This window comes from Zea mays, chromosome 2, assembly GCF_902167145.1.
Source record: "Zea mays cultivar B73 chromosome 2, Zm-B73-REFERENCE-NAM-5.0, whole genome shotgun sequence".
In the NCBI taxonomy this organism is placed as follows: Eukaryota; Viridiplantae; Streptophyta; class Magnoliopsida; order Poales; family Poaceae; genus Zea; species Zea mays.
Genome location: NC_050097.1, coordinates 121,316,265 through 121,388,353, shown reverse-complemented (window position 1 = coordinate 121,388,353; position 72,089 = coordinate 121,316,265). Strand labels below are relative to the sequence as shown.

Sequence of the window (72,089 nt, the reverse complement as noted above, 5' to 3'; positions counted from 1 at the left end):
CACACGGGGAGCCATCATTACTTGTCACCGAGGCGAGCCTAGATGGGACGCCGGTCTTGTTCCCCCGTAGCCTGAGCTAGCTAGGGGTAGGGCAATGATGGACCCCCTGCAGCGTGGTCGGTCCGAGCCCAAGGTCGGGCAAGGCGGAGACTCCTCCTGAGGCCGAGGCCGGGTCGAGTAAGGACGTGATTCCTCCTGAGGTCGAGGTTGAGTCCGAGCCCTGGGGTCGGGCGAGGCAGAGACCACCTTCCGAGGCCGAGGCGGGGGCCGAGCCCTGGGGTCGGGCGAGGCGGAGCTTCCTGTGGCACCTGAGGCTGGACTCGGCTGCTGCAGCCTCACCCTGGCGGGTGGCACAGCAGTCGGAGCAAGGCAGGCGGCGCCGTTTTCCTGTCAGGTCAGTCAGTGGAGGGGCGAAGTGACTGCGGTCACTTTGGCCCTGTCGACCGAGGAACGCGCATCAGGATAAGGTGTCAGGCGATCCTTGCATTGAATGTGTTGGGGAATTGTTCTCAAATGCTATGAATTAAGAACAAGGCAACATAAAATGTTAAATATCAAAGCCCTTCGTCCTTCGAAACATTATTTCCCTTCGGATATAATGAATTTCGGACGAAGGTTATGAAGGACATACCTTCACAATCATAATAAAAGATGAGAGAGATTTATACACAAAACACGGAAAATAACATGATTACTTTAAACATTATTATTAATTTATTCTTATTTATATTACTTGTATAAACAACAGCAAATTACAAATGTACCTTCGGCTTGAAGGAAGGTAAGGGTACAAGCGTGATGCTAAAGCGAATGCCAAGTCAGCATGAACAGTATGGGAGTACTGTTCATCTATTTATACGCATGGGACGCAGCCCGTGTAAAATTACATTAATGCCCTTTACATTTATCAAAAACTCTATAGTAATTCTTCGAGGTCTAATTTGGCTTTTCATCTTTAAGTCGGTTCCCCTTTTCTGCTGTCATGCCGAAGCTTTTCTGCACATAGCTTCGTGGTCGTCTTATCCTTCGTCATGATCGTCTTCCATTCCAGTCAAGCTTCGTCTTGACCATGCTCTTGTATACACGTAACCTGATTCCGAAGATACCTGCTCGCATACTTGGAAAACATGGTCAAATCATGTTTTTGAGGACCTTCGGAAGCCGAAGGCCCCCAACAGTAGCCCCTCGCAATATTAATTTGCTGGAATGATAAATTCATATTGCGACATGGAGGAAGGCCTTAAGCCGAAGGTCCGAAAAAACACCTTCTCTTTGCTAGAATAGCAACAGTCTTTGACAAGCGGGACCCTCCGGTTTCCAACGCACTAGGTGTATAAATAAGAGCTTATCATGAGTTTATTTGGTACGCTCTCTTGCTATCTGCTTTTACTCACCCAACTTTTAGCCTGCGCAACAACACTTTCTTGGCTTTTTAGATTTTTAAGCTTCGGTTTTGAGAGCACCTTCTCAGCGTTTTGAAAGGATGTCTGAAGATAAAAAAGTTGTTGGTGATTCGAAGCTAAGTCTTTCTGAGGAGATGCATCTGGGCTTTCTTCAATCAATGTCAAAGACTAATACAGAGAAGATTACTAAAGAGATTTTGGAGGGTTTATCTGAAGATACTGGCGTCAGTGACAGTTATTATGCGGATAGTGGTTGTGAAGACTCCGAAGATCGGCCGTGGCGACCAAGTCACACAGTCTTCGGAAAATCGAGCATCAAACAGAGTCATCTTGATAGCATGAAGGGAAGGTATTTTTGAGACATGTCTATTGTGAGGGCAGATGCCGGGGAGAAGACTACACCTACTCCCGAAGAGAATGAAGTCATAATCTTTCGAAGCTTCTTGAAGGCCGGACTGTGATTTCCTTTGAGCAGTTTTGTCGTGGAAGTGCTGAAGATATTTGAAATCTACCTTCATCAATTTACTCCAGAATCAATCATAAGGATGGGCATCTTCGTCTGGGCCGTGAGGAGCCAAGGTTTAGAACCAAGTGCAAAAAGTTTCTGCAACATACATGAGTTATTGTACGAGACAAAACCCTGGGGGTAAAGAATAGTATCACAACAATTTTGGCTGCTACAGCTTCGGCTCCCGGTCTGGGTCAAGCTGCCCCGTGCCAACCTTTCGAAATAGGTGGCCCGGCGACTGGATGACGGAATGGTTTTACGTGAAGAATGACTTGAAATCTCGGGAAGATATTAAAAGTATCATTATGCGTCCCATCTGGCAACGCTTCGGACTACGAAGGCCGAAGGTGGAAATGAATGAAGCAGCCGAAGAATGCCAGAGAGCCTTCGGTGTTGTTTGCTCTTTTATTGGGACAAGTGATTTGGTCCAAGAACACATTGCCTTTAGAGTATGGCCACTTGTGGAAAAATGGGAAATGCCGAAAGAAACCATTAAAGAAACTGACGAAGGTGGACTAGTCAGGCTGAAATACACATTTAAATACGGAGATAAATTCGTTGAGCCAGATGATGATTGGTTGAAAAGTATTGAGACCATCAGCGATGAATTGCTTGGTGTATACTCAAAGGCCGAAGATACTGCATTATCGGCGGCATTCGGAGGCCGAAAGAGGAAGAGGCTCAACCGAGTATTTGATGCAATTGGGTTTGTCTACCCCGATTACCGCTACCCAGCGCGGGGTCAAAAAAGAAAGAATACATCTTCTGCGAAGGAAACTGCTTCAGCCGCTCCTAGTGAGCCGGCGCCGAAGAGGAAAAGGGTAAAGGTTCTCACACACCGGCCACGTTATATCGAACCGGCCACAGTGCCTGAATTTGCCGGTGAGACCTCTTCGGCCACCGAAGCTAAAGAGCCAACTCCGCTGCCAAATATTGAAGTGCTGGCCAAAGCGCCAGCGACTGAAAAAATAAAAGAACCGAGAGCTGAAGAAATAAAGACATCAGAAGTCTTGAGTCCTTCGGCAAAAATTGAGACGACAAAAAGCCATAAGGGTCCAGCAGTGACCCCTAAAAGAAAAAGGATGGTTAATGTGCTAGATGTTTTAGAGACAATCAAATCTTCAAGCACACCTCCAAAGAAAATTGTTAAAACTTCCGAAGTACACACTGAAGCCTTTGTCGCCGAAGCTTCAAAGCAACAGTCTGAAATTGAAATCGGGCCTTCAGAGCCCGCCAAGGTGAAATCCTTGGAAGCCGAAAAAACAGAAATAACAGAACAAATTTTGGCTGAAGAAACTGGCACTGCTGCCCCCGAAGCATCTTCCAAAGTACTTGATTATATTGTACGACATGCTTCGGGGAAGAAATTATCTGAAGAGGAGATTTTTGAAGCTAATCACTATGCCCGAGAACTGAAGTATCCGAAAGGGGCCTTAGTATTCAATGGCACAGACGAAGATGACTTCTTATACTGTCTCCCAGACAACAAAGAATTATCTGTCTGCCGGGAGATGGCTAGAAGTATGGGGTTTCCGAAGCTTGAAGCTGGACTCTGCGCTATGACGAAGGACGATCTTGCAAATAGCCTTGCATATAATAGTCTGAAGGTATGAGAATTTTATATTTGGAAATTTATAATTTTTGAATCATTCTTTTATTCTTATACTAATTCTTTTTTCATATAGGGTTTAATACTGAGCAACGCTTTGAGAGCGCAAAAGAATGCCGAAGACGAGAGCTATAATATTGCTTTCAACAACCTACGAACATAGGTTATTAAGCTGAGGAATGAAGCTTTGGAAAAAGATAAAATTCTGCTTACATTGGTGGATAAAATAAAGGAAGACGAAGCTACCTCTAAGGCTCAAGCTGAAGCCCAAAAACGCGAAATTGAGGATCTTCGGAAACAGCTAGCCAGAGCTAAAGAAGAACGCATACTTGAAGAGACAAAACGAGAACTTAGTGATCAATGGGAAAATCATTTGGAAATAAATGTTGAAGAGCTTCGTGCATCCAAGAAAAGGTGCTATGACAAATCCATAGAGTGTGCTAAGAAAATAAAATCCAGCTTCGCTAGCGTTGGCGCATTCTCTAGCGAAGAAAATTTCACAAGGGGTAATCCAGAAGGCCCGATTGAATGGATCAGCCACGAAGCTGAGGCCTTCGAGGAAATCTTGAATAGCCGCGGAGACATATGTGCTTTTTCGGGCGCCAGGGGGATTGCTACTGTTTTGGAAAGAAAAGGCTGTGAGCATGTGAAAACATATGTGCTTTTTCGGGCGCCAGGGGGATTGCTACTATTTTGGAAAGAAAAGGCTGTGAGCATGTGAAATCTTTAGCGCAATCCGAAACTGCCTTGTCTTCCGAAGATATAAAAGACCCCTCGGCCGAAGCAAGCCTGGTCGGTGGAAAAATTTTCACCGACATCTGGGACAATGGCGGCCGAGAAATGGCCCAAGAAATCATTCAAAAAAGCGAAAAAGGCATCCATGATGCTAGAAAGGTAGCAGAGGCTGCTGAGAAAAGCGCAGAGCCCGAAGGGCAAATAGGTATTAATTAGTGATAACTGGCTCTTCGTTGTAACTTTTTGATTTCGAACTTGTTCATGGTTTGTAATAGTAATATATCCATATCTTCTCTTCCCTCAGAACCTGCTGAGCTATCTCCTGGCCCCCACACGAAGGGGGATGACAAAATTAGACAAATGGCCGAAGCCATCATGGACAGAGTTGTTGATCAGCTTCTAAACGAAGCTGCAGAAGTAGTTTTAAAGGAAGATTAAATGCTGCTGTAAAAACATTTAGATTGTAATGCTTGCTGAGAATCATGTGTAACATTGTGTAACTTTGGATATAGCATATTAGTTGTTTATAATTCTATTTTTGACGATGCATGAAACATCATATACATACCATTTTTGAGCCTTCGGCAAAAAAACACCTTCCCTTCTTTTCATGCTTCGTAAAAATCAATAATCAATCCTTGTAAAATCAAAAATCAATTGATCCTTCCATTTTAGAGTTTGACGATGGTATAACTTTTCAACGGCTATTTTTTGTGCCTTGTCACTATTTCTTCAAAACAATCTTCGAATATCAATATCGAGACCCCCCTTCTTGCGTTGTTGATGCACTATGATGTATGATGTTATGCTATGCAAATGATGTAATGATGTAATGTTGTGCAAAATGATATTTGCCGAAGGTTGACATTAATTTTTCTCTGTAAACCTCCCTTAGGAACTTCTTCGCCTTTTACTTCAACGGAATCAGCGTTTATTTTTCGCTGTAAGCCTCCCTTAGGAGCTTCTTCGCCTTTTACTTTCGGCGGAATCAACGTTTATTTTTCGCTGTAAGCCTCCCTTAGGAGCTTCTTCGCCTTTTACTTTTAGTGGAATCAGCGCTTATTTTTCACTGTAGGCTCAGAAAACTTACACTGCGCTCCCTTAGGAACGACTTTTTGCTGCTTCAAAAAAATTGCACTGCGTTCCTTAGAACAAATTTTTGATAATTCGAAGGTCCTCCTTTCCATCATAAATTCTCATTCCTCGGCAACTTAGGCCTATGGAGAAGATATATTTTCATTATGGTAAAAAGCGAAACTATTACAAGAAATTGAAGGACGATAAAAGACATTTAGACTTCCCATAATTGTTCCTTATTAAAAAGAAAGTAATACTGAATGTGAAAATGCGAAAAGCTGCTGTTGAGGTAGGATATTTGTTAGTAAATGTGCTTCGACTCTGGCACAGTGCTATTGACTGTGCGAGCTTCGGACTCCTCTGTGAAGTCCCGCTGAAGGTGAGTGTGCTGACTCCCTTCTGGTTGCTGACCTCGTTGTGTTGGTGGTGGCGGTGGAGGTTGTCGCCAAGATGCTTGGGGTTGACTTGCCGAAGCAACAGAAGCTGCAGGGTGATTGCCTACATATTCTGGAATGTAAGGCGAATGATACGAAGCAGTATGCATGACCTGCTTTGGCTGATTCTGTTGTGCTGCAGCTTCTGCTATCTCCTTTTGCTTCTGGATGGAAACATGGCACATCCTGGTGGTATGACCCTTGTCTTCACCACAGAATATGCAGTAAATTTTTCTTGGCTGGTCCCCAAATCTTCCCCCGAAGACCCTGGCGCCTCTTCCCCTTGGCGCTAGCGGCCGAAAAGAGCTTTGTTGCTGCCCCGAAGCTTGCGAGGAGTATTGTGGCCTTTGCTGTTGGCTCCCTCTATCATCACTTTGAGTAGAGTTATGAATTGACCTGACGTGCCTCGGATGAAATCTTCCTCCGAAGCCCCTGGTCATTTCAGAGAACCTGAATGCTTCCTCCCTTCTTTGGCGGAAATCATTGTCAGCTCGAATATACTCGTCCATCTTCTGGAGCAGCTTCTCCAAAGTTTGTGGTGGCTTCCTGGCAAAGTATTGCGCTGAAGGTCCCGGTCGAAGTCCCTTAATCATGGCCTCAATGACAATTTCATTGGGCACTGTTGGCGCCTGTGCCCTCAGACGCAGAAACCTTCGGACATACGCCTGAAGATATTCTTCGTGGTCCTGGGTACACTGGAATAAAGCTTGAGCAGTAACTGGCTTCGTCTAAAACCCTTGGAAGCTGGTTATCAACATATCCTTCAGCTTCTGCCATGAGGTGATTGTCCCTGGCTGAAGAGAGGAGTACCAAGTTTGAGCGACACACTTGACGGCCATGACAAAAGACTTTGCCATGACTGCAGTATTGCCACCATACGAAGATATGGTTGCTTCATAGCTCATCAAGAATTGCTTCGGGTCTGAATGACCGTCGTACATGGGGAGCTAGGGTGGCTTGTAAGACTGGGGCCATGGTGTAGCCTGCAATTCTATTGATAGAGGAGAAGCATCATCAAAAGCAAAATTTCCATGATGGAAATCTTCATACCAGTCGTCCTCATTGTAGAAGCCCTCCTGATGAAGCTCTCTGCGCGGAGGCCTTCGGTTCTGGTCATCTTGAGCAAGATGACGAACCTCTTCCGAAGCTTCATCTATCTGCCTCTGAAGGTCAGCTAGACGAGCCATCTTCTCCTTCTTTCGTTGCACCTGTTGATGGAGCATCTCCAGGTTTTGGATTTCCTGGTCCAAGTCATCCTCCGGAGGCGTTGGATTGGTGGCCTTCCTCTTCTGACTTCGGGCCTCCCTAAGAGAATGGACGTCCTGATTGGGGTCCAGCGGCTGCAGAGTGGCAGCCCCTGTCGCTGAAGCTTTTTTCGGCGGCATGATGAAGGTGATGCTTGCCGAAGATGTTCAAAGCTCAAGAAATGGAAGTGAGTTCACCGGAGGTGGGCGCCAATGTTGGGGACTTGTTCTCAAATGCTATGAATTAAGAACAAGGCAACATAAAATGTTAAATATCAAAGCACTTTGTCCTTCGAAACATTATTTCCCTTCGGATATAATGAATTTCGGACGAAGGTTATGAAGGACATAACTTCACAATCATAATAAAAGATGAGAGAGATTTATACACAAAACACGGAAAATAACATGATTACTTTAAACATTATTATTAATTTATTCTTATTTATATTACTTGTATAAACAACAGCAAATTACAAATGTACCTTCGGCTTGAAGGAAGGTAAGGGTACAAGCGTGATGCTAAAGCGAATGCCAAGTCAGCATGAACAGTACGGTACGTATTTATAGGCATGGGACGTAGCCCGTGTAAAATTACATTAATGCCCTTTACATTTATCAATAACTCTATAGAAATTCTTCGAGGTCTAATTTGGCTTTTCATCTTTAAGTCGGTTCCCCTTTTCTGCTGTCATGCCGAAGCTTTTCTGCACATAGCTTCGTGGTCGTCTTATCCTTCGTCATGATCGTCTTCCATTCCAGTCAAGCTTCGTCTTGACCATGCTCTTGTATACACGTAACCTGATTCCGAAGATACCTGCTCGCATACTTGGAAAACATTGTCAAATCATGTTTTTGAGGACCTTCGGAAGCCGAAGGCCCCCAACAGAATGCTTCTGCGATACGATCGGTTGGCGAGGCGATCTGGCCAAGGTTGCTTCACTGTGAAGCCTGCCCGAGCTGGGCCTTGGGCGAGTCAAGGGTGTGCCCGTTGCTTGAGGAGTCCCTCGGGTGAGGCGAGTTCGCGTCCCTTGAGTGGACGGAGCCTTGACCTGATTGCGCCCATCAGGCTCTGCAGCTTGTGTTGATGGTGATTACCAGCCGAGTTTAAGAGTGTTGGGGGTACCCCTAATTATGGTCCCCGACAATAGGATACTGCTAAAGCTGGTCCGTCAGTTCCTGTCGAAGCAATATCTTCTAAGGCTACCGAAGAAAGCATCGAAACAAAACCTTCGGAAGTTGTCAAGGCACAGTCAACACTGGGAAAAGAAGGTGGTGCTGAAGAATTTAGGGTCCCTGCTCCCGGAGCCCCTGGCGAGGAGTTAGATTTCATAGTGTGTCATGCCTCGGGGAAAATTATCAAATGAGAAAATTGCCGAAGCACAGCATTATGCTAGGGACCTGCAGTATCCTCGAGGGTCCTTGGTGTGTAGTGGGGATTATGAAGATGACTTCCTTTATTGTCTGCCTAACAATAAAGAGATTCATGTCTGCTGAGAGATGGCAGACAATATAGGATATCCGAAGCTTGAACTTGGCCTATCTACAATGATGAAGGATCAACTTGCAGACAACCTTGCCTATAACAGTCTGAAGGTGAGAATGTTTTAATTTATTACTAAACAGATTATTTTTGTATCTTTTCTTGTCACTATATGCTGATCCTTTGTTTTTTGTAGGGCTTAATTCTGAGCAAGGCTTTGAGGGCATAGAAAAACGCAGAAGATGAAAGCTGCCAGATAGCTCTTGGAAACCTTCGGTCAGAAGTTATTACCCTAAGGAATGAAACTCTTGAAAAAGACATAACTCTGCTCTCCTTAGCGAATAGGCTGAAGACTAGCGAAGCCCATCTGAACGCATAAGCCGAAGCTTATAAAGTCAAAGTTGAAGGTCTAAAGAAGAAACTTGCTGAAATGAATGAAAATTTCGAAGTTGCGAAGGCGAAACAAAATATAAGTGAAAAGGAAATAGCAAGGGTGCAGAAAAAATATCGAAGAACTTTGGGATTCCAGAGAGAAATGCTACGAAGTATCCATGGATTGTGCAAAGAAACTGAAAGATAGTTTTGCAAAGGTGGGTGCATACTCATCGGAGCAAAAATTTATCCAAGGTGATCCCGAAGGAGTTATTCAATGGATCGACGAAGAGGTCGGAGCTTTTGAAGAAATACTTAGCGACCGTGGGGACTTTTGCGCCTTCATCGGTGCCTGAGGGGTTGCAGCAGTTTTGGAGAAGAATGGCTGTGAACATGTTAAGGCTACAGCCCAGGTAGAAGCCATCTTCTCTGTGGACGATACGAAGGAACCTTCGACCGAAGCTACTTTGATGGGCGGGAAATTCTATTCTGATATTTGGATGAAGGGCGGTCGCGAAATGGCCGTTGAAGCTGAAGAATCACACGATGCCCAAGTGGAGGCAAAGGAAGCTGAAGATTCTGGTGAACGCGCATTGATTATAGGTATCTTTATTTAAATTTTTTGCTTCATTCTTCGTTTCTAGCTTCAAAACATTAATATCATATACTTTTCTACAGTTGGCCTCTCGCCACCACCGGAGCCATACAATCCCGAGGCTGATCCCGTCATGAAAGAAGCTTTGGATGTGATGAAGGTCGCTAATATAATCGTCGACGAAGTTGTTGACTGCTTACTAAATGAAGCTGCCGAAAGAGTACTGAAGGAAGACTAGATTCTTGTATACTAGGAAATGTAATATTTATGTATGAGTCAAACATCAAATATGTATATGAATGTATTGTGTTTCTTTGTGATGCATGAAATTTGTGTACATACCATTTTTGAGCCTTCGGCAAAAAACACCTTTCCTTCTTTTCATGTTTCGCAAAGAAAAATCGCCCCCTCTATTGATTTAATACCTCATTCCATGCGGCTGCTGTGTAATAGCATTGCTGACGAAAATTTCCCTACTGTATAATGTTATACCTGCCGAAGGTATACCTCATGCTTCAACGCATTGTTTCATAGTCCATCAAATATTTTCGGAGGAGTATTCTTCCCTCTCCACAATTTTCTTGCTAATGTAATATGGTGTATGATGTAATGCTATACGAAATGATGCGATGGTATGATGCAGCATGATGTTTATGCCGGAGACACACACTCACACGAAAACACACCCAGACTCTGCATTCCCTTAGGAACGACTTTGGAGTCTCTTCACCTTTTACTTAGGTGGTATTTCAGCTCTGCATCCCCTTAGGAACGACTTTGGAGCTAAGCTCTGCATCCCCTAGGAACAACTTTGGAGCTTCTTCACCTCTGATTTAGGTGGTATTTAAGCTCTGCATCCTCTTAGGAACGACTTTGGAGCTTCTTCACCTTTTATTTAGGTGGCATTTTGGCTCTGCATTCCCTTAGGAACGACTTTTGAGCTTTGGAACTTACTCTGCGCTCCCTTGGGAACAACTTTGTAGCTTTGGAACTTACTCTGTGCTCTCTTGGGAACAATTTTGTAGCTTCAGAACATACTCTGCGCTCCCTTAGGAACGACTTTGTAGCTTCGGAACCTGATTTTGTCACACTCGATGGTGTAACCACATTATTATTACATCAAGTCGGAAGATTAATCCTTCCTGTATTGTTTTTATTGCAAGAAAATATAAAGGCAGGAAGAGTTAAGATACATTAGATCAGGATATTCTTTAACCGAACGAATGTAGGCCTTTTAGTAAATATGCTTCGATTCAGGCATAGTGTTGTTGACTGTGCGAGCTTCGGACTCCTCCCGAAGGTCACGCTGTTGCTGAACATGATTGCGCCCTTCTGGCTACTGATTACGGATCAGCGGTGGTTGTAACACCCTTAATTTGGGGTATAAAATTTCCTTTCTAATATCCACCAAATTCAGATGTTACCCTCTTTCTTCCCTTCTTTTCTACTCTTTTTTTTCTAAATAGTGGGGAGTTATTTTGTTATATATATAGGTGTGAGCCTAGTAAAATAAAATCCTAGAGGAGTCTGGAATGTTGCATCACATGCAGGAGCACATATTTTGATTGATAAACTTATTTGGTGTGCATTTATTTAACTTGTGGGCGATGGCCGATGTGTCTTCCGCCGCGGGCGGTGGCCGTCCGCCGTGGCTGGCCGTCGGGGGGTAGGAGGCGAGTCCTTGGCGGTCGGATCCTAGACAGATGTAAAGCCCAAAAATTTGTATCAGGGAAAAATAATAAATAAATAATTAAATAATTAAATATTTTTCAATTGATTTATTAAGTAAGGATTATTCTCCTCATGAATTATATAAATGAAAACCACTTAAAAATAATAGGTTAAAATATATCTTGATAGATATTTCACGTAACTTTCTCAAATAAAATACGCAATGGATAGCCATAATTGAATTAGCTTTCAAGGATATCACGCGGTCATAACAACATTTCTTTTTGTAAATGATGTGTGGGTACTTCGTATATGCAACACAACCTAAATAAATTGATAGATTAAATAATTATATAACTATATTTTCATCATGTTGGGTTTCATGTGTTGTTGCATTTATAACTGAATTTGTGACACAGATTGGAATTTGAACTATGAATTTAAGCTTGAATTTGAAATAAGAAATCAGAAATAGAAAAGAAAAAGGGGGGAACCTGGCTGGGCCGACAACATTGCATTCAGCCCATCCGCACTTTCCTTCTTGCGGCCCATGAACCACCTCCCGCGTGCTTACCAGGGGGTCCCTGCCGTCACCTTCTCCTCTAGGCGCACGCACCTATCTGGGTCGCCTACGTGTGGAACCCATTTGTCAAGACTCCCCTCTACTTCGTAATAGATGTAGCGAGTTCGCCGCTGGGACTTTGGGGCCAATCCCACAATCCGCGCTTGGACTCCATCCATGGTTGGGTGTAAAATGGTGCCCCGCCTCGCCCTCGTCGTGATCTATGCACCGAACCATCAGGCGTTATGCAGGGAGCGTGGTGCCGAGCAAAGAAAATGGAGAGGGGAGAGAGAAGAGGATGCTGCATCGCTGCGCCGGTTCTGCGACGCGATGCTAGAACGCCTCGTGGTCGGGGTGGCCGACACGGAGAAGTACGATGGGGATGGGGGCCACCAGCACAATGGGGGTCACAAAGGACCAGTTCGGATGCAGGATCCTCTCTGCGGCCGAGTATCTTGTGATTGTGCGAGCTCTGAAACTTAGGTAAGAACTCTTGATTGCTTCCCTGTTTCCTTCACGTAGCTAGTTGTATTTGGTTTGGCTGTGGGAGCACCTGAAGTACCGAGCTTGTGCTCTGGTAATGGCGGCTACGTACTTGGGGGGGTCTCCCTCGCTAGCGTGTTCGACGGACAAGAGGTTGAAGAAGAATCGATGGCTGTTGGATTTCGCATCGGTGGATGAGGCTAGACCTTTAAGCTTATCCCTTGCGGCCTTGTATCTTGGCCTTCGATCGGTATTCAGCCGTCGTGATCGCGTCGCTCATAACCCTTCGGGCGGGGAAATCTAAACCGTGGATTGCCTAATGGGTGACCCAGATCGTATACCGATTCGGGCGAGACTCAATCTAATCCGGGCCACTAGTTTTGGATCGGACGACTGTCATGTGAAGATACCCCTTCGCGGCAACAACTTTTCAAAAGAGTCCCTGTGGGTTTATAAAATAAATCCGCCATCCATAACCGTGGTAAAACCATTGCACTTAAGTCCGAATTCTTCCGAAATAGACCCTAAACCTATATAAAATTGTGGCCGCAGTCCATTGGTCTTGGTTTATTCATACGAAATAATTTAATAATGATTTTCTATATAGAAATAATTCTAGAATCTTGTTTAATTCATATTTAATCCATGTTAACTCCGATTTGATCCGTTCAAGTTGCGTTAGCTTCTTAATAAAATTGTCTACATTATTTGTACCATAAAACATACTTTTATAAATAGATATTTGTTTAGCCTATGAGCAGTAGATTAAACCTTTTAACCAAAGTTAAACGGATTCATGATAGTAATTTAACTAAAATATGAGTTTTAATCAAGTTATAATCTAGATTAAAGTTGAGTTAATTATTTATAGAATATTCTCTCATATGGTGTATACCTATCAATTTATAATATATTTTAATATTTAAATCACATATATCTTCATAAAATCATAACTTTTTAAAAGTAATTCTGAATTCAGTGGTTCTCGAAACTAGGTTTTCACTACAATGCGTAGAATATTATTATGCAGTTTGCTCTCATGTTTGGTGTGATGTTAATTTTGCCTATACTATGCTTCTTTGTATTTCTACGAATAGAGTTAGGTCATGAGAATCTGAAGATCATCCTAGTACTTGGAATCTCGAGTCTCAGGCAAGTTGTGCCCTTGATCACTCCTTTTTACCCAATAATGTTTATATTAATCATTATGATCTGCACAGGTTAATTTGATGGGACCTAATAGGATTCCCTAGCATTGTTTATTCCTCACCTTGCAAGCACATGAATTATTGGGTAGTTTTGCTATTGCTCTACTTGGTTTTGGGAAACTTTCACTATGATCATGTTCCAATTATGTTGTTGTTTAATTATTGTTCCTAATAAGATCATATTGTTAATTGGAACATGGAGAACCACCCGGGAAAACAGTGCTACCACAAGGGTGGTATGGGACGCCCTTGGCTGACTAATTAGGAATGCTAGTGGAGGACTACCTTACCCGAAAGGGGCAAGGGCAGTAGGGGAGTGGTCAGTGTAGGGAGGTCCTTGGGTTGGTTTTGCTGCGATGGCGGTCAAGCGAGGGATCCCTGCATTGGAGCTTCCTAGAAACTGCAGCGGGTTTTCTGAAGCCAGTGGATCTTTGTAAAGGCCTCGTAGTGTCACCCTGCTTCACCTCCTCGGTAGAGGTGTATGGGATTCATGACCCCTTAGAAGATGGGTAACACGACTTGTGGGTAAAGATGTGCAACCTCTGCAGAGTGTAAAACTGGTATATCAGTCATGCTCACGGTCATGAGCAGCTTGGACACTCATATGATTAATTTATGGAACTAAACTTAATTTGTCATATGCATTGCATCGCGGGTGTTGATACCAATTTTGATTTATTACTTATTTGGGTTGGTATCTACTTACACTTAGTAACTGCTAATAAAATTTTGACCAACTTTAAAAGCAATGCTCATCTTTAACCATCCTCTTGGGTAAGCCTTACACTTCACATGAGCTCCCACCTTTGGTGAGTTCATGCACATTATTCCCCACAACTTGTTGAGCGATGAACGTATGTGAGCTCACCCTTGCTGTCTCACACCCTCCACAGGCCAAGAACATGTACCGCAGGATGAGGCGCATGGAGGATGTTGTGATGAGTTCGTGAGAGGTCTAGGCCGTCGTCTCCCAGTCAACTTTGGGTTGCTGGATCGTTGTCTCCATATGATGTAATTATTTATTTATTTTGTACAGAACTCCTATTATATAGTAAAGATGTGACATTTGTTTCTGTACCATGAGTCATCATTTGTGTAAGACTTGGTCCTAGCACACTTGGTGATTATCTCGCGCCCGAGTCTTGGTAGCCTTGAAACCCGGGTGTGACAATGGACGCTGGAGATTAGATCTCCCATTGCCACTTCAGGATTGTGATCTGGGTCGTCCATCCGGAGTCCAATGGAGGTGATCAGATCGCACATATTTGAAATCTATGCCGTAGATCTTTGATCTGATGGCCCAGATCACAACGTAACCCTTCAGCCGGCGCGTTTTGCAAAAGAGCCCTTATGCTTCTATGCAATCAACCCGCCGTCTGTGGTTAGTCAAAAGAAATCTCAGATTGGTCCTTATTTTCTCTAAACAAGCCCCTGCACTTGATAGAAATAGCGACCACTGTCCATAATAAATTATGTTTTCTTTTATAGAATCCAGAAGTGATTTTTAGAATGAAAATTAGTGCAATAAAATTAGAAAACCCATAATTAAATCATTTTAACTCCAATTTGACCCGTTCAAGTTGCGATAGCTTCATAATAATATTATCTACGTAAAAATAACATTATTCATAGCCTATCAAGTACTTACTTAGATATTTACTTAACTTATGTTTATTAGACTAACTCTTCTAATCTAGGTTAATATGTCAATAATCATAATTTTACTAAGATGTTATCTCTAATCAAGTTATAACTTAGACTAATATTGATTTGGCTATTTCTTTGTAATATTTTCTCACCTGATTTATATTAATCAACATAGAATATATATTTTCACTATTTAATCACCTAAAACTTCAGAAAATCATACCTTTATGACTATAACTCTGATTTTAGTGGTTCTCTAACTTGTGGTCTCGTAGCATCGCGTAGAGTATTCTTACGTTGTTTGATGTTATGTTTGGTGTGATGTTAATTTCTCCTATGCAATGTCTGTATGTTTTGACACGAGTAGCAGTGAGGTCACGAGAAACTTGAAGACCAAGTTGGTAAAGTACCTGTGAATCTCAAGTCTAAGGCAAGTTGTGCCCTTGGTCACTCTTCTCAACCTAATAATGTTCTCTGGTAGTCACTGTGACATGCTCAGGTTAATTTGATGGGACCCAATAGGTTTCCCTAGTTTTGTTTACCCCACACCTTGCAAACAAAAGAACTATGGGTAGATTTGCTATTGCTCTACCTGGTTTTGGGAAATTAATGTTATATTATGATCATGTTCCAATTATGTTGGTGTTTTAATTATTGTTCATGATAAGATCATCATGTTAATTGGAACATGGAGAACCACCCAGAAAAACAGTGCTACCACAAGGGTGGAATGAGACGCCCTTGACTGACTAATTAGGAAAGCTAGTGGAGGACTACCTTACCCGAAAAGGGCAAGGGTGGTAGAGGAGCTGCGTATAGGGAGCTTCTCGGGTCGATCATGCTGCGATGGCTTTTTGGACGAGGGATTGCTATATTGCCCTTCTTAGAAACCATAGCGGTTTTTCTGAAGCTAGTGGAACTTTGTAAAGGCCTCGTAGTGCATCCCTAGCCATTCACCTCAGAAGTGTCTAAGGGCCTTGAAAACCGTGGCTAGACGGGATACACGACTTGTGGGTAAAGGGCACAACCTCTGCAGAGTGTAAAACTGGTATATCAGTCATGCTCACGGTCATGAACGGCTCGAACACTCACATGATTAAATTATGGAATTAAACTTAATATGTCATTTGCATTGCATTGTGGTTGTTGTTATTAATTATGATCTCTTATTTATTTGGGTTGGTATCTACTTATACTTAGTAATTGCTAATAAAATTTTGACCAGCACTAAAAGCAATGCTTAGCTTTAACCATCTCCTTTGGTAAGCCTTACACTTCACATGAGCTCCCACCTTTGGTGAGTTCATACACATTATTCCCCACAACTTGTTGAGCAATGAACGTATGTGAGCTCACCCTTGCTGTACTCACATCCCCTCAGGTCAAGAACAGGTACCACAGGATGAGGCGCGTGAAGGATGCTGTGATGAGTTCGTGAGTCTAGGCCGTTGTCTCCTAGTCAACTTTGGTTGCTGGATCGTTGTCTGCGTATGATGTAATTATTTAATTTATTTGTAGAGAACTACGCTATATATTAAAGATGTGACATTCGTTTCTGTACCATGAGTCATCATATGTGTGAGACTTGATCCTAGCACACGTTTGAGACACACGCCTGGGTTTTGGAGCCCCTAAAATCCAGGTGTGACACTTTGGTTCCTGAGCCGACCCTCACTCTCTTATAAGAGCATCTCCAATAGATCCTAAAATTATATCTCCCAAAACAAGACAATTGGGATCTCCTCAAAAGTTTTAAATCCAAAAAAGCCAATGTTCCAACAGCTCCCTATAATTTTTCTAAAACCTTTTGAAATCTGTTGTTCAACTGTTTGCTAGAAAGTAGCAATCACAAAAGTTTTTAGGATCTGGTTCCCGCGAAGCAAAACAACACCAAAGCTCTAGTCATAACCAGGAGATTCCCACACGTGTGAAAATATAGATAACCAGAAGATTTTCATACAACATAGTGCCGATGGGAATGATTGCATGGTGTACGACACAAGCACGTTGGTGTGCATCTACAAAGGCGCGAAGCAAACTTTTGCGTGGGAACGAAGAATACCTGATAGATTGGGAGCTTGTGCGCGTGCAGAGGTTTGCGCAGCGAATGGATCCATCTTTGCCTGTGAGAAAATAGGGCGCACATTTTGGTGACTATTGGATGTTTGTTTTTCTTCTTTTCCCTAAAATATGTATTGGGACCATAGTTTTTGGAGTTATCTAATCCGCTCCACATCCCCTCAACCTCAATCCACCCTTACTGAATAACCCTCGCGAGAGACAGGCTCGGACCATGCAACACCCTTTTCTTTGGTTGTCATCATAAATTAATTAATATATGTTAGATGGAGATGTTGATTGGTTGCTGAATTAGGATGTGTAGATATGATGATAATAAAAAATTATAACTTTTTAAAATTTATATAAAAAATACTTATAAAAAATTACATTTGTTTGTCAAAACAAAATCTCAGAACAGTAAAAAACGAAAGGTGAACCCTATCGAGAAGACATTAGTTTAGCCAGGCTCAGCCCGAAAATGAACCAAAATTAGGCGGGCCCTTAGTGACTGCTGCATGTCTGCATCCGTGACCTCATCAGAGTTGTGCGACCACACGACACATGGAGCTACAAGCCACCAAACGCTTGGCACGCCAGATTGCCTGGGGCTGCTAGAGGAAAGGAACACGAACACGACACCCGCCCTAAAAATAGCCTAGATGCTCCCGTCTCTCGTAGTATATAAAGAACGCGCCCTGCCCTGTACTGTCATCACAACAAAAGGCGCAAGCACCGCACGGAGAGCAAGCAAGAAAGCAACCACCGCACTGCCACTACCTAACAATGGCCCGCGCCTACGTGTTTCTCGTCGTGCTCCTCCTGGCCGCTGTCATCGTGGCACCGTTCGCGGGAGCGACGCGTGTCGACGTCGTTGAGGGCAGGTCCATGGCGTCCGCCGACGCGCCGGAGGCCGCCGCACCATCACCCGGGCCTGACTCCGCCTCGTCACCGGACTCCTCGTCGGATGCGCCCTCCAGCAGCAGCTCCTCGGACTAGATAGCTAGCCGCTCGACGCACGATCTCGCTCTCCATCTACACGGCGATCGAGTTCTAGCTTTGTCGGCATGCAATGCAAAATTCCGATTCTTCGGGAATAATCAAGCACCAAAGGAATGTGCTTGCATCACTCACTACTAGTACCTTGTTTTTATATATGTTTCCTCTCCTGACGCTCTCCGATTTTAATCTTCATGTATGCAACATATGTGATGAATGGAAAAATCGATTTGTATTTGTTAGTCAGTCAGTCTGTATAACAACGCCGTCGGGTTTCTGAAACCAAGCAATGTATATAAATGCAACAGGAATTACATTCTGTAATTAAACAACCTGTTAAAAGAGGACTTGATGGCTCTCTATGATGATTTTCATGAAGATAAACTTCCACTTTTTAGTCTAAATTTTGGGGTAATTACTCTTCTACCCAAAACTAAAGAGGCAATAAAACTCCAACAATATAGGCCAATATGTCTGTTAAATGTTAGTTTTAAAATTTTTACTAAAGTTGACACCAATAGAATAAATAAGGTTGCAGAAACAGTTGTGAGACCCTCACAGACCACCTTCATGCCTGGAAGGAATATAATGGAAGGAGTGGTTATATTACACAAGACCATTCATGAATTACATACAAAAAACTTAATGGGGTAATTTTCAAAATTGATTTTGAAAAGGCCTATGACAAAGTTAAGTGGCCATACCTTCAACAAACCTTGAGAATGAAAGGGTTCTCACCAAAATGGTGCAAATGGGTAGAGAACTTCATTATAGGAGGTTGTGTTGCAATCGAAGTCAATGATGACATCGCCCATTATTTCCAGACAAAGAAAAGGTTGCGTCAAGGAGACCCTATTGAGTGCACCTAAAGAGGGGATGAATAGGTGATCCTGTAAAAAATAGCTCGACAAAACAAACTGGGAATAATATTGGATTAGTGAAAGCAAGAGCCAAGTTCGAATGAGAATTATGAAGCGTAGTAAACTTCTTCACTTAATTGCTCTTTACTAAGTGAGTATTAAACTTAGAGAAATAATGTAAGTGAAGTGAATAGAGAGAAAATCGCAGTAGGATAAAGACATGTGACACTCGATTTTTATCCCGTGGTTTGGTCAAGTAGAATACTTGCCTACTCCACGTTGTGGCATCCCAACGGACGAGGGTTACACTCAACCCCTTTCAAGCGATCCAAAGATCAACTTGAATACCATGGTTCTCTTTATCTCAACAATATCCCGTTGTGAGGAATCTCCACAATTTGGAGTCTCTCACTCCTTACACAAATGATCTCAAATGAACACAAGAGTAAGGGGAATATAAACATACACAAGAGCGAGAGTTGCAGCAATAACACACACACAAGACAAGAAACGAGCACACAAAACAACACAGAAGAGTTACAGCTCAAAGAAGTGCTCCAATCTCTATCATAATGAAACAATTGCGTGCTTGCGGTGTCTCAACGTTGTAGGATGTTCAATGAGTGATTGGTGTGGAGCTCCATGCGCCAAAGGGTCCCTTTTATAGCCCCAAGGGGCCTAGGAGCCGTTGGAGCTCCATTTGGAAGGCCTTGGTTGCCTTATGTCCACGGGTGCACCGGACTATCCGGTGCACACCGGACAGTGAATAGTGCACAGGCGCAGAATCCCCTGATTGGCTACTTTTCTATTCTAGGGGCACTGGACCGTCCGGTGGGGGCACCGGATCGTCCGATGCGAGGCACCGGACTGTCCGGTGCGCCACTTGACCGTTGCTTCTTGCTGACGTGGCAGCTAGCCATTGCGTGGCTGGCACACCAGACGGTGTGGCGCCTCACGCGGACCGTCCGGTGAATTATAGCCAACGCAGGCTAAAAATCCCGAGAGCGGAGAGTTGGTTGGACCGTGCACCGGACTGTCCGGTGCACACCGGACCGTCCGGTGCTCTCCAGTCCAGCGATTACTCTTTTTCTTCCTTTGTTTTCTTTTGCTCCTTTGGGACTTGACTTTATAAAGTCCCTGGCACTTAGACAAATCTGATTAGCACACAAAACAATTTACTAAGTGTCTAGAGCTTACCTTTTTCACTTGGTCCATCTAGATTTTCTTTTTGTCCTTTTCGGAGTTCAATTTGCTTCATATACCTTTGCTTATACACCTTGTTAGTTCAAACATAATGTGTTGTGCATCTAATCACCAAAACAATATAGAAATGGCCCAAAGGCACATTTCCCTTTCAGTCTCCCCCTTTTTGGTGATTTATGCCAACATATCAAAAAGCAACTCATTTTGAACTAACGTATTCATAGGATTTGGCATATTTGGCATATTTGAGATAAAAAGAGCAAATTGATGTCAAATTGAAGACCAATAAATTACCATAGGATTTCGCATATTTGGATAATTTTTGCCACCACTTGGTTTGTTTCCGCAAAACAAATTCATTTTCCTATTTCTATGTCAAAAACACTTGTTTTGGCAGATCAAAATATCTTTCATGGCTAGTTTTGATCAAACACCAAAAACTCCCCCTTTCCCATAATCAAATTTCTCCCCCATAAGAGAGCAGTTTTTGCAATAAAGTATTCTTACACTAAAACTTTTGAAAAATTCACAAGTGGTAGCTGATCCAGTTGCTTTGGCCTTAATTTCTCCCCCTTTGGCATCAAGCACCAAAACAGAAGAACTATTTAGCCTTTTAACCCCATTGCCTCACAAAAAGGAAGTAAAACCAAGGGAAATGAGAAACAAATATAGTGACTTGGAACAAGATACATTGATACTGGAATACAGTGGAAGCCTCTTCTTTGTCCATGGCCACCTTTTCCCTTTCAATCCATCTTTGAGACTATATCAAAAACACTCAAGCAAACACATTAGTCTCAAAAGGTCAAGTTGTAGTACATCCTCCCCCTAAGCATGTGCATCATTTGCATACGGACTTGTGAGGTCCGAGGATGACTTGTACAACTTGAGCACCAAAAATAAGTGAAGACAGAAATGCTTAAAGGAACATGATCAAAGGCATAAAACACATGTATGTTGTAGATCAATCCAAGTTCCGTGAATCTAAGACATTTAGCTCACTACACAACCTGCAAAACCTTTTCTCATCTAAAGGCTTGGTGAAGATATCGGCTAGCTAGTTGTCGGTGATGATACGACAAACATCAATATCTCCCCTTTGCTGGTGGTCTCTCAAAAAGTGATGTCGGATGTCTATGTGCTTAGTGCGGCTGTGTTCAATAGGATAATTGTTGGAGACTCGTTCTCAAATGCTATGAATTAAGAACAAGGCAACATAAAATGTTAAATGTTAATACCCTTCGTCCGCTGAAGCATTATTCCCTTAAGGATTTAATGAACTTCGGACGAAGGTTAAGGACGATACAATTACGAAGGTTAAATCTTTGTAATTGAACTCTAATAAATTATATGAAATAATGCGAGATATGAAGCATCAAAGACAAATAAATTACAATATCACTTTCATATTATATCAATTTAATGTACTCAAATATTAGATACATTTATACCTCTGCCTTGGCAAAGAATAATTCCCGAGTGATGCGATTGCAAATACAGGAATGCGTGAACAGTAAAGGAATACCGTTCACTATTTATAGGCACAAGACACAGCCTGTGAGGAATTACAATCATGCCCCTCATAAAAGTTTACAACAACGACTCAAACACTTATGGACTAAAAGGTCATTCTACTTTTAAGTCGGTTTGCAATTCCGAAGCTTCATAAACAGCAACCTTCGGTCATCACGTGCAGACAGCTTCAGCCGAAGCTGTTTCCTCCTGCAGGACCTTCGGCGACGAAGCATGGTCCCAACAATAATCCTACAAGAGGATTGCACTCTCATTATCACATAGGAGTGGGACTTTGCTTAGAATGTAGCCAAAGTCCCGGAGGGTTTGCCTCATCCACAGCAGTTGCACGCAACACTAGCCTGCGACAACGTACTCGGCCTCAACGATGGATAGGGCAACATATGTTTGTTTCTTAGAGCTCCAAGACACCAGGGATCTTCCCAGAAACTAACTATCCGATTAAGTCAAAGGTAGACCCCTTTGGATACCAGATCCCGAAGCAAGCCATATGAACTAAATATCTAAGAATTCGCTTCACGGCCACAAGATGACATTCCTTGGGGTCGGATTGAAATCTAGCACACATGCATACGCTAAGCATTATATCCTGTCTACTAGCACAAATATAAAGTAAAGAACCTATCATAGACCGGTATGCCTTTTGATCAACGGACTTACCTCCCTTGTTGAGGTCCAAGTGTCCCTCGGTTCCCATTGGCGTCTTAGTGGGCTTTGCGTCCTTCATACCAAACCTTTTGAGTAAGTCTTGGGTATACTTTGTTTGGGAGATGAAGGTTCCTTCCTTGATTTTCTTCACTTGAAATCCAAAGAAGTAGTTCAATTCGCCCATCATTGACATCTTGAATTTCTGCATCATTACCCTGCTAAACTCTCCACAAGACTTTTGATTAGTAGAACCAAATATTATGTCATCGACATATATTTGGCACACAAACAAATCACCATTACAAGTCTTAGTAAAAAGAGTAGGATCCACTTTCCCGACCTTGAAAGCATTAGAAATGAGAAAGTCTCTAAGACATTCATACCATGCTCTTGTAGCTTGCTTAAGTCCATAGAGCGCATTAGAGAGGTTGTAAACGTGGTCGTGATACATGTCATCCTCGAAGCTAGGGGGTTGCTCCACGTACACCTCCTCCTTGATTGGTTCATTGAGGAAGGCATTCTGCACGTCCATTTGAAATAACTTAAAAGAGTGGTGAGCAGCATAGGCCAATAATATGCGATTTGACTCGAGCCTAGCTACAGGAGCAAAAGTATCCCCAAAGTCCAAACTTGCGACTTGGGCATAACCTTTTGCCACAAGTTGAGCCTTGTTTCTTGTCACCACCCCGTGCTCATCTTGCTTGTTGCAGAACACCCACTTGGTTCTCAAAACATTTTGCTTAGGACGAGGCACCAGACTCCACACTTCATTTCTTTTGAAGTTGTTGAGTTCTTCCGGCATAGCTAACACCCAATCCAGATCCTGCATGGCTTGTTCTACCCTGAAAGGCTCAATAGAAGAAACAAAAGAGTAATGTTCACAAAAATTAGCTAAATGTGAATGAGTGATTACTCTCTTGCTAATGTCACTTAGAATCTGATCTACTGGATGATTCATTTGGATGATGGCCCAGACTTGAGTTAGAGGTGCCTGTGGTACTTCTTCCACATTATCCTTTTCTTCATGTGCTCCCCTTGATTCATGCTTGCATCTTGCGATACCTTTTCCTCATTTTGAGTTCAGGGTTGCATCCATGTTGAGGAAGATGGTTGATCCTATTCTTGTTGTTCCTGAGGCCGCACATCACCTATTGCCATAGTTCTCATTGCGGCCGTTGGAACTTCATCTTCATCTATATCATCAAGATCAACTTGCCCTCTTAGAGTTCCATTAGTCTCACAAATACAACGTCACTAGTGACTTCAACCAAACCCGAAGATTTATTGAAGACCCTATATGCCTTTGTATTTGAATCATAACCTAGTAAAAACCCTTCTACAAGTTTGGGAGAAAACTTTGAATGTCTACCTCTTTTAACTAAGATGTAGCATTTGCTTCCAAAGACACGAAAATATGACACATTGGGTTTGTTACCGGTTAGAAGCTCGTAAGATGTTTTTTTGAGGAGGCGATGAAGATAGAGCCGGTTTATAGCATGGCAAGCTGTATTTACAGCTTCCGACCAAAACAGCTCAGGCGTCTTGTACTCTCCAAGCATTGTCCTCGCCATGTCGATGACCGTCCTATTCTTCATTTCTACTACACCATTTTGTTGTGGCGTGTAGGGAGCGGAGAACTCATGCTTGATGCCTTCCTATTCAAGATACTCTTTCACTTGAAGATTCTTGAATTCAGATCCATTGTCGCTACTGATCTTCTTCACCTTGAGCTCAAACTCATTTTGGGCTCTCCTTAGGAAGCACTTTAGTGTACTTTGGGTTTATGATTTATCCTGCAAAAATAATACCCAAGTGAAGCGAGAAAAATCATCAATAATTATAAGACCATACTTCCCCCGATGCTAAGATAAGCAACGGGCCCGAAGAGATCCATATGGAGGAGTTCCAGTGGTCTTGACATTGTCATCACGTTCTTGCTTGGATGAATAGTTCCCACCTGCTTCCCTGCCTGGCATGCTGCACAAGGTCTATCGTTCTCAAAACAGACATTGGTTAGTACTAACACATGTTCTCCCTTTAGAAGCTTATGAATATTCTTCATTCCAACATGTGCTAGACGGCGGTGCCAGAGCCAGCCCATATTAGTCTTTGTGATTAAACATGCATCTAGATCTGCATTGTCTTTAGTGAAATCAACTAAATAAAACTTGTCGTCTAATACACCTTTAAAAGCTAATGAACCATCACTTCTTCTAAAGACAAACACATCAATATTGTTCAACAAACAATTATAGCCCATATGACATAATTGACTTATAAAAAGCAAATTATAACCAAGCGATTCTACTAAGAATACACTGAAAATTGAATGCTCGGTAGTGATGGCTATTTTACCCAACCCTTTGACCTTTCCATGATTCCTATTGGGACCATGCTTCGTCGCCGAAGGTCCTACAGGAAGAAACACCTTCGGCAAAACCTGGTTATACGTAATACCGAAGCTACCGCTCATGAAGCTTCGATATTATAGCATATCCGAAGGTGAAGGGTCGAACCGACTTAAAGATGGAATGACTTTTTAGTCCATAAGGGTCTGAGTCATAATTGTAATCTTTTGTAAGGGGTATGATTGTAATTTCTTACAGGCTGTGTCCTATGCCTATAAATAGTGAACAATACTCCTCTACTGTTCACGCAATCCTGTAACTGCTAACGCATTACTCTGGAATTATTGTTCTTTGTCAAGGCAAAGGTATAAATGTAACCAAGCATCATGTTTTAATATCTCAATTTGTATTATAAAATGAGTAAATGATGTTATTCATTCTTAATATTCTTTAATGTTTTATACTTTATATTTTATTTCGCATTATTTTACTTCTAATTACGAAGGTAGGACCTTCGTAATTTATCATCCATGACCTTCGTCTGAAGCTCATTAAATCCTCAGGGAAATAATGCTTCAGCGGACGAAGGGCATTGACATTTAACATTTTATGTTGCCTTGTTCTTAATTCATAGCATTTGAGAACAAGTCCCCAACATTGGCGCCCACCTCCGGTGAACTCACTTCCACTTTCTTGAGACAATGGCTTCGTTAAAGAACCAAGCTGGAACTGCTTCGGCTCCGAAGCTGATTCTCCCGATAACAGGCGGTTCATGCTCAGAGCCGGTTAACAAGAAACAGAAGAAGGAGGCACAGAGAAGAGTACAACATATAGGGGTACAAGGACCCTTCATCAAGTCAAGATGGTCTCACATTCCAATTACCTTCTCTCAAGAGGATCTTCAGCTCAAGGATTACCCACACAATGATGCTATGGTTATCTCTTGTGTGATCAAAGGATTTCTGGTCCACAATGTTTTGGTCGATACAGGCAGTGCAACGGATATTATATTTGCTAAGGCCTTCAGACAAATGCAAGAGCCCGAAGACAAGATTCATGATGCTACGCACCCTCTTTGTGGCTTCGGAGGAAGGCCGATTGTAGCGCTCAGTAAGATTACCATGCCAGTGACCTTCGGATTCGTCAACAATACAAGGACTGAGCAAGTTGTGTTTGACATTGTCGACATGGAGTATCCTTACAATGCTATCATCGGTCGCGGAACACTCAATGCTTTCGAAGCAATTCTTCATCCAGCATATATTTGCATGAAGATACCTTCGGATCAGGGACCTATTGCTATTCATGGGAGTCAGGAAGCTGCCAGAAAGGCCGAGGGGAATTGGACTGATTCAAAAGCAATCCACAATATAGATGAAGCCGAAGCTTGTGAGCAGTACAAGTACAGAAGGGAGAAGGCTGCTTCGGCCGATCAGCCAAAACCCATGCTTCTATGTGAAGATATCACAGAGCAGAAGGTGCTGCTGGGATCTCAATTGTCTGAGCAGCAAGAGAAAACTTTGATAAGGTTTCTCTTCAACAACAAAGATGTTTTTGCATGGTCAGCTAATGATCTTTGTGGAGTCAACAGGGATGTTATTGAACACTCGCTCAATGTCGATCCATCCTTCAGACCCAGAAAGCAGAGGCTTCAGAAGATGTCTGATGATAAGGTCGAAGGTGCTCGGAATGAAGTGAAAAGACTCCTCAGTGCCGGAGTTATCAAAGAGGTAAAATACCCAGAATGGCTGGCTACCACTGTTATGGTAAAAAAGGCCTATGGTAAATGGAGGATGTGTATTGATTTTACTGATCTCAACAAGGCCTGTCCGAAGGACGAGTTTCCATTGCCAAGGATAGATTCCCTAGTTGATGCAGCGGCTTCATCAGAGCTTATGAGTCTGCTGGATTGTTATTCAGGCTATCATCAAATTTGGATGAAGAAGGAGGATGAGCCAAAAACCAGCTTCATAACCCCTAGTGGAACATATTGTTACCTTCGGATGCCTGAGGGGCTCAAGAATGCTAGAGGAAGTTTCAGCAGAATGACAGCGAAGGTTCTTCATTCTCAGATAGGCAGAAATGTGCTAACTTATGTTGATGATATCATTGTAAAAAGCACGAAGCAAGAAAATCACATTGCTGATCTGCAGGAGACCTTCGCTAATTTTAGACAGGCCGGTTTAAAGTTGAATCCAGAAAAGTGTGTCTTCAGAGTGAAGAAAGAGAAATTTCTTGGCTGCCTAGTTTCAACAAAAGGGATTGACTAATCCAAATAAAATCGAAGCTATCCTTCGAATGGAACCACCAAGTACAAAGAAGGGGGCTCAAAGATTGACAGGAAGACTGGCATCTCTCAACAGATTCATATCTAGATCAGCAGAGAGAAATTTACCATTCTTCGAAGTGCTGAAGTCAGCCGAAGTTTTTCAATGGGGACCAGTCCAGCAGAGAGCCTTTGAAGTGCTGAAGCAATATTTGATAGACCTAACAACACTAACTCCACCAACGCCAGGGGCTCCTCCGTTGTTATATGTGGCAGCTTCGCACCCAGCGATAAGTGCAGCACTTGTCCAAGAGAAGCTTGAAGGCCAAGTCAAAAAGCAAGCCCTAATATACTTTGTATCCGAAGTTCTTAGTTTATCAAAGAAAAATTATACAGAATTGGAGAAGGTGCTGTATGCTGTTTTGATGGCGTCCAGGAAGCTTCGGCACTATTTTCAAGCATACAATATAATTGTCCCTTCTTCACAACCATTGAAGGATATTATGAGAAATAGAGAAGCTACTGGAAGGGTTGGAAAATGGGCTGCGGAACTCAATGAGTTCTGCATTGATTATGTGCATAGATCTTCGATTCAGTCCCAAGCGTTAGCAGACTTCATTGCTGATTGGACGCCAGGGGCTCAGGAAGAAGAAGCGAGTAAAGATGCTGAAGTTTGGACAGTATTCTGCGATGGTTCTTGGGGAACCTTCGGGGCAGGAGCAGCCGCTGTGTTGGTCGCACCCTCCAAAGTTAAAACTTGCTATGCAGCAAGACTTGGTTTCAGTTGCACAAATAACATTGCTGAGTACGAAGCTTTGCTCTTGGGTCTTCGGAAGTTAAAGGCAATGGGAATTAGAAGGGCAGTTCTTTAAACTGATTCCCAGGTTATTTCTGGTCATATTGACAAGAGTTGTAAAGTAAGAGACCCGAAGCTTGAAAAATATTTAGACACGGTCCGAAGGATTGAGGCTTCCTTTGAAGGGTTTTCTGTCAAAAATATTCCTCGAGGAGAAAATGAACATGCTAATTTGCTAGCCAAGTCAGCAGCACAAGGGATGCCCTTACCTTCGGAAGTATTTTTCGAAACAATAAAAGCACCTTCGGTTGAACTTCTTGAAAGAGCAGTCCTCAATATATCCCCTGTTTATAGTGAAGACTGGAGAACTGAGATCATCTCTTTCCTTCAGGGTAACTTTCTTTCAGATGACGAAGCTTATAACAGGAGGATAGAGGCAAGAGCTCGACCATATATTATAATAGAAGGGGAGTTGTACAAGCATGGAGTCTGTTCTCCATTACTCAAGTGTTTATCCAGAGCCGAAGGTATAGAATTGATGAAGGAAATACACGCAGGCCTGTGTGGATCTCACATTGGATCTAGGCCTTTGCTTGGAAAAGTTTTTCGTCAAGGATTTTATTGGCCAAAGGCAACTTCAGATGCAGCGGAATTAGTCCAAAAGTGCGAAGGTTGTCAGAAATGTGCAAGAGATCAAAAACAACCTTCGTCTCTAACCCAGTTAATACAACCTACTTGGCCATTGCAAAGGTGGGGTCTTGATTTGTTAGGTCCGTTACCACTAGCACAAGGAAACTTAAGATATGTTGTAGTGGCAGTGGAATATTTTTCTAAGTGGATTGAGGCAAAGCCTTTAGCCACAATAACTTCGGTTACTATTCAAAAGTTTTTCTGGCAAAATATTGTCTGTCGTTTCGGAGTTCCGAAGGCTATTACTTTGGATAATGGAACGCAGTTTGATTCCGAAGCTTTCAGAGAATTTTTGAACAAATTGGCACGAAGATCCATTTTGCATTAGTTCGGCATTCGAAGTCAAATGGACTTGTTGAAAGGGCTAATGGCATCATAATGACAGGAATAATGAAGTTAATCTTCAATCAGCCCAGGGGAAAGTGGCCAGACGAATTAATCAAAGTGGTGTGGAGCCACAACACAACAATATCAAGATCAACAGGTTTTACACCATTCAAATTATTGTTTGGTGACGAAGCAATAACTCTGGAAGATGTCAAAGCAGGATCAATAAGAATAGTAGCTTCGGCAGAAGACGAAGCTGATTACTCTGTGGAAAAAGATGCTATAGAGGGGATCAGGCTTCAAGCTGTGGAAAACATCAATAAATACCAAGCTGAAACAATAAAATGGCGTGATAGAAAGGTTCGGCTAAAGAACATTGAACCAGGACATTTGGTGCTTCGAAGAGGTGCCAACCCAGAGACAGTAGTCAAGTTACAGCTGAAGTGGGAAGGACCTTTTTTAGTAGTATCTTCGTCAAAACCCGGTTCCTACAGATTGAAGGATATGGATGGCAACGACATTCCTAGATCATGGAATGCGTACGAGCTTCGGCGATATTATGTTTAGCTTGATGTAATTTTTTCTATTCTTTCTTGTGGCACCCTTTTCCTTTCCAAAGGGGAGAAAGGTTTTTAATGGGGCCACAACATGTAATTTTTCTTTTTCTTATTTCAATTCTATAAGAGCGATATCCCCCAAAGATGTAAATGTAAAAGCTGAGAACACACCATCGAGTGCAAAGGAAAAAGAAAAGAAAACAGGGAGAAGCTCAAAAGTCGTTCCTAAGGGAATGCAGAGCTTGCAGCGAAAAATAAACACTGATTCTGTCAAAAGTAAAAGGCGAAGAAGCTCCTAAGGGAGGCTTGCAGCGAAAAATAAACACTGATTCCGCCGAAAGTAAAAGGCGAAGAAGCTCCTAAGGGAGGCTTACAGCGAAAAGTCAGCGCTGATACACCGAAAAGTAATCGGTGAAGCCGAAAAATAAACGGCAAAAAGATTTGAGTCATTCCCAAGGGAATGAAGGCTATGATTATGGTTTTGAATATATATTCGGATATTCATTTGCACGATACATTACATCATGACATTTGCATTCATAAACATTCATTTAGACATATATAGGATCATTATCATCATATCATACAGAAAAGGCAGATGCTTCGGCTATGAGGAAAAAACTTCGGAGAAAGAGGAAATTTTCATGCTTCGTTGTGTACGAAAAGAAGGGAAGGTGTTTTTCGCCTTCGGCTCAAAAATAAAATTTTGTCCACAGCAAAGCAGATCGCACATGGATAAAGGGGAAGAGATATATTACAAGGTATGCACAAATTTACATAAGTTTCTTTACAATTATATTACAAAAATTTCTCTAGAATCTTTTGCAGAAAAGTCTTTCGGAGCATCTGTTAAGCTTCAGCTCGTCATTCTTCAGCTTCATCATCCTGTACATATTAAAACGAAAATGAGAAAGGCGCAGAATTCAAGGAGAAGGTAAAGTAACAAGTATAAGTTTCTCACTGGCTTAAGGTGGCTCCGAGCTTCATCACCAGCCATTTTTCGCCCGCCGTTTATCCAAATCTGAGTCATAAACCTGTTTCCTATGCTCCAGGCTAGGCTGGGGATGTCAACCAAATCTGCCGGTGACAAGCTGAAGTTTGGCCTATTTGCAATTTTCCCGTGCGTGCAGCCAGCCTTCAGGAAAGCGGTAGCCGTGCCTCGAGAAGCTAACAGGGCGCAGAAATCGGCATGCCCAGCGATAACTTCGTCAAGTGCATCAACTTCGCCCGCAATGTATTCAAAGGTGCTTGGCAGGTTTTCAGCTGAAGGTGTAAACTTATCAGAGCTGGCTCCAATTGAGTAAAACACAGCCTTCAGCCGCTGCACGCAGCGGATGCCAAAATCTAAACATTTTTCCTGAAGCTCCTTTAATGATTTCAGCAAATTTGAATTCTTCTCAATTTCGGTCTTGAGATTTGTTTCGAGATTCTTCTTTTCTTGCTCAGATTTTTCTGATTTTATAAGTAATTCGCTGTTCAATTTATCAATTTCGGCTTGAGCTTCGGCCAGTGAACCTTCCACACAGTGGATGACGAAGTCTTTCTTTTCCAAAGCAGCTTCGTGATCTTTAACTTTATTTTCAAGGTCTTGAATAACTAAGTCCTTTTTCTTCAAAGCAGCTTCGTAACTTTCGACTTTATTTTCTAGATCTTTGATGGTAGCTTCGTTTTTCTCGTCCTCAAGATCTTGTTGCATCCTCAGCACTTTACTTAGCAGTATACTCTGCCAAAACAACCTTCGTCAGAAAACATCTTAATTAAAAAAAAAGCTACCGGCGATTGTACCTTGAAATTAGCATAAAGCAAGCTACCAGCGATATGCTGTCGCTGGTACCTGCAGAGGTCCGCTTCAATCTTCGGCAGACCAACGCTCTTTGAGAAGGTCCTAACAACCTTGGCCTTGGTTCGATTCCGAAGGCATCTTAGTTTCCCTTCGTTGACTCCGCCGAACAGCAGAGATCCTGGTTTGTATCCACAGGATATAGCATATTTCTTTAGCTCTTCTTTCTCAGCCTCTGATAATTCTTGTCCGAGTATATCTTGAAAATTAAAGTTCTCTTCTTCCAAAGTGTCTTCAATTTGCTCTTTTCCTTTCTCAATTGCCATGTCCACCACGGCCGCAATAGCTTCTTCTTCAGCCATTTTCAGAAGTATATTATCAATATCACCAAGTGTGGTTTCTAGATTAGGATCTTCGGCGGTCTCGGTTTCGGCTCTGCCTTCGGCTTTGGTGCCCGCTCCGGTAGCTTCGGCTCCGGTGGTTTCGGCTCCGGTGGTTGTGGTTTCGGCAGTAACAGTGCTTTCAATAAATGGTATTTTTGACGCCGATGTCGGGGGTGGTGTCTGATGAATGACATCGGCCACTTGGATAATTCTTCGTTTTTTCGGCTTAGTGGGACTTTCTGTTGCCGAAGGTTCTTTTTCCTTCTAAAAAAACTTCGTCAGTTCTAGCGCCAGCAGACTTAGCTTGATAGGCAAAGGTTCAGTCATTACCTTTAGAATCTCTTCCACTTCGGCAGCAGAAGGTGTTGCAGGAGCTTCCTCCTCTTGGGCCGACGTCGTTGGTTTTGGGGATGCAACTTTTCTTTTCTTTGCAGCAGCTATCTTCGGCTCAGGGCTCAGTCTTCTTTTCTCAGAAATTTCTTTGTCCTTTTTAGCCAATTTGGTGTCTTCTTTGTCAAGGACGCTGGCAATCCTTTTTCTCTTCTGGCCTTCGGCATCTCCGCCCAGTTGCTCATAATCAGGGTAATCAAAATTCAAGGCATCTAGCACCCGATTCAATCTTCGTTTTGGGTGAGTGCTGAAGGCCGCAGTCATTAACTGATCTTCTTTCTTAGAGTAATTACCGAGGATATCGTTGCACATAATCTCGATTGTGTCCAACCACTCCTGGAAGGGTGTTTTAAAGTGTTTCTTAAACTTGTAGTGATAAGGCAATAGAACAAGTTCTCCCTTCTTCTTTTCTCCCTCTAGCTTTGGCATCTCCCACTCCCTCAGTGTTGGGAACACTTTAAAAGCCAAAAATTCTGCACTAAGTCTCTAGTGCCAATATGATCTGAAATCACTCGAAATTCAGCCAAAGCAATCTGACTCGGGCTCCCCATTATCATGTTGCATCGGGGCCTCGTCTCTCCGAAGGTTAGTTCTAGCGGACTCTAGACCAATTTATCTTCATCTTCATCAACTTTAACATAAAACCATTCAGACTTCCATCCGGCTGGCCATTTGCTTCGGTAGCTTATCACTGGAAACTTCGTAGTCTTGCGATAAGCAAAGTTGTAGCAGCCAAAATTTTCGTGCAGACCATCTCCTCTGGCTTTAGTCTGGTAGTGTAATTCATGAACTCGGCAGAAACCCTCACCGAACGGTTCCACCCCCTGGCTACGAAGGGCCCAAATGTAAACACTTAACCTAACAATAGCATTAGGGGTCAGCTGATGAAGGTAAACCCCAAACTTCTTCAGTACAATAGCAATCATCTTGTTTAGGGGGAATCTTAAACCAGCTTTCAGGAAACTTTTGAAGACTACTACCTCATCTTTTCCTGGCTTTGGGATAGCTTCTTCCCCACCAAAACGAATTAATTTTTTCTTGGCCTCACTGAAATAACCCAGCTTCACCATCTTAGGAAGATCAGCTTCAGAGATGGTGGACTTTCCAAAGTCCAGATGACTAGGTTTGCTTGGCACCCCACAGCTGTACTCATCTTCGGAACCAGCTTCTTCAACATTAGCTTGTGTTGCTTCGGCAGCAGGTGTGCCCTCTGATGAAACCAGCCCAGAACGCCTCATTGTGGCTTCGGTCTCATCTCCATCACGCTCAACCCTAGCAGTGGAGCGTACTCTGGCCATTTGATTATAAATTTCCTGGAAGTTTTTTGGATATTAATAACCTTTTTTTCGAAGCTCTTCTTGTGACGAAGCAGAATCCAAAGTGGTGCTTCGTTCGAATGCAAAAGTCAAGTTTCGGCTATGGTTAAATTTTTGGCAGCAAAACAGTGCAATAGCAATGAATGCTGTGGTAACTTCACACCTACCCGTCTGTTTATATAGCGCTGCAGGTAAGAAGGTGAATCGTCAAAGTCTTTTACACCGGACAAACAGTCGCTCGCACCCACTGAACAATGGGCCACAAAACCCGAGAAGGTGAACCTGCATGGTGGGACCGCTTCACGCTCGGAAGTTGTATCGTTTCCCGGCAACGAGCTCAGGGAAGGTGTTTTTCGGACCTTCGGCTTCCCGAAGCCTAAGAGACTTTTTTCACGGATCAAGCTCGTTACAAAAAACGATCTAGCACCGTGAAGGGGCTACTGTTGGGACCATGCTTCGTCGCCGAAGGTCCTATAGGAAGAAACACCTTCGGCAAAACCTGATTATACGTAATACCGAAGCTACCGCTCATGAAGCTTCGATATTATAGCATATCCGAAGGTGAAGGGTCGAACCGACTTAAAGATGGAATGACTTTTTAGTCCATAAGGGTCTGAGTCATAATTGTAATCTTTTATAAGGGGTATGATTGTAATTTCTTACAGGCTGTGTCCTGTGCCTATAAATAGTGAACAGTACTCCTCTACTGTTCACGCAATCCTGTAACTGCTAACGCATTACTCTGGAATTATTGTTCTTTGTCAAGGCAAAGGTATAAATGTAACCAAACATCATGTTTTAATATCTCAATTTGTATTATAAAATGAGTAAATGATGTTATTCATTCTTAATATTCTTTAACCTTTTATACTTTATATTTTATTTTGCATTATTTTACTTCTGATTACGAAGGTAGGACCTTCGTAATTTATCATCCATGACCTTCGTCCGAAGCTCATTAAATCCTCAGGGAAATAATGCTTCAGCGGACGAAGGGCTTTGACATTTAACATTTTATGTTGCCTTGTTCTTAATTCATAGCATTTGAGAACAAGTCCCCAACAATTCCCATATCCAAAGATAATCGTATCTTGGGAATCTTTGTTCTTGACGTAGGAAGTGAACATCTTCTTCTCCACCTTCATGTGGTTTGTGCATCCGCTGTCAATAATTCAACTTGTGCCCCGAATGCATAAACCTGCAAGGTGATTTAAGCTTGGGGATTTGGTACCCAACTCTTGTTGGGTCCTACACGGTTAGTCACATAAGACTTTGGAACACAAATGCAAGTTTTACCTCCCTTGCAGTTAGGCCCCACATTTAAGGCAACAACTTTATCATTTTTACACATAAGCACAAATGAAGCATCATAAGTATGATAAAGCATAGTTGGGCCATTAGTTAATTTCTAGTTGCACGAGAAACAACATGATGAATATAACGCCTATGTCTATTTCTACAATGGGCATGTGTAGAGCTAGATGATGCAAACATGGCATGAGAGTAAAAAAAACATCATGACGTGTACGTAAAACAACTTGATCATATCAACTATCATGATGAGAAACACTAGAAGCATTCTTAACATGAGCACACAGATAAGCATGGTTCTTTTTGTCATGAAGAGAATGAGAACTACTAGCCATAGGTGCCTTCCCTTTCTCGTTGATGAGATTGGAGACCCCTTGGCTTGTTAAGTTCTTGGTTTCCTTTTGGAAACCAAGTCCATCCTTAATGGAGGGATGTCTACCAATGGTGTAGGCATCCCTGGCAAATTTTATCTTTTCATATTTACTCTTCTAAATTTTAAGTTTACCATTAAGATTTGCAACTTCATCATTCAACTTAAGAATAGTGGAAGCATGAGTATTACAAGCTTCAATATCAACTAGGTTGGTGCCCGTGCGATGCCACGGAACATAAATCTCGATTTGTATATCAGCTATGCTTCTTGTGGAGTAAGGAAGCGAACGCAAGCCAGACTTTTGTATTAGTGCATTCTGTTCAGTTCTTACTTGATCATCCCGTGTTCTCGTGTGTGCCATGGCCGAGTGGCAAGCTCAACACTGGTATTGTTGTCTTGTCTCAAATGAAGTCCGATTCCACAAGTTAACCGGAAATCTTCATGGGTGATAGCTATGTCAGATTCTTTCGCGCATAGGGCAAGTAATGCAAGTGATAGCTGTGTCAGTTTACCCCCATTTTCTTGGGCATCACTAGTCTCAAATGAAGTCCATTGGAGGTTCACAATTTATGTTCCGTGGCATCGCACGGGCACCTACCTATTTAAAGTTATAATCTTTTAATGGTACATATTTAATTTTCTCAATATTCATCTCCTCTTCTCTGTTATTATTATTATTGATCAGAGTCTGGCACTGGCACCGGCAGACACCAAATTTACAGACACACATGCATAAATGATCTCAGCAGTCATCACGTACGTGATCACGGCCGATCACAGCTCGCAACAAGCCAACAGCTAAACGAAACCAAACCACCTCGATACTATTAGTAGTAGCGATAATTCGTATCAGTGGACGAGTAGGAAGAAGCAGTGCACCGCATGCCAAGTAGATGAAGGAGTACACGAGCTTTAGCTATAGCTACGGCCACGCCCTCCTCTAAGACATCCCAGATTCACTCAGCAGGTGGCGGCGCAGCGCTCGGTGCAGTCGAAGCTGCAGCCTCCGCCGCCGCCCCTGTTCTTGCGCCGTAGCTGAAGGTCCGGAAGCAGCGCGATGGGCAGGTGAGGCGCTTCCCGCGGCAGGGCCCGTCCTGCGGGCACACCGTGGAGGGCGGCACCACAGCGCCGCGCCGGTACCCGAGACCGCCCTCGCCCCACCCGCCGAAGAACCCACCGCCGCCTGGCACCCCGCCGCCGCTGAACCGCGGCATCCTGGTGAAGAAGGCACCCGGGTCGCCGCCGCCGCCGCCCGGGTTGCGGTTCTCGGTGTTGTTGTTGTGGGCGGCCACATGTAAAGCGGCGAGCAGGGTGAGGAGCAGCACCGCGGCGGCCGCCCTGCCGGGCTTGGTGGCCATGGGAAGCGCCGGCAGGGCGGCCGCCGCGGTGCTGCTCCTCACCCTGCTCGCCGCTCTACATGTGGCCGCGGGAAGCTCCTCACCTGCCCGCCGCGCTGCTTCCGGACCTTCAGCTACGACGGCAAGAACAGGGGCGGCGGCGGAGGCAGCGGAGGCTGTAGCTTCGACTGCACCGAGCGCTGCACCGCCACCTGCTGAGTGAATCTGGGATGTATTAGAGGAGGGCGTGGCCGTAGATATAGCTAAACCTCGTGTACTCCTTCGTCTACTTGGCATGCGGTGCACTGCTTCTTCCTGCTCGTCCACTGATACGAATTATCGCTACTACTAATAGTATCGAGGTGGTTTGGTTTCGTTTAGCTTTTGGCTTGTTGCGAGCTGTGATCGGTCGTGATCACGTACGTGATGACTGCTGAGATCATTTATGCATGTGTGTCTGTAAATTTGGTGTCTGCCGGTGCCAGTGCCAGACTCTGATCAATAATAATAATAACAGAAAAGAGGAGATGAATATTGAGAAAATTAAATATGTACCATTAAAAGATTATAACTTTAAATAGGTAGGTGCCCTTGCGATGCCACGGAACATAAATTGCGAACCTCCAATGGACTTCATTTGAGACAAGTGATGCCCAAGAAAATGGGGGTAAACTGACATAGCTATCACTTGCATTACTTGCCCTATGCGCGAAAGAATCTGACCCAGCTATCACCCATGAAGATTTCCGGTTAACTTGTGGAATCAGACTTCATTTGAGACTAGACAACAATACCAGTGTTGAGCTTGCCACTCGGCCATGGCACACACGAGAACACGGGATGATCAAGTAAGAACTGAACAGAATGCACTAATACAAAAGGCTGGCTTGCGTTCGCTTCCTTGCTCCACAGGAGGCATAACTGATATACAAATCGAGATTTATGTTCCGTGGCATCGCACGGGCACCAACCTAGTTAACTAATATTAACTGTTATTATTAACTTTTTAGTGAACTACTGTACATTAAAACACCCTTTAAGACGACGTCGTTGACTACTCCTATTGCTCGGGGCAAGGTGGGCCCAACCCAGCCCAAGCAACCAGAAAGCGCAGCGCAACATCGTACATCACAACAGGAAGCCTCGAGAAGCCAGTGGGCCCCGATGCCCAGTAGTTGGGAGCCACCGGCCGTCGGCCGTGGATGGCGCTGAGAAACGGAACGGCCGGGATTGGCCAGCAGGTACGAAGATATTTTCGGAGGCGCGCCTCCAGAAGATTCCTCCCAGTGCTACTGCCCGGGCGTGCGGCTGTTCCCAGGGCCCGGGCGTCGTGCCTCGTGGGTCCCACGCGCCACCCCGCGGTCCCCGCTTGCGCGGCGCGGGCCGACGGGCATGAGACTCCCACGGTGCGCATGGCTCACGAAGCCGGATCGGGTTGCAGCGGGCAGGGCCCAGGAAGTTCGGTACGCCCCGGCCTACCGTGGAGCCGGTGCACGGCTCGGAGCGCTGCTCTCTTCGTGCGGGTAAAGCAACGGCGACGACGAGGCCAGCAGAGGGTGGACGAGCATTGGACGGGATGGGATGAGACGGGACGCAGGGCACTTTCTTTCGACAACGATGAAGCTGCGCTTTTCGAATCATCGTGAATTACTGAATTTTATCTGATGCACTTGTCTCATCCATAATCCACTCATTCCCTATTAATCTCACATGTGTACGTTCAACTAAACACTGCTCCTCCGTTCTAATTTAGATCTTGTTCGTTTGTGCCGGATTGGTGGGTCGAAACGATTCCTAACCGGGTTGCTTCTCTAATTTATATAAACTTTGATTATCCAGAACGATTCCGGGTGCAATCCGACGTAAACGAACAAGGCCTTAGGCCATGTTCGTTTCTTCTGGAATAGCTTCGGATTTTATCTGGTTGATTAAAACTTATATAAATTAAAGAAGTTATCCGACTTGGAATGGTTTCAGGTCACCATTCCTAGACAACCGAACGACTCCTTAGGTATCACTGACATCTCTTTAGATGGCTCCGTACAAACTTTGTACAAAACAAGCAGAAGTCATAAAAAATTATAAAATTACTTCATTGCCTACTCTAGGCTATTATTGTATAAAATTTACAAAAAATATAAAAATCTAAGATAAAAGGTAAAATTTATCTCAGATTTTTTTCTTTTTTATCTCTTAACATATGTTGAATTTGAACTTGTTTTTTTACGGTGGTAAAATAATCAATGAAGTACATTTATATTTTTTGCGAATTTTCTGTGACTTTGTTGTTGGTTTATACGGGAAACTTGTTTTGCACCTGATACATTGCCCTCCAACTTAGGCTCAACACGAAGCCCTACCAAATTGTAAAAAATGGCTTCTTGTCGAGAATCTTCCAAGTGTATAATCTGTTTTTTATTGAGAGCTAGAGCACAAAAAATGTGGCTTCTACTGGCTCCTCTTATATTTTCCTTATAGATCATTCGAAAAACACACATAAGAAGCTATTTTATCAAACGAATTGTTTTCAGAGGAGTTGGAGCCTGCTAAAGGGAGCCTTATAATTTGTTTGGCTTTTTTTTGACAAATTTAACTTGCTTGTCTTATTCAATTGTTTTTGAAAAAATAAAGCCATACTTAAATTAAATTATCCTACAAAAGCAAAATACAATAACGGGATTGGTAATGCATATAATATGTGAAAAACCCTACGTTGGACCAAACTCTTCTTTTGGTCTTTTGGGCTAGGTTTAACTTTTTTTGTGAGCTTTTATAAGAATCTAGATTTCTAGCAAATCCCGCTGCGGGGAGAATTTGAATATTATGGGCTCATAGAAGATGAATGTGTTCATAAGGTTAGATTAAGGAAGTGACATGTTCCTTTCATCATGATTTTGCGTTTATATTGATTTGGACGATTTTGACTAAAGTGTTTTTTTCATAGAAGTAGACTAAGAAGCAAAACGTTTGGATACCACAAACCGATTCTAACAACTAAAAAATTGATTTTAATATAAAACAAACACCCCTATGCTCTATGGTGGGAGATATTTTTGCACGGTTGTTTCGCCCCGACACTTTGATCTTTGCATGCTCTATGGTGGGAGAGATTTTTGCTCTGTCGTTTCGCCCGATAATGGCATGTTCGTTTTGTTCTCAATCCATGTGGATTTGGTGGAATTGGATGGGTTTTAATTCTAAATAAGTCAAAATCTTTCATAATTTTTTCCAATCCCATCCAATCCATATGAGATAGGAATAATCGAACAAGCCCTAATGTGATGCCCCGCCGAGCGAGAACTTTGTTTGCTTTTCTTGTATGAGTGCTTTGGAAAATAAAATGTGCTCCATCTATCCCAAAATAACCACACGTCCAAGATCCGAAGAAGCAACCTGAGTAGGTGGTGTTTGGTTACCCATAGATTTGAGAAGTTGTATAGTGCATAAAAATCAATGCAAATCCTATTATTAGCTTATGCTGGGATTGTGAGATTTGGGCATAAAATCTAAACACAAAAATTGGAAACTATTTGGTGCAAATCACCAACCTCTGATGGATCTATTTGGTAAAAATCAGAAACTATTTGGTAAAAATGAGACTACTATTTGGTAAAAATAAGATATTATTCGGTAAAAATGAGACTACTATTTGGTAAAAATCAGAAATTATTTGGTAAGGCCGTTTCACCATGGATCTAGTTGAATCCCAAAAGTAACTTGCATGTGCCCCGCACGAGTCTTTAACCATGCATTTACATAGTCAAAAGAGCGAGATCATTGCTTTAGACATATATTTATTATATGTCATCAACCTCTGACGAGATGGGTTCGGACACCAATTTTGGTGCGTTCGTGCGCCTTCCCTCTTTCTTTGCGCACATGCTTCTGCTCCTATGTGGCTATGTCTCCTCGACATATTTAGGATCAGTAACCAAACCTATTGTCAAATTTAAGAACCTTAATTTTTCTACAAAGAACTGTGGTGCCAGGATCTTCTCATAGTCCCAAAGGTCGTCATTGCTGTCAATATACCTAATCCGAAGAGAGGTTTTCGTGATTTCATATTACACATGCTGTGACTTCCCTATCTCTGATGGAGTGCTGCATGTTTTATAGGCTGGACTGCAGGAGCCCAATTGGCCTACGACTGGGTTTTGTAGGCAGGAGCCCAACCGGCCCACGAAGAATCGGCCTAACTGCAGCCCAGGAGCTCTGCACGGAAGCAGCTGCTCCCCCTATTAGTCCTTCTCACTGCGTTCTTCCAAGTGTCTCCCGGTCCTTCTGGACGCGACAACACACCACCTCTACGAAGCATCTCAAACTCTCGGTGCCGCTCAATTTGTACCCCCAATCCCCTTCCACACACCGCCTCGCCACATCGCAGAGCCAGAGCAAGGGAAGACGACACAGATCTCGCCACGCGAACACAGTTAGATCGAGGGAGTGAGTGAGAGAGAGAGCCATGACGGAGCTGTTCGACACGGTCGTGACTAGCCTCCTCCACCTGCCAGAGGTGCTGGATTGCCTCGCCGCTGCAGACGGCGACCGGCGGTTGGCCGGCCACCACGCGACGCACGGCCACGGCCATGGACGCATCCACGGGCTTGGCGGCGGAGGCAGAGCGCCGGTGGACATAGTTGTGATACCCATTTTGCAAAGAAGAGAAGTTGGTTTTCCTTCTTTCTTTCGGGTGGTACGCTTTTGGGGTTGGGAATTTTTGGGGAAGCATTCACCAGTAAAATAGTAGAATTTTGGTTAGACTCATGCGCTAGGGGGGTCGGGGGTTGACGTGTGAACGAGTTGGGCCGTGATTCTTGATCCGGCCCACTAGTTCCCCTAACCCTAGCCGCCCCTCCCTTAATCCCTTGGGATTTTTTTAGCCACCCCCTCCCCTTTCTCTTGTGCAGCCGCCCCTCTCTCTCTAGGTTTGGAGGACGCCCCTCTCACTCCTCCACCCATTTGCAGCCGCCACCCCACCTCCCCCATCAAACCCTAGCCGCCCCCTCCTCAAGCCCTTCTCTCCAAGGTGCCATTCCTTTCCCGCTCGGATCTACGTCGCGTTGGTGCATGTCTCCAATTGGATTTTGGTGGAGGGAAGAAGGGAGGAAAGGGGGAGGATTCAAGGTGATTTTGAGATTGTATCTTGTTTACTTGTGTTGTAATCCAAATGATTATATGTTTACCTATCCGGATCGGTAGAGGTGCTGTCCTGAAATTTTGTGGGTGGGCGAACAGCAGTAGTTCTAGGGATTTCTGGGAATTTTTCGTGGGTAATTAGTGGGGACCAGTGGGTGAATCATGTAGAGCTTTGTCATACCTTTCCAACGGGTACTTATGCGCTCGATTCGGAGTTATAATTTAGGAGATATCGTTGTTTGAATCCGGTTATGTTGCTGTCAAAAAAAAAACAGATTTTCAGGTGGGTGAACAACAGTAGTATTAGCAGTTTCTGGGCATTTTTCGTGGGTAATTAGTGTTAACCAGTATGATAATAATGTAGGGCTTGTCTTATCTTTCCAATGAGTACTTATGCGCTTGATTTGGAATTATATTTTAAAAGATATCGCTGTTTGAATCCGGGTATGTCGCTGTCCAAAAGACAAAAAAAACAGATTACAGGGTTCATCTTGTGGACTGTTTTGGGCTAATTAGATGTTGGAATTTAATTATAAATTGTGTACAAAACTTATGGGTAATTTTATGTAGATGCCTCTGGAGTTTTTGTTTGTTACCACTGCTGTCATAATTTTAAAGTTATGAAATTATTAAGCAGCCCCGCTGCAGTTTGGTGGGTGTGGGGAGAGATGTAACCCGCGGCGGGGTTTGAGTTTGTGCGTAGGTGCGGCGTCGCTTATGATCCTGATTATGTGAAATTGGTGCACTAAGTTGTGTGTCAAAAACAGGTGGTGGACTTCCGGATCGTACTTAGGGATTTGCCCGAACTTCCGGTAAAGGCAAGTAAATACAATGGTGGTTGCTACCGTTTGGTTTGCATCCTATTCCCTGTCATTGAGTATGCATAAGTTTTAATTATGTTAATCATTGAATTCTATGATGAAGTTTATTTGTTTGGAAGTATTAATTCTCAATTGTCTAATATTGTGGATGATCATAATTTGTTAATGATATATGTGGTTGATTCCCATCTTGGATGAAGTTGAAGTATCTTTTTGAATCACGTTATATGAAGTGTTGTAGGCATGACATGCACATCGCATCATCCATCTTGCATTTTAAAGTTATGTCGTGATCTTATGGTCCGATCGTACCGGTACATTTTTAGCATCGTACGTTGCCCGAGGAGGGGTACGATGCGACTTCATATCCTTAGAGGTATGAAGGCAGAAGTCATCCTTGCATTTGCAGACATTTGCACTCATGAGGTATATATATATGAAGTGTGACATTACTATGTTACTATTGTGGTTTCTACCTGCGAGGTGTGGTGACTAGGTGTGTTGTACGTTGTATACGTGTTGCACCTTCGTAATAAGAAGGTTGTGGAATCAAGTGGTGGTAAAACAATGTTCTTATGTGGTTAAACAATTTGATATTATTTTACTTGCTGAGATGTGTCATCTCACTCTTGCATTACTCAATGCAGGTACTTGATACATGTTGGGAATGAGGGGAGTAGCAGCACGTCCACTTTCACTCTCACAATAGCGCTGCCGAGGTGCAGCCATGATTTAATTAGAAATTTATTATCAAAGGAAGTCTGTTTTTTTAACTAGTCGTGCGCACTAGTTAATTCAGTTCATGTCGTATGTTTAACTTCTCTTTGCTAGCCGATTAATAGCACTTAGTATGTTTTGTCATGATATATGTTTATACACTGTTGCCCCCTCATTTATGCAATTTTGCAAAGGGGATGCTGCCGAAATTTTATATATAGATGACAGAAGTGTTGTTTAGTAGCATTTCGGGGTGTTTGTGGACCCTCGGGGTGTTACAGTTGGTATCAGAGGATAGGCTTTAGATTCTACGCAATTTGAAGATAAATTTGACACACTTGCACATATAGGAAGGGTATGGGTTCGTATATCTTTCATATTAGTATTTTATTGTATAGATGACTAGAATGTTCTTATTCCAAATCCCTTTATGGTTTGATGGGGTATGTCGTTAACGACGTAATGCTTGATATGATATGTTACTTCTATTTAATATTGGTTTCTTGATGTGGTTGTTATTTAAGTTATTATGCAAGTGAAGCTACTAATGTACTTGTTTTATATTCATATCGTCGTGATGTTTTTTTTGGATGCAATGTTTTCAAATCTCTGAGCTATTACTATCATATATTTCTATATGCTTGACTGTGGATGTTTTTTCCAAAAGGATTCTTGGGTTCTAGTACTTGTAGGACCGATTGTTTATTGAGCTTGTGTATAGTGGGTCTAATCCGACTTGGTGTAGTGTGAAAACACTATATAATGTAGTTTTATGGTGTTGTTGAGTTTGATTGACTGTCGGGTTACAACCCAACTTATCAATGTAATATTTCCGTGGGTGCAATGCTTTGCGCCTCACCTTTTTTGGCTAGTGTGGCTACTTGCTAACTTGATCTTAGTATAAAATTGGTTTGTCTCTATAGAGCAAAGGCAACGTTGTAATGTCTATGAAATCTTGAGACTGGTAGAACTCAAGTGAATTTGTAAGATGACGTAGATTGATAAATCCAACCATGTTTACCTGATGGGTTTTCTTATTATGTGCAACCTTATTTTTAAAAATAAATAGGGTGGTTTCAAGTGGATTTTATGTCGTGCATGTTTTCCTTCTATGGCTTGTTTCAATAGCCATAAAGGCTATGCATAATTTTTAGTTGTTGCAGGCTAGTCATGTGGACGATATTGACAATCCGTTTTATATTTTTTTATTTGCCAACGTTGTATGGTAGTTTGATTTTTTTATGATCAGTTTCTCTATGCATGCTTGTTGAATCATTATTTAGACCGCTTTATCTTAAACGAAGTCAATGCTTAACTGGGAGTTGCTTATGTTTGTTAGTCATCTATCTCTTTAATGATGGGGTTGTTGCATCGGATTGAGATTTTTTTTATATGAATGATGGTTTGATAGATCATGTATGTCTACTACTTTGAATGCATCCTGTGATATCACGAGGTACAAATTGTTCAAGTGCAGTAATAGTAGGTTTTGTTGTATGTGAGGTTAATCAAGGTAGTTTGGTTATGTGGATTGTCTTATTGAAGTCCAATTACTACTGTTGAGCACAGTATCATGTTATTATTTTAGTATTGAAAGTAATATTTATGAAGCTTTTGCATGAGTCTGTGTCAAGAAGTATATTAGTTTTCTTGTTGTTATCCCTCCATTGCTTTATGAGTATTGTAAATTTTATCTCTTTTGAGAGGAGAAAAAGACGTTATATGATGTGAGCACCATTTGCTTCACGTCAACATAATAGTTGTGGAGAGCTCTAGTAGTGGGATTCTAGTGTAATAACAACCATGTTTTATAGTGCTAGAGACGGGTATGCTAGTTGTTTCATACATTGTCGATACATGGATGTTTGACCTTAGTGGCATTAACAAACGAGGTTGTTGAATCCGTTGATTGTTGTGCTTAGTGTTCTAACCTATTAGGTAAAGTGTTGTTTAAAGGCTTTGGGGAGTTGCATCCCCATTTGGTAGTGGAAAATCCTATTGTTGATTGCACCTGCCAATGCCTTGGGTTTTATTTTATATTGTTTTTTATGGGTAAGGTGTTGTTTGGTTTTGGGAGTCATCTTAACTTAGTTGGAGGCTGAATCAGGCTTCACTTATCTAGAATGTTTTGTAGTAGGTTTCTTCATCTTTGCATAGGATGCTTAATCACCCAGTTTGGTCTAAACATTTGAGAGTTATGGGTTTCCTATAGCAGCCTTAATTTTGTACGAAAGTATAGACATTGAAGACGGTAAATTTTGGTCTTTGCTGGATTATGAAAGTTTTAGCAATTTCATGATCTTTCCAAAGAGTATTGGTTTGTAATTTTCATTGCATATAATTGGAGTTAGGCTACTCTAAAGTTGTTGCACCGTTGTGTCTGAACTTTAGATGTCGTTAAAACCACCAATAAATCGACCGCGTTTTGATAGTTTTAGAGCCCAAATTTGGGAATTCTCATTAACCAAAACTTTTAGTTTTTCTCAGTATCTTTTAATGGGTATTTACTTGTAATTGTCTGTTAAATAGATTGGGTGACGTGGTTGTCCGGATATAAGTTGAATCTCCGATGTGCAGTATCTCAGGCTGAGTTTAGCTGTAGGTCATGCAGATTTGAGGGCTATAAAGATAAATTTGAGTGCAAGTTTATTGCAAAAGTCGTGGACAATTTCCAAACTTTTCCAACGCGTGATCGTTGTAGTTTTAAGTTGAGTATAGCAGGAGTTATAGGATTTTGAATTTTAGTTGTCCATTGTTTCTATCATATCAGTTTTGCCACAAAGCAGTTTGCATTGTTTTATCGGTTTGGAAACCAATTCCGAGACACTCATTATAATAAAAGTTTTAGGGAATGTTATAATCTTTCCAATGAGTTTATATTTGCAAAATTTTGTTAGATGCAGAGAGTTATGAGGTTTTGAATTTATGGGTCATGCTCCGTCAGGTTCTGGTGGCAGATCTTGTATGTCGCCTTACAAGTCAAATTAAAAATGGGAGATAAAATAAAACCTTGTTTATCCTTTGAATACGAAAGTTGTAGATCATGAAGTTTAGATGATTTTACAATATTTCTTTGTTATCATTGCTTTTATAGTGAAAGAGGTAGAAACAGAATGAACATTTGTGTTGTTGATTGTCAATTTTCTATTTAGGGATATTTCCATGGAAGTTTGGGTTATAGTGAGCTCTTTCGCAATCCATGTTAATTACGTTGTATGGTGGGAGGGAATAGACGTAGTGGTTGTGATAGTTATCTTGTTTATGTATATGCGGAGCGTGGGCTGAAACACAGAGATAGCGAGGGATATTTGAATAGGCCAGTACGTATTGTTGTGAAGCCATGTTTTCTGGTCTTGGCGTGATTGCGTAAGTATGAAATAGTTACGTCGTGTGAAGTCTAGGTTGAGATGGAGATTGTGTGAGTTATTGGATGGATATATATGCATAGTATAATTAAAAAAGAGAGTTCTTTGATGGGATGATATAATGTATAGAATGTGCTTGGATGGATATATGGGCAGGCATAGTATGGTTAAATCGATTCTTGCTTGCATGATGTGAGATCAGGCTTAAAATGATTTAAAAAGTTAGCATATTGCTTCTATCCTTATGTTGGATCTAAGTGTCTCGTAATGAAGAACCTAAAGTTATTGGTCCTTCGATGAACGCTTAATCTTAGAAGAGTATAGAACCTGAATAAATCTATTGCTTGTTGTTTGGGACTGTATGACCAGTTTTGGTTATGCAGCTAGTTCAATGAATTAAACCATGTTTTCTGTAGAGGTGTTGTATATAAAAGTTGTAGCAAACTTCTTCATCTTACTTGTGTAAACATTTCATGACCATAGGTCTAGAAGCTTGGGAGTTATGATTTTCTCAAGTCTAGTCTTGGAATCTGTCCAGATTTTGTACAGATTTCGAAACTGACCTTGTTTGTCTAAGTTAAACTTCGAATCAGTTCTTATAAATTTTAAAGAAGTGGTAGTACTTTCCTTAAGCTTTCCAACAAATTTTGGATCACCCTTTTTGGTGACCTATAAGTTAAGCTATAGCTGTTTTAAGTGGAATCTTTGAATCTATCCAAATTTGGACAGCAAAGCCTTTCTTATGTCTTTTGATCTTGATATGCATTGAATTAACCTAATATGTTTATAAATGAAATATAGACAATTTTACTAGCTTCCTAAAAAGTCTAGGAGCGCCTCAATTGGATGACTGAGACTCCAATTATGGATTTTTGAAGTGAGTAGTTGAATTCTGTCCAAGTCTGGACAAAATTTACGTTTTGCATTGTTTGGCCTCTCTAAGTGTCAAATCTTGTGGTGATGATAATACCAAGGGTATAGTGGACTTTGTAAGCTTTCCATAAAGTCCTAGTTTACTACTTTTGGATGCATATTTTGTGAGTTATGAGCAAAACAATTAACTGTTGTGCTGCTGTCTAGAAATATGCATGCATTAAATTGGTCTTTTGAAGTTACTCTTGTTTGAATAGGTTTGGTTTAGGCTATAGGAGCACCGTATGTATTGCATTAATATATATATTCATTGAAGTACTTGCATGTGTCAAGGTTGATTTGGTGTCAGGAAAGCTTTGTCCGAGGTATATAGGACCGTCTACTATTCTTAGCCCGAGTTGGTAGCTTGGCTTAGCACATGCAATTGTCGGAGTCTATGATCAGTGTACACCATGTATTCCATGTCTCTATGTTGAGAAAGTATTTGCAGAATCCAGACCAATAAATCGAGCTAGAGTCGATTCCCATGTAGCAAGACCCGACTCTAGAGTGTCGTCTGCTGCGTATCCTAGAATCCTTGGAGCTCGAGGAGCTGATGCGGCAGAAGTACCCCGAACTTTTTGTTATGGGGTGAGTTTTTATCGTCGCTGATCTTTCCTTTGGTCGTTCTAATAGAAGTGTCAGAATTCGAGGTCGAATTCTTTTCAAGGGGGGGGGGGGGGGGGGGGGGTAGAGTGTGATACCCAGTTTGCCAAGAAGAGAAGTTGGAGTTTATTCTTTCCTTGTTTCTTTTTTCCTTCTTTCTTTTGGGTGGTACGTTTTTGGGGTTGGGAATTTTTGGGGAAGCATTCACCAGTAAAATAGTAGAATTTTGGTTAGACTCATGCGCTAGGGGGGTCGGGGGTTGACGTGTGAACGAGTTGGGCCGTGATTCTTGATCCGGCCCACTAGTTCCCCTAACCCTAGCCGCCCCTCCCTTAATCCCTTGGGATTTTTTTCAGCCACCCCCTCCCCTTTCTCTTGTGCAGCCGCCCCTCTCTCTCTAGGTTTGGAGGACGCCCCTCTCACTCCTCCACCCATTTGCAGCCGCCACCCCACCTCCCCCATCAAACCCTAGCCGCCCCCTCCTCAAGCCCTTCTCTCCAAGGTGCCATTCCTTTCCCGCTCGGATCTACGTCGCGTTGGTGCATGTCTCCAATTGGATTTTGGTGGAGGGAAGAAGAAGGGAGAAAAGGGGGAGGATTCAAGGTGATTTTGAGATTGTATCTTGTTTACTTGTGTTGTAATCCAATTGATTATATGTTTACCTATCCGGATCGGTAGAGGTGCTGTCCTGAAATTTTGTGGGTGGGCGAACAGCAGTAGTTCTAGGGATTTCTGGGAATTTTTCGTGGGTAATTAGTGGGGATCAGTGGGTGAATCATGTAGAGCTTTGTCATACCTTTCCAACGGGTACTTATGCGCTCGATTCGGAGTTATAATTTAGGAGATATCGTTGTTTGAATCCGGTTATGTTGCTGTCCAAAAAAAACAGATTTTCAGGTGGGTGAACAGCAGTAGTATTAGCAGTTTCTGGGCATTTTTCGTGGGTAATTAGTGTTAACCAGTATGATAATAATGTAGGGCTTTGTCTTATCTTTCCAATGAGTACTTATGCGCTTGATTGGGAATTATATTTTAAAAGATATCGCTGTTTGAATCCGGGTATGTCGCTGTCCAAAAGACAAAAAAAAACAGATTACAGGGTTCATCTTGTGGACTGTTTTGGGCTAATTAGATGTTGGAATTTAATTATAAATTGTGTACAAAACTTATGGGGAATTTTATGTAGATGCCTCTAGAGTTTTTGTTTGTTACCACTGCTGTCATAATTTTAAAGTTATGAAATTATTAAGCAGCCCCGCTGCAGTTTGGTGGGTGTGGGGAGAGATGTAACCCGCGGCGGGGTTTGAGTTTGTGCGTAGGTGCGGCGTCGCTTATGAGCCTGATTATGTGAAATTGGTGCACTAAGTTGTGTGTCAAAAACAGGTGGTGGACTTCTGGATCGTACTTAGGGATTTGCCCGAACTTCCGGTAAAGGCAAGTAAATACAGTGGTGGTTGCTACCGTTTGGTTTGCATCCTATTCCCTGTCATTGAGTATGCATAAGTTTTAATTATGTTAATCATTGAATTCTATGATGAAGTTTATTTGTTTGGAAGTATTAATTCTCAATTGTTAATGATATATGTGGTTGATTCCCATCTTGGATGAAGTTGAAGTATCTTTTTGAATCACGTTATATGAAGTGTTGTAGGCATGACATGCACATCGCATCATCCATCTTGCATTTTGAAGTTATGTCGTGATCTTATGGTCCGACCGTACCGGTACATTTTTAGCATCGTACGTTGCCCGAGGAGGGGTACGATGCAACTTCATATCCTTAGAGGTATGAAGGCAGAAGTCATCCTTGCATTTGCAGACATTTGCACTCATGAGGTATATATATATGAAGTGTGACATTACTATGTTACTATTGTGGTTTCTACCTGCGAGGTGTGGTGACTAGGTGTGTTGTACGTTGTATACGTGCTGCACCTTCGTAATAAGAAGGTTGTATAATCAAGTGGTGGTAAAACAATGTTCTTATGTGGTTAAACAGTTTGATATTATTTTACTTGCTGAGATGTGTCATCTCACTCTTGCATTACTCAATGCAGGTACTTGATACATGTTGGGAATGAGTTGAGTAGCAGCACGTCCACTTTCACTCTCACAATAGCGCTGCCGAGGTGCAGCCATGATTTAATTAGAAATTTATTGTCAAAGGAAGTCTGTTTTTTTAACTAGTCGTGCGCACTAGTTAATTCAGTTCATGTCGTATGTTTAACTTCTCTTTGCTAGCCGATTAATAGCACTTAGTATGTTTTTGTCATGATATATGTTTATACACTGTTGCCCCCTCGTTTATGCAATTTTGCAAAGGGGATGCTGCCGAAATTTTATATATAGATGGCAGAAGTGTTGTTTAGTAGCATTTCGGGGTGTTTGTGGACCCTCGGGGTGTTACAATAGTGGAGAGGCCCCGTGAGTACGCCTTCGTGCTCGACGTGCCCGGCCTCTCCAAGTTAGACATCCAGGTACCGCACCTGCCACCTGCGGCGCGTGGTCCCTTTACTCCGTTGGGTCCAGGGTGCCAGCAACTGACCCCAACCGCATCCGCTTGTGTTTCAGGTGACGCTGGAGGAGGACCGGGTGCTGGTGATGAAGGGCGGCAGTGGGAAGCGGAAGCGCGACGAGGAGGAGGACATGAACGGCAAAGGGTGCCGATACATCCGGTTGGAGCGCGGCGCGGCGCGGCGGTCGTTCGTGCGCAAGTTCCGGCTGCCGGAGGACTTTGTGGGGAAAGTGGATAACTGGTGGGGGGTGGCGGCGCTCCTGTGGCGAGTGAGGTTGTTAGGTTAGAGAGGCACGGTGGGGCTCGAGCTGGCGGCGTTCCTGTGGCGAGGGAGGTGGTCCACGCGCGGGTGTGGGAGGGAGGCGGGGGCACAGCGGGGGCAATGAAAGTGTGGACGCTGACGTTAGAGTCTTAATAAAGTAGTATATATTTCTTTACATCTATTGCAAATAGAAACCTGCTCCATAGATGAACTAGCAACATTTACTTTTTCTAGCTTAGCATTTAAATCAGCATTTAAATTCTTAAGACTAGAAATAGAATCACGGCAAGAAGATAACTCAGAAGACATTAACTCATTTTTCTTAACTTCAAAAGCCAGATATTTTTCAGCATTAATACACTTATCATGTTCTTCATATAGAATATCTTCTTATTTCTCTAGCAATCTATCTGTCACACCCGGATTTAAGGGACAAAGCCGGATGCATGTCATATATGCGCCAAAGAAGACAACGCATATAATAACAGAGTGTATAGAGATAAATGTCACAATATAATCAGAGTACTTGTTACATAGTGGAAGTCTTACAAAACAAAAGATAAATATAAAACGAACTAAAGTCCATCCTTGGCGCCATAAAGTCAACTGGGAGATGCCACCTAGATTAGATCAAACTCCTCGTTGTGTGGCTCCTCTTGAACCACATGTTCTTTTCCTGTGGGGGTGTGTGAGATAGCAAGGGTGACCTCACATACGTTCATAGCTCAATAAGTTGTGGGGAATAATGTGCATGAACTCACCAAAGGTGGGAGTTGATGTGAAGTGTAAGGCTGATCAACAAATTAAAGGGGTGAAGCTGAGCATTGCTTTTATAAGTTGGTCAAAATTTTATTAGCAGTTACTAAGTGTAAGTGAATACCAAACCATAGTAATAATAAATAAAAGTAATAAGAAAATAATCCCAATGCGATGCAAATGACAAATTGAATTTAATTCCATAAATTAATCATTTGAGGTTCCGAGCTGCTCATGACCATGAGCACGGCTAGTATACCCGTTTTACACTCTGCAGAGGTTGCACATCTTTACCCACAAGTCATGTTACCCATCTGCCAAGAGACAGCCAATCCCATACATCTCTATCGAGGAGGCAAGGTAGGGTAACACTACGAGGCCTTTACAAAGTTCCACTAGCTTCAGAAAACCCGCTATAGTTTACATGAAAAGTAATAATAAACTGGTAATAAAATTGTAATCATGAATAATGTATCTCCATACCCAAAACCACATAAAGCAATAGCAAGTACTACCAGGATCCTCAGTAGCTTGCTCGTCTACTCGCATCAATACAAACATACGAAGTATAGCAAAAATTAACATCACACCAAACATGTAAACAAAATACATAATAATAATCTACACATTAAAATAAGATCCTAGGAACAATAATAATTAATTTTGGAGTTATGGATTTTAAGTTATGAATTTCCAAAGGTTTTATGTATTTGATACAAGATTAAATAAGAGATATATTTTATTACTATTTTCATGTCAAAACAGAGACACTAGGTGATAAACAATAATATTACAAAATTTTAGAAACTAGAATGGATCAATTTGGAATTAAAATGAATTAAGTATGAATTTCCCAAGTTTCTAGAATTATTTTTGTATTAAAAACCAATTTCTACAATTATTTCTCTATTTCTATTCCTCTCTGGACTTGGCGTCAAATTTCAGAAAGCGCAGGGGGCTAAACCAAAGTTTTCCAAGACTCAGTGAATAACCCGAGTGGACGGCGGGTTGATTCAGTGATAACTCAGGGTCTCTTTTATAAAGTCATCTGGCCGAAGGGGTATGTTTCAACCAGGGCCGAACGATCCTACATCTACGAATAGGATTAGATCTACCTGCCCATCAACCGGTAAGCGCTGGCTCCCATCCGATTGATGATTAATGCACCAGATTTTAAAGTGTCCAACCCAAACGCTGAGGCATCCGATCAAGATCTAAGGGCATAGATACACTTGACCAAAGGGGTACGATGGACTTAATCCTAACCATTCATTCGCGGATCCGCGGCCGACGACTCATCTTCCCCCACGATGCGCCCGACGACGGCGTATACCTCCCCACACGGTGGAGCATCGTCGGAGAAACACCCAATCGCGGCCTAGAGCCCTGATTCCTACCCCCAACTCGAGATCTAGGAAGCGGAGCCTCTAGCATATCACATAGAGCCATCGCTTAAGTGGGTCGGATGTGCACAGATTCTGCTCACGTTGCGGAGCGACTTCGCGGTGTCGGCTCGCGACGGCGAGCAATTGCTCTCCCACAACTGCACTAACCGCTACGATTCTAGGTGTACTATATTCACAAAGGTAACCAAAGGCTTGGCAAGGGTCATCACCTTAGTTTGGCGACCGTAGGCGCGTTGTCTACGGCGGTGTGCGGATTGCACGACGATGATGGCCCTCCGGTGAGGAATTCTTCAAGCGCAGGTTGTACACTGCCCCGAAATTCCACTCAGCAACGCCCGCCAACCCAAGCCGAGCTTCCCCGAGTGCACGGTTCACCTAGAAATCTACGGACGGGGGGGGGGGGGGGGGAAGAAGGTTGTGTCACGATTGTTTTATGGCCCTGGAACTACGTGCTCCGCAGGGATGCAGTCGCCCACCTCCACGTTTGATGGCATGAGCACGACATGCTTGGAGATCGTTACGGAGAGGACGGTTCTGACACTTGGGTCCTAGAGGTCGGCGATAGAGTGCTTGCGGACGACAGTGCAACTGACGCAGCGACCCCACCAGCAGCGGATGACTGCAGAATGATGGCACGCGTGAGCAGTGACCGATCGAGCGAGCCCGTAGGATAGTCACTGGGTGATGCGGCGCAGCGTGGCGTGGGGTAGATAGGCCGGTGGGCCGAATGGGTGGCAGCCGACCCAATTCGCTACAGTTCTGTTTCCTCTTTTCCCTTTATTTTCTTTTTAATTTCTAGAATTCTTATTTGAACTCAATTCCAATTGTGAACTTATACTCATTTTAAATGTACAAATTTAATACACTACTATGGGAAGGGCTTCTTGTGTTCATGAATTTATTTCTCTATTTTGTGTAGTGGTTTTATTCCCTTCCCTCAAACCTTAGAATTTCCTTTAGAATTTAAATTCTAATTTAGATATTAACATATTTTTTACATTATTTTTATATTGTCACAAAATGCACACAAAATGAAACCGCAACATGATGCATATTCGATTTTAGTATCCTTTGTTTTAATTAATCACTCTTAATTACATGTATGCTCTTGTTATGATGAATATATGGCACACAAAATAAGGAGATCAACTATATTCTCATTGTATACATTTTTGGGTATTACAAATCCTACCACCCTTACAAAGAATCTCATCCTTGAGATTTAGGAAGGACTAGGAAAGAGGTGGGGAAAATCTATTCGTAGTTCTTCTTCTCTTTCCCATGTAGCCTCATCTTCTTCATGATGGCTCCATTGCTCTTTGCAGATTTTAATCACTTTGCTTCTTGTGACACGAGTCAAGGTATCGAGAATCTTGATAGGATATTCTGCATAAGTCAGATCATCTCGAACACTAAGATCCTCCATTTGTAGTTGCTCTTTAGGTACCCTAAGACACTTCTTCACCTGTGATACATGGAAGACATCATGTACATCCGTAAGATGATCAGGCAGTTCCAGTTGATATGCAACCTCTCCCACTCGCTTTAGGATTAAGAAGGGTCCAATGAAGTGAGGGGACAACTTTCCTTTCACTTTAAGTCTTCGCATACCTTGGAGTGGCGACACCTTCAAATATACATGATCACCCTCCTTAAACTCCAGCAGTCTTCTCCGGGTATCAGCATAGCTTTTCTGCCTTGACTGTGCAGTTCTCAAATTCTCCCTTATTTGATGGACTTGTTCCTCTGCCTCTTGTATGATCTTTGGTCCAAAGAACTGCCTTTCACCAATTTGATCCCAATACAGTGGAATCCTGCACTTCCTGCCATATAAAGCCTCAAACGGGGACATCTTCAAACTGGCCTGGTAACTGTTATTGTAATAAAACTCTGCATACGATAAACTCTTATCCTAACTACCACCATGTTTAAGAGCGCAAGCTCTTAACATATCTTCTAGTACTTGGTTGTTCCTCTCGGTCTGCCCATTAGTTTGAGGATGGTAAGCCGATCTAAAATTCAATCTTGTATCCAAGCACTCGTGCAACTTCTTCCAATACCGAGAAGTAAACTGTGATCCCCGGTCTGACACAATCTTTTTTGGCACACCATGTAAGCATACAATTCATGCCATGTACAACTCTCCTAGCTTGGCTCCTGAATACGTGGTCTTCACTGGAATAAACTGGGCTACTTTAGTTAGCCTGTCCACAATCACCCATATTGAGTCATACCCAGCAGATGTGCGGGTAATCCCACAATGATATCAATGTCAATCTCTTCCCATTTCCACTCAGGTATCTTAAGCGGGTGTAGTAAACCAGCAAGTCTTTGATGTTCCGCTTTCACCCTCTAGCAAACATCAAATAATGCTACATGTGAAGCAACATCCTTCTTTAGTCCATACCACCAATACTTCTGCTTCAAGTCCTGGTACATCTTAGTACTACCAGGGTGGATGGAGTAAACTGAGACATGTGCCTCCTTCAATATGGTTTCACGAAGACTGTCGATCTCTAGAACACAAATCTGGTTCTTGAACCATATCATGCCCTGTTCATCCTCCGTGAAATCTGGGCCTCTACCTTCCGTTATCAGATCCTTGATCTCCTGAATTTTGGCATCACCGATCTGACCTTTTCGTATTTCTTGCTCTAAGGTAGGTTCCACTTCTATGGTAATTCCTTCAGTATGAGCAACTATTCCTAGATTGAGCCTATCAAAATATTCTACTAACTCATCGGGTAACTAGGCAACAATAGCGGAATGAATGTGCTCCTTCCGACTCAAGGCATTCGCAACCAGATTCGCCTTGCCTGGATTATAGAGAATTTCCAAGTCATAATCCTTGATGAGCTCCAACCATCGGCGTTGCCTAAGGTTGAGATCCCTCTGAGTGAATATGTATTTCAAGCTCTTGTGATCAATGTAGACTCGGCACTTGGTTCCCATAATATAGTGTCTCCAAATCTTGAGAGCATGCACAACGGCTGCCAGTTCTAAGTCATGAGTGGGGTAATTCAACTCATGTTTCCGCAACTGGCGAGACGCGTAGGCAATGACGTGTCCTTCTTGCATAAGCACACATCCCAGGCCTTGGGGACTTGCATCACAATATATATCAAAATTCTTCTGTAGATCTGGCATAACCAACACTGGGGTGACATCAACCTAAACTTTAGTTGATTAAAGCTATCTTGGCACTTCTAGTCCCACTTAAACTCTCTTCCCTTCTCCAGAAGTGAGGTCATAGGCTTAACAATCTTAGAGAACCCTTCAATAAATCACCGATAATAGCCTGCAAGTCCCAAGAAACTCCGAACATCGGTAACTATACTGGGTATACTCCACTCCACTATCTCCTTGATTTTAGCCGGATCCACTGATATCCCACCATTAGAAATGATATGTCCAAGGAATGGCACTTCATTAATCTAGAACTCGCATTTGCTATACTTGGCGTAGAGTTGATTATCCCGTAGCTTTTGTAGCACCAATCTCAGATGTTCCTCATGGTCACTATCACTCTTGGAATAAATAAGAATATCGTCGATGAATACCACGACGAATCTGCCAAGATACTCCATGAACACCTTATTCATCAAATTCATGAAGTAGGCTGGTGCATTGGTTAAGCCAAACGACATGACTATGAATTCATATAGACTATATTGGGTAGAGAAGCCGTCTTGGGAATATCAGATGGCCTAATCTTCATTTGATGGTAGCCCGACCTGAGGTCAATCTTAGAAAACACTCTAGCACCTCTCATCTAATCAAATAAGTCATCAATACGAGGCAACAGGTACTTGTTCTTAATGGTAACGTCATTAAGCGATCTATAATCCACACACATCCATTGTGAACCATCCTTCTTCTGTACAAACAGCACTGACACTCCCCAAGGTGACGAACTCGGATGAATGTACCCTGCTTCCTACAACTCTGTTAACTGTTTCTTAAGTTCTTTTAACTCTTCCACTGACATCCTATATGGCCTTTTTGAAATGGGAGCAGTACTAGGTAAGAGATCAATAACGAATTCGACTTCCCTATCTGGTGGCATTCCGGGTAACTCTTCAGGAAAGACATCTTGAAAGTCTCTAACAACTCGGGTGTTTCTACCCACAAATTTTCCATCTCCTAGAAATATGGCTGGTCTAGTAGAGGGGGTTACAGTAATCTCAACTTCAAATCTTTCCCCTTTGGAACTAGTGAGTTCTACGGTTCCCTTAGCATAGTTTATAACTGCCTTAGCCTTCCTTAACCAGGACATCCCGAGTATCAGATCTATATTGCTTTCTTCTAGTACTATGGGTGTAGACCAGAATTCCCTTCCCATAATTGTCAGTGTTAATCTTTGTGTCATAGTTTGCTTCAACAAGCTCTTTAGGTGTATTACTACCATTGGTGTTTCCATATTTTGTAGTGGCAATTCATTGGTGGTAGCAAATTGAGCAGAAATAAGCGTATGCGTAGCTCCAGAATCAAATAATAATGCTGCTGGAATTGCATTAATGTAAACATACCGATAGCGATGTCCGCACCGTAAGCAGTGTCCTCAGCACTGACTTGATTAACTCTGGCAATGCTGAATCCCTTGCCAGGAGTCTGTTGCTTGTTCTGAGTTGGTGCATCGGAATTCCCCACCGGATAAGCATTAGCATATATAGTGCCCAATCTGACTGCACTTGAAGCATGTAGGGCCTGTCTTCTGTCCTGTAGGCCTCGCTGGGGTGCCATTGGGGGCAGCCTGACGAGTATGCGGTGTCTGTGGAGTCCCCTATGGAGCATACTGAGCTAGACATGGTCCTCCTCCTGGATGAGCTGGGGTACCCTGGGGCGGAACGTAGCGAGGACGAACACTACTGCTACCCTGCCCTTGGGCAATGGCCTTCCTCTTCAGATCTCCTAGTTGAACACGCTTGTGTTCAATAGCTAGAGCTTAATCAAGCAGCCTCTGGAATGATGGAAATGTGTGAGCAACCAGTGTGTACTGTAGTGGCCCATTGAGTCCCTCGATGAAATGTTCCTGCTTCCTCTCATCATCAGCCACCTCATCAGGAGCATATCTTGACAGCTAAATGAATTTGTCACGGTACTCGCTGACAGACATGTTGCCTTGCTTCAATGACAAAAACTCCTTCTTCTTGATCTTCATTAATCCAGCAGGAATGTGGTAGTTTCTGAACTGAGTTGTGAATTCCGCCTAAGTAATAGTGTCAGCAGCATCATAGGCAGCAACATAAGAATCCCACCAGTCAGCAGCAGGACCATTCAGACGACCAAAAGCATATAGAACCTTCTCCCGGTCAGAGCATTGGGCGATGTTTAGCATCTTCTCAATTGACTTCAACCAATCATCAGAATGGAGTGGATCTGGTGAGCTGGCGAAGGTAGGTGGCTTGTGGCTCATAAATTCCCGGTGCTTGTCTTGAGGTGGAAGTGGTGGTGGTGGCAGTGGTGCTTGCTGCTGTTGCACCCTGCTCTCCTGGCATATCTCCTCTCTCTCCGGGCGCACCTCTTGGCGTTCCTGCCGCATCTGTGCATGCATGTCCGCCATAGTATCTGCCATCTATTGCATTATCCACATCTGGGTTGCAACAGCTGGGTCAACTCCGGCTGGGGAGGATTGGGGGATTCATCTCTTCTTCTTGTTGTTGTGGTTGTCTATATATCCTCCGGCTGTGTCGATTGGGGGTATATCAATTCCACCACCCTTCCTGGTATTGCCCATCTAAGTTAGAAACATATGGTAAGAAAGAAAGGATTGTAAACAAGGCAGGTAACTATGAATCATGTTACTTTTGGGGATTTATTAGCTAAGTGTGTCATCTACTAAATCTAACACATTACCTTATGGTGGTACATTCTAAGATGCCCAACTATAATGTTTCAATCAATCAAAGAAGCAAATTACGCATTTATCATTAGAACAATCAACCAACATTTTAGTAGAGAAAATATTTTTTAAAAATTTTGTCTTGGGTCCCCTATCTCTTTAGAGGGTCATGGATGTAGGATTCCAAAGTGTGAAATCCTCCTTGTCTTAGAATAGAAAAGGTAAGAATAATTAGAGTAGAACAGTAGAAGGTGAGACAAGATTAAGAAAAGTATAGAAAGAATCAGAGTAAGGTAAGTAGGTAAATTTTTGTCCATTTCTATTTAGGTTTCGTCCTACAGTCATCATTTCCTCTGATACCACTTATGTCACACCCGGATTTAAGGGACAAAGCTGGGTGCATCTCATATATGTGCCAAAGAAGACAACACATATAATAACAGAGTGTATAGAGATAAATGTCACAATATAATTAGGGTACTTGTTACATAGCGGAAGTCTTACAAAATAAAAGATAAATATAAAACGAACTAAAGTCCATCCTTGGTGCCATAAAGTCAACAGGGAGACACCACCAAGATTAGATCAAACTCCTCATTGTGTGGCTCCTCTTGAACCACCTGTTCTTCTCCTGTGGGGGTGTGAGACAGCAAGGGTGACCTCACATACGTTCATATCTCAATAAGTTGTGGGGAATAATGTGCATGAACTCACCAAAGGTGGGAGTTCATGTGAAGTGTAAGGCTGATCAACAAAATAAAGGGGTGAAGCTGAGCATTGCTTTTATAAGTTGGTCAAAATTTTATTAGCAGTTACTAAGTGTAAGTGAATACCAAACCATAGTAATACTAAATAAAAGTAATAACAAAATAATCCCAATGCGATGCAAATGACAAATTGAATTTTCCATAAACTAATCATGTGAGGGTCCGAGCTGCTCATGACCATGAGCACGGCTAGTATACCAGTTTTACACTCTACAGAGGTTGCGCATCTTTACCCACAAGTCATGTTACCCATCTGCCAAGAGACAGCCAATTCCATACACCTCTACCGAGGAGGCGAGTCAGGGTAACACTACGAGGCCTTTATAAAGTTCCACTAGCTTCAGAAAACCCGCTACAGTTTATAGGAAGCTCCAGTGCAGGGATCCCTCACCTGACCGCCATCACAGCAAAATCAACCCAAGGACCTCCCTACAATGACCACGCCCCTACTGCGCTTGCCCCTATCAGGTAAGGTAGTCATCCACTAGCTTTCGTAGTTAATCAGCCAAGGGCATCTCATACTACCCTTGTGGTATCACTGTTTTCCCGGGTGGTCGCTCCATGTTCCCATTTTAACATAATGATCTTAACATGAACAGTAATAATAAATTGATAATAAAAGTGTAATCATGAATAATGTATCTCCATACCCAAAACCACATAAAGCAATAGCAAGTACTACCCAAAAAGTTTGGTGGAATCAAGGCATAAACATAATCAAACTAGGGTAACCAAAAGGGTCCCATCAAAATTAACCTATGCAGATCATTATGATTAATAAGAACATGACTGGGTAAAAAGAAGTGATCAAGGGCACAACTTGCCTTCAATGAGCTCCTGCTCAGCAACTTCAATCTGTTGAACACAAGGATCCTTAGTAGCTTACTCATCTACTCGCATCAATACAAACATACATAGTATAGCAAAAATTAACATCACACCAAACATGTAAACAAAATACATAATAATAATCTACACATTAAAATAAGATCCTAGGACCAGGAATCATTAATTTTGGAGGTATGGATTTTAAGTTATGAATTTCCAAAGGTTTTATGTATTTGATACAAGATTAAATAAGAGATACATTTTATTATTGTTTTCATGTCAAAAACAGAGACACTAGGTGATAAACAATAATATTACAAAATTTTAGAAACTGGAATGGATCAATTTGGAATTAAAATGAATTAAGTATGAATTTCCCAAATTTCTAGAACTATTTTTGTATTAAAAACCAATTTCTATAATTATTTCTCTATTTCTATTCCTCTCTGGACTGGGCATCAAATTTCAGAAAGCCGGTAAGCGCTCTTTTATAAAGTTGAGTGGATAACCCGAGTGGACGGCGGGTTGATTCAGTGATAACTCAGGGTCTCTTTTATAAAGTCGTCTAGCTGAAGGGGTATGTTTCGACCAGGGCCGAACGATCCTACATCTACGGCTAGTATTAGATCTACCCGCCCATCAACCGGTAAGCACTCGCTCCCGTTCGATTGATGATCAACGCACCATATTTTAAAGTGTCCAACCCAAATGCCAAGGCGTCCGATCAAGATCTAAGGCACAGATACACTTGACCAAAGGGGTACGATGGACTTAATCCTATCCGTTCATTCGTGGATCCGCGACCGACGACTCGTCTTCCCCCACGGTGCGCCCGGCGGCGGCGTATACCTCCCCACACGGCGAGGCATCATCGGAAAAATACCCAATCGCGGCCCAGAGCCCTGATTCCTACCCCCAACTCGAGATCTAGGAAGCGGAGCCTCTAGCAAATCACATAGAGCCATCGCTTAAGTGGGTCGGATGTGCACGGATTCTGCTCACGTTGCGGAGCGGTTCCGCGGTGTCGGCTCGCGACGACGAGCAATTGCTGTCACACAACTGCACTAACCACTACGATTCTAGGTGTACTGTATTCACAAAGGTAACTGAAGGCTTAGCAAGGGTCCTCACCTCAGTTTGGCGACCTCAGGCGCGTTCTCTACGGTGGTGTGTAGATTGCACGGCGATGATGGCACTCCGACGAGGAATTCTCCGAGCGTAGGTCGTACACTGCCCCGAAATTCCACTCGGCGACGCCCGCCAACCCAAGCCGAGCTTCCCCGAGTGCACGGTTCGCCCAGGATCGACGACAAGCGCCGGTGCGCAACAACGGCAGCCAAGCTTTGGCTTTCTCTCTCCCTTCCTCAGCTTCTCACGAGGTGGCCTAGAAATCTACGGACGGGGAGGGAAGAAGGTTGTGTCGTGATTGTTTTATGGCTCCGAAACTACGCGCTCCACAGGGATGTAGTCGCCCACCTCCGCGTTTGATGGCATGAGCGCGACATGCGCAGAGATCATTACAGAGAGGACGATTCTGACACTTGGGTCCCAGAGGTCAGCGATAGAGTGCTTGCGGACTACAGTGCGGCTGACGCAGCGGCCCCACCAGCAGCGGATTATTGCGGAATGAAGGCGCGCGCGAGCAGTGACCGATCGAGCGGGCCCGTAGGACAGTCGCTGGGTGATGCGGCGCAGCGCGGCGCGGGGTAGATAGGCCGGCAGGCCGAATGGGTGGCAGCCGGCCCAAGTCGCTACAATTCTGTTTCCTCTTTTCCCTTTCTTTTCTTTTAATTTATAGAATTCAAATTTGAACTCAATTCTAATTGTGAACTTATACTCATTTTAAATGTACAAATTTAATATACTACTATGGGAAGGGCTTCTTGTGTTCATGAATTTATTTCTCTATTTTGTGTAGTGGTTTTATTCCTTTCCCTCAAATCTTAGAATTTCCTTTAGAATTTAAATTCTAATTTAGATATTAACATATTTTTTACATTATTTTTATATTGTCACAAAATGCACACAAAATGAAACCTCAACATGATGCATATTCCATTTTAGTATCCTTTGTTTTAATTAATCACTCTTAATTACAGGTATGCTCTTGTCATGATGAATATATGACACACAAAATAAGGAGATCGACTATATTCTCATTGTATAAATTTTTGGGTATTACACTATCCTTCTCATTAAGGGCATCAATTAATTCGTTAGTTTTATCAACTTTAGATCTATCTAAACCCTTAAAGCTATCACTATAGTCTACATCATCGTCAGATTCCTCGGCATTAGAAGAAGTGTACTTAGGGGTATATTGAGTACGTACCTTCTTCTCCTTAGCCATGAGGCATGTGTGATGCTCGTTGGGGAAGAGGTAGGACTTGTTGAAGGCTGAGGCAGCAAGTCCCTCATCGTCGGAGTCAGATGAAGAGCAGTCTGAGTCCCACTCCTTGCCGATGTGTGCCTCACCCTTCGCCTTCCTATAGTACTTCTCCTTCTTCCATTTCTTTTCTTGTCCTTGGTCATTTTCATTATCGGTACATTGTGCAATAAAATGATCAGACTTACCACATTTCAAGTAGGAGCGCTTTCCTCTTGATTTATTCTTGTTGGGATATTCCTTGCGTCCCTTCATTGCAGTCTTGAAACGCTTGATCACAAGCACCATTTTGTCCTCATTTAGCCCGGCAGCCTCCACTTGTGCCACCTTTTTAGGTAGCACCTCCTTGATGTTTGTTGCTTTAAGAGCAACGGGCTACGGCTCGTAGAGAGGAATTGGTCCATTGGCAATGTCAACAACGTACCTATCCTCCTTTACAATCATGCACCCGCTTAGGATTTTTTCGAGAATTACCTCAGGCATCATCTTGGTATACCTAGGATTCTCACAAATAAGATTTACAAGATGAGGATCAATAATGGTAAATGACCTTAGAATGAGTCGAACGACATCATGATCCATCCATCTTGTACTTCCATAGCTTTAGATCTTGTTCACCAGGGTCTTGAGCCTGTTGTAAGTTTCTGTTGGCTCCTCTCCCCATTTCATGGCAAATCTCTCAAGTTCGCCTTCTACCAGTTCCATCTTTGTTATCATGGTGGCGTCGTTTCCCTCATGAGAAATCTTGAGAGTGTCCCATATTTGCTTGGCATTGTCCAAGCCCCTGACTTTATTGTACTTATCCCTGCATAGAGATGTTAACAAAACAGTAGTAGCTTGGGCATTTTTATGAATTTGTTCATTGATAAGTACAGGATTTTCACTGCTATCAAAATCTGTTCCATTTTCCACTATCTCCCAAATATTAGGATAGAGAGAAAATAAATGACTACACATTTTATGGCTCCAGAAAGAATAATCTTCTCCATCAAAGTGAGGAGGTTTTTCTAGTGGAATTGACAATAAATGTGCACTCGAATTATAAGGGATACGCGAATAATCAAAAGAATAGTTTTGAATAACCGTTTTCTTTTTCGATGAGGAGTCTTCATCATCGTCGTCCCTTGGTGAAGAAGATGAGGTGTCACTGTCATAGTAGATGATCTTCTTGATACACCTCTTCTTCTTTCCATCCTTCTTGTTGTTTGAGCCTGAGTCGGTGGACTTATCAACTTTTGGCTCATCAACATAGAGAGTCTCCTTCTCTTTGTCATTGATCACCATCCCCTGCCTTTAGGATCCATCTCTTCGGGCGGTTAGTCCCATGATGAACAGAATGTGTAATACCCAACTTTTGGAATATAAAAGAGAGCGATAAATCTTTATGTGTATTGCCTTCTATTTGTAACACCCCAGGTGTTACCTAAGGCCCTTTCTCAATACATGCACCTATGGCCTATTATCACATGTGTTTAAGTGGGGAGAAGGGGCACCAAAACCTTAGAAACCATGGATCTATTAAGTAATGGTCATGATAGAGGGAATACCCTAGCCTTTCATGTATCTTCACCTAGGAAAAAGATGCTAACACCCTATACCCCCCGTTGAGCCATTAGGCTCCCAAGCATGGGATTAGTGGAAACCTATGCAAATGACCATTTCATGACTTAAACCTTATACCAAAGTTGAAGTACATTTATATATCTACAAGAAAGAGTAAGGAAATTATCCCAAAAAGGTCCCACAAAACCCCCAAATTCAGCCCCCAAGTGGAGAGCACTATAGAGCAACCCAAATTTTCTCTAAGTCAAAAATCAGCCCTCTTCTAAAGATCAGAGATGTTCACTTAGTTGCTGGCGCCAAATTCATAAGGTCTGAGTTCATCCACGGGCGTGCTGACGTGGTACGCACCAGACAGTGAACAGTGGCCTGAGTTCATCCACGATGTGATATTTCTTACCCTTAGGAGTTATCTGCACCCCACAGAGCACGAATCGCAACGTCGACGAGGATCTCGGCGCGGGATCACCGGCGGCGAGATGAACTGAACCCGGCGATCTGATCCGAACACTGTACCATTGAAAACTTGATTCAGAGCGCCTGATAGACAGAATTGCAACGCCTAGATCTTGGATTTTTGTGCACGAACATGCCAATCCATCTGTAACAAACTTGTAGCCCTATATACCAGCTACAATTTTGCTATAGGGATCTTGCCCATTTGCTTAACTCCTTGCACAAGAATTGAGCCCAAAGTTCCTTAGAACTTACTGTCAATCAATGTTCAGTCTCAGAGTGGTCTGACAGCTAGACTTTAGGGCTAATTATCTCCACTTTTTGCATAACAACAATGCTTAATCACTTAAGCAAAGTTGTACTCCTACAGTGGCTCTACAAGTTTGATGTGTTGACCCTAGGCAAATTCCTTATTTTTTTTAGAAATACAGAGCTCCAAAGTTAGCCCAGTTCACTGGTTTTGGGACTTAGGCATATGAGAGGTATAAAGTGGCTTTTTGCAAATAAGCCCAATTCTCATCCTTTGACTTGGAAATCCTCAAATGTGTGAAGCATATGATCTGAGGTGTCCTAATACCTTGGTTTTTGCACTTGGGTCCAAAAGTGTGCAAAATTTACAAAAAATCCCTAGGGTTTCAGTTCAGGGTTTTTCAGGGATCTTTTCAGAGTTTTCAACACTTTAGGGTTTTGGTGCTACCCAAGTCCATTATGTATGATATCTTATAATCATTTCTCATGAATTTTGAAGTTTTCTCATGCTTGGGCTTTATTATCACTCATAAGCCTAGTTTAGGGTTAAGTACTCTACCCTAGGGTTTCACACATAACAAGTCACATCAATACAACTTGTTTGAAATTTTTACCTAGTGAATGCACTCTAAGTGTAACAAACACATGATATGCTAATGCTCATGATGTTATGCTCAAGTTTTAGTGACAGTAACACCAGGGGTGTTACAAAGGTCTCCATTTAACCCTAGGTAGGCCAAATCCTCAGAAATTTGTTTTTCTCTTCTAGCCTTTTGCACTGAGCACTGAGCACTGAGCACTTCTCACACGGAAAGTCTCGCACGAGAGGGTTTTCCCCTCATCTTGTGGGAGGTACTGCAGGGGGCAGGTTATACCATGCCTCCCCAGTACTAGGTAAAGTTGTTCGAGGAGCACCGGGTACCTCGCTGTAGGGTGAGGATGACTTTGGAGCCTCATCCCCTATAGCCAGGATGGCATTCATTGGACTCGGAGTCTTTTGGTTTCAGGGCCGATGATACAATAGAGGCCATGGCTCTGCATGTGCTGACAACCTTCTGTGGATTTCACCCCTTGGAGATGTCGACCCACCCCATTGGCTTGTTCCCCGCTGAGAAGGAGGACGACCCGATGTGGAAGGACAGGGTTGAGCATGCCAAGGATGTGTGGGCTCTCTACCCTGACACACCACTCACCTGACGGTTCGATGCATGAGTGCCCTGTATCTTCTGCAAGCCTTACGAGGTGAGGCGATGTCACAACTTATGGGCCTGTTGGAGTCTACTGAGATCACCCTTGATAACCGGGAGGACCTTGTAGTAGACTTGTCCACTGAGCTAGTGGAGAAGGATCTACAAGTGGAACAGATGGCCAACCACATACAAGAGATCGAGGACATGGAGGCAGAAGGGGCCGATGAGGACGTAGATATCGAGGGAGGGGAGGAGCTGGAGCCCGCATCTAGCTTGGACACTGCTGGCTCATGAGGACCACCTTCCCTTGAGTCTAGTGTTGCCTCGTTTGCTCGTTAGATTTCAGGGTTAGGGTAGAAGTGTTTAGCATTAGCTTTCCTTGGAACTAGCTTAGCTTTTGCACATTGGATGTACTAGGCTAGAAATTTGAGTCTTTTGGGTCTGCTGTAACCAGTGGAAACTCTTTTGGCAAGATGAATGATGAATGGTTTTAAGTTTCTTGAGATTCATGAATCAAATTTTATCATGTTGGTACCAGTTGTGAAAGGCAAGGCAAACTTGGAACCTTGCAAACCTCGTTGTTTAAATTATTTTATCGTATGCAATCACATATTTTAAGTATAACAACAAAACCTCCTAAATTTTAGATGACAGGAAGAGCGCGCCATGGACAGAATGAGCGCATTCCTCCACCACCACCGCAGCCTCAGCGCTTCAGGATTGTGTCCAACACTTAGAGCAGAGGACCTCAGCAGCAGCAGGGGCGATGGGTAATCCGGCCACAGCCGCAGCAGCAGGCACCCAATTGCTCTCAACCCCCATCTTACAGGAACAACAATCAGCAGCAGTACCGCCAGGGCAATGACAACAGATGCTTCACCTATGGCAGCACCGGACATTATACCAAGAATTGTCCTAGAAACCAGCAGAGGCAGGGTCAGAATGCAAATCAGAACCAAGGCAAGAGGCAGAAGGTGCAAGTAATTCAGGGCAGGTTGAACTTCACCACATTGGCTGACATTCCGAAGGGAGCACCCATCATGACCGGTATCTTTTCCATTTTGAATTACCCCACAGTCATTCTTTTTTATTCTGGTGCATCACACAATTTCATCAGCTCAAAATTTAGCGCCAAATGTTAGCTACCTTTTCACCACACAAATGGGGCCATTATGAATGCAACACCAGGAGGCAGGGTTGCCACCTATCAACTCAACCGGCAGGTGCCAATAAAATTGGGTAGTATCATATTTAAAACCACCTCCTTATCATGGGATTGGAGAGCATGGATATCATCTTGGGGACTGACTGGTTATCCTAGCATCATGCATTAATTGATGTCGCAGCAAGAGCCATTGAAATACACTCACCAATTTGTGGAGAAATCACTTTGTACCTACCTAACCAGGGTTGTACCCATTCTTGTGCCCTCACCATGATAGAGTCACCAGTGGAAAGGATTCCAGTAGTCTGTGAGTACCCTGATGTCTTCCCGAACGAATTGCTAGGGATGCCACCAGACAGGGATATAGAGTTTGCCATAGAATTGTAACCAGGGACCACACCCATTTCTAAAAGGCCATATAGGATGCCTCCAGCAGAGTTGGTAGAACTGAAGAAACAATTGCAAGAGTTGCTAGACAAGGGGTTCATTCGCCCAAGTACTTCAACATGGGGATGCCCGGCCTGTTCATAATGAAGAAGGATGAGAGCTTGAGGTTATGTTTTGATTACAGCCATCTCAATGCGGTAACCATCAAAAACAAGTATCCTTTACCTCGCATTGATGTTTTGTTTGATCAGTTGGTCGGAGCCAAGGTGTTTTCCAAGATAGACCTTCGCTCTGGCTATCACCAAATCAAGATCAGGGCCAGCGATATTCTTAAGATGGCTTTCTCCACCAAATATGGGCTTTATGAGTACTTGGTGATGTCTTTTGGACTAACAAATGCTCCAGCATACTTCATGTATTTGATGAATTCTGTGTTTATGCCAGAATTGGACAAATTTGTGGTGGTCTTCATTGATGATATCCTAGTATATTAAAAAAGTGAAGACGAGCATACAAAGCACTTGCACGCCGTACTCTAGCAACTACGGGATCACCGCTTATATGCCAAATTCTCTAAGCGTGACTTCTGGCTAAGAGAGATCAAGTTCTTAGGTCACACCATTTCATAGGACGGGATAACAGTTGATCCTGAGAAGGTACAAGAAGTGATGGATTGGAAGCCTCCTACCACTGTGTGACAAATTCGGAGTTTTCTGGGTTTGGCAGGATTCTACTGGCAATTCATTCCGGATTTCTCCAGAATTACTAAACCAATGACTAAGTTTTTGAAGAAAGGAGTGAAATTTGATTGGAGTCAGAAATGTGAAGATGCCTTTCACACCTTGAGGCGACATCTAACAACAGCACCCGTGCTAGCACAGCCTGACAACACCAAATCATTTGATGTGTATTGTGATGCTTCGGGCACTGGACTAGGTTGTGTTTTGATGCAAGACAACCGAGTTATTGCCTACGCATCCAGAGCACTCAGGTCTAACGAGCAAAATTATCCCACAGATGATCTGGAGTTAGCAGCGGTAGTTCATGCTCTGAAAATATGGAGACACTATCTAATGGGGGCTCATTATAACATTTATACTGACCATAAGAGCCTCAAGTATATTTTCACCCAGGCTGATCTTAATATGAGGCATAAGAGATGGTTAGAACTGATCAAGGATTATGATCTAGAAGTACATTACCATCCTGGCAAGGCAAATGTTGTGGCAGATGCCTTGAGTCGAAAGGCCCAATGCAACTGTCTAACCATGGACTCTAAGGTCGCTGCTTTGTGCCACGAGTTGCGCAAGCTGAACATGGAAGTGGTATCCCCAGGTACTTTGGATTATATCTTAGTTGAGCCAACCTTACAAGAGCAGATAATCATGGCACAGATTGGTGACAAGGGTGTTCATGTCATTAAGGAAATGCTCAATCAAAAGGTGGATAAGTCTAAATGCTTTCATCAGGACAGCAGGGGTATTTTATGGTTCGAAGATCGACTGGTTGTTCCCAAGAATCCAGAACTCAGGAAGAAAATTTTGGACGAAGCTCATCTCTCCAAATTTTCTGTGCACCCGGAAGTAACAAGATGTATCATGACCTTAGATCCTTATATTGGTGGACCAGGATGAAGAGAGAGATTGCTAAGTACATATCTGAGTGTGATACTTGCCAAAGAATCAAGGCCAGTCATTTAAAGGTAGTGGGTACCCTACAACCTCTCCCCATACCATCTTGGAAATGGGAGGACATTTGCATGGACTTTATTGTGGGGTTGCCCAACACCTCCCAGCACCACGATTCCATTCGGGTCATTATGGATAGGATAACCAAGACAACTCATTTCTTGCTCGTGCATACCACCCATAGGACCGAAAAATACGCAGAGATCTATATTGACTAAATAGTGCGCTTGCATGGAATCCCAAGGACTATCGTGTCAGACAGAGGGGCACCGTTCGTAGCACGTTTCTAGGAGCAGCTACAAAAGTCACTCAAAACAACAGTGATTAGAAGCTCAGCATACCATCCTCAAACTGATGGTCAGATAGAAAGAGTAAATCAGATTCTCGAGGACATGTTGAGAGAATGTGTGATACATTATGGCAAAGATTGGGACAAATGCCTTTCTCTAGCTGAATTCTCTTACAATGACAGCTACCAATCCAGCCTGAAAATGGCACCTTTCGAGGCCTTGTATAGGAGAAGGTGTAGAACACCACTAAATTGGTCACAAGCTGGAGAAAGGGAAATTTTTGGACCTGACCTAGTGCTTGAAGCCGAGGACAAGGTTAGAGTCAAAAGAACTTAGAGGCTGCTCAGGCCAGGCAAAAGAGCTATCATGATAAGAGGGGAAAGCCTCTATAGTTCGAAGTGGGGGATCATGTGTAGCTCAAGGTCTCACCCACAAAAGGTGTTCAGAGATTTGGGATCAAGGGCAAATTAGCCCCTTGCTATATTGGGCCCTATGAGATCAAGGAGACTTGTGGACCTGTAGCATACCAATTGAAGCTCCCACCTCACATGTCGTCAATTCGTGATGTATTCCATGTATCTCAGCTGAAGAAGTGTGTTCTCTTACCAACAGAAGTGTTGTCAGAACCTGAATTGGAGATAGAACCAGACTTGTCATATCAAGAGCACCCCATCAAAATATTGGACCATAAGGAAAGATCAACTCGAGCAAAGTCAATCAAAATGTATAAGATCCAGTGGAGCCGCCATTTAGAAGAAGCTACTTGGGAAACTGAGGATTTTCTGCGCTCTTACTACCCCGATTTTCTACCCAAAGAGATTGGTACGTAACTCAGATCCAAACCCCCCACCTGCCCTTTGCATCTAAGTATAAGAGAAATAGAGTTAACAAGAACTGAGTGAGCTTCCTTCTGAAGTTGCAAAGAGGATGACATTCGAAGAGCATTTTACTAGAGAACCTTGACAAAAAGAAACCACACCGTGCAAGCATGCACCTTCTTAGAACCCTCTAAAGGATCCTCCCTACCCAAATCTCGGGGCTACATTCCTTTAGGGGGGAGGGCTGTAACACCCCATGTGTTACCCAAGGCCCTGCTGAATACATGCACCTATGGCCTATTATCACATGTGTTTAAGTGGGGAGAAGGGGCACAAAACCTTAGAAACCATGGATCTATTAAGTAATGGTCATGATAGAGGGAATACCCTAGCCTTTCATGTGTCTTCACCTTGGAAAAGATGCTAACACCCTAGACCCCCCTTTGAGCCATTAGGCTCCCAAGCATGGGATTAGTGGAAACCTATGCAAATGACCATTTCATGACTTAAACCTTATACCAAAGTTGAAGTACATTTATATATCTACAAGAAAGAGTAAGGAAATTATCCCAAAAAGGTCCCACAAAACCCCCAAATTCAGCCCCCAAGTGGAGAGCACTATAGAGCAACCCAAATTTTCTCTAAGTCAAAAATCAGCCCTCTTCTTAAGATCAGAGATGTTCACTTAGTTGTTAGCACCAAATTCATAAGGTCCAATTGACAAAAGGAGCCAAATTACCCAAGGCACACCCCTAAAAATTTGAGACCAAACCAGAACCGTTTGACATGGTTGGACACCAGTTTTGTCGCGGGTTGAACAGTGCCGACACCCCTGACTTGGCACCACCATATCTCCCAAACCAGACCCAATCTCCCCTTGGAACTCACATGAACTAGGTAGCCCTAGGTGCTGGGAAGAGATCTCACAAAAGTCTTATGGCGAGATTCGCACGTTTGGCTGCTCAGCAAGAGCTAGAACTTGGGCAGAAACAAATGGCCACGTGTTCGACGTGCCTTGGCAATGCCAGTGCACGCCCCGGTGCTTGGCCCCGCTCGCGTCGCACCGCGCAACGCTAGACCCCTCGCCCACGCCTATAAAGCTAACCATGGCCTTGACCGTACACCCCCGCTCGCTCTCAGCCCCGCCCAAGCGCAAGTTCACCGGAGCTCGCTCTGCGCACGGCGTGCCAGCGGCCGCCCAAGCCCCGACCACCGTAGACCGGCCACTCCAGCCCTCCTCCACCCCATCCAATCCCTCGGCTAGCCTCCCCGGAGCTCAGTGAAGCTCCCTGAGCCCTCGGACCGAACACCACATCGTCGGAGGTGCCGGATTGACGTCGCCGGACTTTGTTCGACCACCGGCGCTCGTAGACCGAGCTACACGGTGAGCCGCTCTTCGATTCCTTGCGCATATAGAACTAGTGACCTCCCGTGAAGCTCCCCGAGTGATTTGATTGAACTCTACCACCGTGAGTAGCCCGGAGCACGCGTCGTCGACGAGCCCGACCGCCTGTGCACGCGGCCATCCCTACTCCGGCCATCTCTGCCGGCGACCCGCCCCTCGACGTGACCGCTAGAAGCCCCCGGACCTCACCCGACCCTCCACCGGACCTCTCTCACCGCCGGTAAGCCGCGCCACCGCTTTTTCTCTCTGCGGCTACTGTTCTGGTGAGGAGGGAGCGCGGGTTAAGAAAGGGGAAAGCCGGGGGCGTTATTGGAATTGTCAGTGACTCTGGTGAATAGTTCTGAGGGGCATGGATT

The 72,089-nt window shown here is 43.1% G+C and overlaps 1 protein-coding gene and 2 pseudogenes across 2 annotated transcripts; 2 read left to right on the top strand and 1 right to left on the bottom strand.

Annotated features, from left to right (window-relative positions):
• The first annotated feature begins 17,805 nt into the window (after positions 1–17,805).
• On the top strand, positions 17,806–18,444 carry LOC100276111 (uncharacterized; annotated as a pseudogene). The gene has a single exon (NR_156755.1). The product of NR_156755.1 is annotated as an uncharacterized protein (transcript).
• A 17,304-nt stretch (positions 18,445–35,748) lies between these two features.
• On the bottom strand, positions 35,749–36,227 carry LOC109944544 (uncharacterized; annotated as a pseudogene).
• Positions 36,228–40,668: 4,441 nt separating this feature from the next.
• LOC109944271 (18.6 kDa class III heat shock protein) lies at positions 40,669–50,613 on the top strand. The gene is made up of 4 exons (XM_023301782.1): positions 40,669–40,842; position 45,074; positions 50,176–50,240; positions 50,335–50,613. The coding sequence occupies exons 1-4, from the start codon at positions 40,669–40,671 to the stop codon at positions 50,563–50,565; spliced, it is 471 nt and encodes a 156-aa protein (XP_023157550.1). The 3' UTR covers positions 50,566–50,613.
• The last annotated feature ends 21,476 nt before the right edge of the window (positions 50,614–72,089 follow it).

Excerpts from the sequence above, each read along its gene's own strand:
- LOC109944271 (XM_023301782.1), top strand. The coding sequence starts at position 40,669 with ATGACGGAGCTGTTCGACACGGTCGTGACTAGCCTCCTCCACCTGCCA. Across the intron at positions 50,241-50,334 it reads TCTCCAAGTTAGACATCCAG|GTGACGCTGGAGGAGGACCG; the intron begins GTACCGCACCTG and ends CTTGTGTTTCAG.